The sequence below is a fragment of the Cupressus sempervirens genome, chromosome 9 (genome assembly GCF_028749045.1).
Source record: "Cupressus sempervirens isolate cs-2001-9-10 chromosome 9, ASM2874904v1, whole genome shotgun sequence".
NCBI classification, from domain to species: Eukaryota; Viridiplantae; Streptophyta; class Pinopsida; order Cupressales; family Cupressaceae; genus Cupressus; species Cupressus sempervirens.
The window spans coordinates 227,043,721-227,115,809 of NC_143126.1; positions in this window are offsets into that span (position 1 = coordinate 227,043,721).

Consider the following 72,089-nt stretch of genomic DNA (forward strand, 5'->3'; position numbering starts at 1 on the left):
ATGTATTAGCATTTTCTCATAGTTAATAAAATTTTCCCTTTCCTATTGTGTCCATTCTATGCTTGGGTTGTGTCCCCATCAAGTGGTATCAGAGCTGGTTTTCCTGAGTGTGTAGACAGAGCGCCGACTGTGAGGCAGTTTGCACCAGGGTGTTGTGGTTGTGGGTTTGAGTTAAGAAGATGCCTCCATGAAGAGAGCATGGTGGAAGGGCTGGAGCTATTAATCTCGAGGAGGTTAGAGCCCTCCAATGGCAGGTAAAAGCATTGCAAGAGGAGCTCCGTAGAGGAACAAATGTTGCTGCAGGGGATAGAAGTGAGGATGACAATGAAGAAGAATAAATTTGACCAGAAGGGGCATTTGATGGGGAAGTTCTAAATCAAGCAGAGGAAAGGCTTTTTAGAGCCATTACTAAGTTTGGGAAAGGACCTACAATTGATGTGGGTGTATTTTCAGGAAATCTAAAACTAGATGAGTTGATCAATTAGATCAATGAAATAGAAGAGTACTTTGAGTATGAGGATATCAAGGATCCAGATAGGGTTAAGTTTGCAAAGGCCAAACTGAAGGCCATGCAAAAATCTAGTGGCAAGATTTCAATTGGAAAGAAATAGAAGAGGAAAGGAGAAGATCCAAGGTGGGATCATATGGTGGACAAATTGAAGAAGCAATTCATTCCTGTTGATTATGAGCTTGATTTTTTTAAGAAGATGCAGGGGTTAAAGCAAGTAGGAAAATCAATCCAAAAATATATAGAGGAGTTTTACCAACTTTTGAGTAGAGCAAGGCATGTAGAAGCAAATAAGGAGAAGGTTTCTCATTATATTAGTGGGTTGTGACCTAGCATCCAGGAGGAATTAAGTCTGGTAAGAATGACCAGTGTTGAAGAGGCATATCAGTTTACCCTACGAGTTGAAGACAAGCTAACTAAGAGGTTTGAAGGGAGAAAAAGAGGGCATGGTCAAGGAGGAAGGGGTAGTGGTAGGTCATCTGGAGGCCGGAATGAAACCCAAAAGAAAAATGAAGTTGTGAGTACTAGCAAGAACCAGAGGAACGAGGGTTTCAACCACTCCCATGATCAAGACTTTGGAAATTAGAGAGGAAGAGGTAGAGGACGTGGAGAAGGAAGAGGATGCTTCTATGGTACCTATTTCCATTGCAATGAAGAAGGTCATCATGCCTTTGAATGCCCTCAACGACAAGGAAGGACAGATAGGAGAGCTGAGGGTCAAGCTAGGGTTGTTCATGTAGATGAGGATGCACAATCATCACATTCAAAAGATGCAGAAAGGGGAGAGACATTGGTAAATGAAAGGGTCCTACTAAGTGGTGAGATTGAACCAGGACAAAGGAGGAATTTATTCTATACCAAGTGCAGGTGTGAGGATAAATGTTGTGATGTGATCATTGATGGTGGTAGCACTGATAACTTGGTATCAGAGGAGATGGTCTCTAAACTAAATCTCAAGAGGGAGAAACACCCCCAGCCCTAGGATTGCTTGGGTGAAAGATGATCATAAGGTCCTGGTAAGTGAACAATGTTTAGTGAAATTAAAAATTGGGAGTTACCATGATGAAGTTTTCTGTGATGTTATTCCAATAGATGTTTGCCATCTATTATTGGGTAGACCATGGCAGTTTGATAGGCATACAGTACATGATGGTCATTCAAACACATACTCTCTAACAAAGGATGAAGTTCACCATAAACTAAAGCCCATGAAAAAGGAAGGTGAAAAGGTATGTAGTAGTTCTAGGATTTGTCTTGTTTATGGAAGGGATTTTTTAGATGGCATGAAACATCAGTGTATGTGCTATGCTTTGATCCCTAAGAAAGATAAAGAAGGTAGTAGTGAAATACCACTTGAAGTTTCAGATTTACTAGGTGAGTTTGGAGATATCATCTCTAATCATGTTCTAGAAGGATTCCCATCGGTAAGGCAAATCAGTCATCGGATAGATTTAATTCCAGGAGCTAGTTTTCCTAACAAGGCTGCTCACAGGATGACTCCTACTGAAATTGAGGAGCTAAATAGACAAGTTCAGGAGCTATTCAGGCAAGGCTTGATTTAGGAGAGCCTAAGTCCATGTGTAGTACCTGTAGTACTGGCACCAAAGAAGGATGGAGAGTGGAGGATGTGTACAGACTCTTGAGCTATAAATTGGATAACCACCAAGTATCAGTTTCCTTTGCCAAGAATGGATGATCTTATGGATTGCTTGAGTAGAGCTCAATACTTCACAAAAATAGATCTCAAGAGTGGCTATCATCAGATACAAATACAAGAAGGAGATGAGTGGAAAATAGTCTTCAAGACCAAGGAGGGTCTTTATGAGTGGTTAGTCATGCCCTTTGGATTGACAAACACCCCAAGCACCTTCATGTGGCTTATGAATGAGGTACTTAAGAAGTTTTTGGGAAAATTTGTTATTGTCTATTTGGATGATATTATGATATTCAGCAAGACTTTGGAAGAACATTTATTGCATATTCGTAGTGTCCTTGAAAGGTTAAGGGAAGAGAAACTGTTAAATAATCTGAAGAAGTGTATCTTTGCAAAAAGGGAGTTAGTCTACTTAGCGTTTGTTATATCACCTGAAGGTCTCAAAATGGATCTAGAGAAGGTAAAAGCCATGTTGGAATGGCCTACTCCAAGGTCTACTACTGAGGTAAGATCATTTCATGGTCTAGTTAGTTTTTACAAGAAGTTCATTAAGAATTTCAATGGCATATGTGCACCCCTAACTGACACAATAAGTGGGGATAGAAAAGAGTTCAAATGGACTGTGACAGCTACGAGAAGTTTTGAATTGCTGAAGAAGAAGGTGATAGAACAATCTGTGTTGGCACTTCCAAATTTTAGAAAGGTGTTCCGAGTGGATTGTGATGCAATTGGCAGCGCTATTGAGGCTCTATTAAGCCAAGAAGGTAAGCCTATTGCATATTTTAGTGAAAAATTGAATGATGCGAAAAAGAAGTATTCTGTTTTTGATCAAGAGTTCTATGCAATAGTTCAAGCCTTAAAGAAATGGAGGCATTATTTATTGCCAAAGGAATTTGTTTTATATATTGATCACCAAGCATTATAGTACCTGAATAGCCAAGGTAAATTGAATTAGAGGCATATGAAGTGGGTAGAGTTCTTGCAGAGCTATACATTTGTGTTGAAGCATAGAAGTGGAAAATCTAATAGGATTGTAGATGCACTAAGTAGGAGATAGTTGTTGCTTACAGTAATGTGGGTTGAAGTAGTTGGGTTTGATGAACTTAAGAATTTGTAGTTTGAGGATCTTGATTTTGCTAAAGTGTGGAAAGTTTGTAAGGAGCCTGTTGCTGTAGACAGAACTAAGTGGTTAGACTATCTGATTTAGGATGGTATGTTATTCAAGGACAATCAATTTGTGCATTCCAAGGAGTTCCATGAGGGAAAATTTGATTAAAGAGAAACATAGTGGAGGGATGGCAGGACATTTTTGGTCAAGGTAAGACCATTGCCATTCTTAGAGAACATTATTTTTGGCCTCATATTTCACAGTATATGAAGAAGTTTGTACAAAGTTGTCAGATTTGTCAAGTTGCCAAGGGATTTAGTCACAATATTGGACTATATCAGCCATTGCCTGTTCCATCAAAGCCATGGGAGGACATAAGTATGGATTTTGTTCTTGGATTGCTGAGGACACAAAGGGGTATTGACTCAGTATTTGTGGTGGGTGATAGGTTCTTCAAAATGGCACATTTCATTCCATGCCACAAAACTCATGATGTTGTCCATATTGCAGACTTGTTTTTCAGAGAGGTGGTAAGACTACATGGTCTCCCAAGGAGTATAGTTTCTGACAGAGATACTAAATTTTTGGGGTATTTCTAGAGAATATTGTGGAAGAAGTTGAGAATAGACTTAAAATTCAGTTCCACACATCACCCGTAGACTGACGGCCAAATAGAAGTGGTGAACAAAAGTCTGGGCAATTTGCTGAGATGTTTAGTTGGGGATATGCCCAAGGGGTGGGATTTGATTCTACCACAAGCAGAGTTTGCTTACAATAACTCTATAAATAGGAGTACTTGTAGATTACCATTCCAAATTGTATATGGAAGTAGCCCAAGGACTACACCAGAATTGAGGAAGATAGAGCAAGGGGAGAGGATAAGTGCTGAAGCTAAGGAATTTGATGAACATATCAAGCATCTACATGTGGAGGTCTAGGCACACATTACGAAGATAAATCAAGAGTATAAAGCTAGGGCTGATCAAAGGAGAAGACATAAGGAATTCCAAGTAGGGGATCTAGTCATCGTACATTTAAGAAAGGAGAGATTCCCAGCCAGTACTTACAACAAGCTAAAAATGAAGAAATTTGGCCCTTGCAAAATTTTGAAGAAACATGACTCGAGAAATGAATATGAGGTGGAGTTGCCAGATGGTATTCACATTTCTCCTATTTTCAACATTGTAGGCTTAATAGAGTATCATGATGATTGTGCAGATGAGGAGCTGATGTTAGAGCAATGTCCAGTTCTGGCTTCTAAGAAGGAGGAGATAGAAGACATTCTAGATCATCGTGTGGGCAAGAGTACTAGAAATAGGTAGTATGAAGAGTATTTGGTCAAGTGGAAAGGATGACGGATAGAGGACTCAACTTGGATTTCAGCAGTTGAGGTTTCCCATTTGGGATTTCCTCTACCATTCATAAAGTGACAGGGTCACTTTTCAATCTACCCTGGGTGTCTGATGTAGGAGCATCTGGAGGTATAAGGGCAATCCTGTGTCAACCAGAAAAATGTACTTAGACTTAGTTTCTATTTCATGTGTTTTCATTTTTGGATACCCATTTGGGTCAAATAAAGGTTCCAACTCTCACAATTCCACTATCAGTGTTCTAGGATAGAGTATTTGAATACCTTGGGATACGTGTAAATGCCAAAAAAATAAGAGCATGTAATTGAGACATGATTTTGGTGAACTAGAAGGTGTAAATTGGCCAGATGAATGTAATTGTAATTTAGAGCATTCCAGAAAAAGGAATCGGGTCAAAAGGCCCCACGGTTTGAAAGTTATTGTAGTTTTTTAGTTTTTGGAGACATCCTAAGAATGCTTCAAAGTTAGGTTAGGGGCATTAAATGACCTTGAAAAGGGTTGAAAAATGGGGGATGAGAAAAGCTATCCATAGGGCTATAGAGCGCTTCGAGAGCTTTTCAAAAATGTAAATGGTTCGTCAATCAGAGCTACGGTTCAAAAGTTATGTCTCCCAAAAGTTTGGTTACCGTTTCTGGATTCTTCTAATTTTGCGCTGACTTCTAATGCGACTTCTAGAGCCTTCTATTTCATCGGTGGATGCCTACTAGCACTTTCTAGATTGTATTCCTAATCCTTAACCCTCCAAGGTCTATTTAAGAACATTTCTGGCATTGTAAAAGGCAGTTTGAAGTGAAGTTTGAGAGGAGGTACTGAAAGGAGAAATTATCTCCAGATTTATACTATTCTGAGCCCTTAGGGCATGTTTTGAAGCCTATTTTCTCTGTGCTGAATGTATTAGCATTTTCTCACTGTTAATAAAATTTTCCCTTTCCTGTTGTGTCCATTCTATGCTTGGGTTGTGTCCCCATCATATTGTCTTATAGTTATTTCAAAACATAAATATAATAATAGTAAAAATTAGAGTGTGTTTGATTCAATTTAATCTTATCAATGCTAATATTAAGCTGAGAGGCTTTCTACAGTGGCAACAATCTTCAATGTAAACATTTTGAATTTTTTTTGAAAAAAATTGACATTCATTTACATGTCAGAAAAATAAAATAGAAATAGACTAAATATAATGATAATTAAAATCATGAAAAATACAGAGAGGAAATGGAAGTAAAAATGAGGCAGATCAAGAATCTCGAATCATTTCTTCATGCCTCTTAGACTCACATTAAATATGTGATGATGGCACCTCAAGAAGGATATCTCTCGGCTTATTTTATATATATTAAATATATATAAGCTAGTATATATAAATTTGTGTTGTTTAGTCTGATGTAGAATAAAAACTAGTTTTATGTTTTATATGGTTGACTATTATTTATAGAATTATGATGGCTTATAAGTAATAATATCAACAGATAAACATTGATTTTTTAAATACAAATAAGATATATAGAAAATAATCAATTTAATTTATCGCATATGAAATATGATGTAATTAAAATAAAAAATATGTATCTTGATATCATAGTTGTCCATATTGTATACTTCTTTTATTTAAAATATAAAATATATAATTGTCAATATTCATATTAAGTCTCTAAAACTATAAAATTTAATAAAAAAATATTAGTATACACTCAATCATCTTATAAAATATAATCAAATTTATTTTTAAAAATAATTTAGCATCTTTGACTTGTAATGGTCATAAATCACCATTTCTAATAAGTAATTTCTTATAGAGTCTAGACAAGTGGCAATTTTATCTCTTTGCTTTATATATTGTACCTTTATGTTTGTACAATAATTATGCTTTTATCTAATAACAAAAAACTAATTGCTTATATTTTAATTAGCATACAATAAATATATTGGTTTGACAACTCAATTATAAGTAATAGAAGTGGCTAATGATATAAATAAGTTGTTAGCCTTATTAATGGTGCATATTATTTTTATCTATATTTCAAATATAAAATATATGAATTAACACCTAAAATCCAAAATGGACTTTCATTAAGGGTCTATTTGTTTACTGGAATTGGGATGTGAAATGATGTTTGGATCAGTGTACAAAGTTGTGGTACCAAAAGGGGGGTATAAGATGTCATTTTTTTTTTTCTAAAATTAATGATTTCTGAACTTTGACAAGAGTTTGAAGATAGTTATACTAAAAATTTTCAAGATATGACTGAAACAATAGTAGTAGTCCTCTGAATCTAGTTTCTAAACTATTGATTTTTTTTAAATGGTGGAGTTTAAGGCCCTCAAACATGGGGGCCACAGAAAGTGGTATTGCTTTTTTATTAAAAACATAATATAGTGTGAAGTGTAGTCCCCCTAAAATCCTAATTTTTTTTTGGAATTCTTTAATCACTCTAGTTAGAAGTCTACTAACACCATTTAGTTATCTCATATTATTTGAGTAATTTTTTAATGTATATATTATTTTTTATGAATTTTTTTAATTGAACACATCGCAAAAACATGAAATATCTATGTGCTCCCCCTACAAATTATTGAGAACTAATCAAAAGTCAATATTTATTTTTTTCAAAGTGTGTAGAATGGTGTCTAGTTTCTAAAAAGCAAACTTGTTGCAAAATCTAATAAATGAGCCAAAATCTAGCCCCAAAATACTACATGTTGGTGTTTGAGAAAAAAATGGACATACTTTCAAAATAAATTATAGTTGAAAGACTTAAAATAGTCTAAATTCAAAATAAATTATATGGTTACATAGCTAACATTGAGATTTGCAATGTCATGTAACTTGATTTTATCAATATTCAACAACAAATAAACTTGATGGAGAGCACACAAGAAAAGTTATCCTTTTTTTTATATGCTTGTTGGAAAACATGTCTAAGACCTGTTTGACGGCCCCAAGCCTTTGGGTAGGATCTCCAAGGAAAATCCAAAACTTGGGCTTGGTGGATCATTAAAAAGGATGCTTTGCCAATAGCGCTAGCATGCTATGAAAAAATAGTGGTTTTTAAATAGCGCAAGTGCACTATTACATGAGCACACTTTCAAAATATAGTAGTTTAAATAACACACACATGCAATATTGGGCACTTCAAATAGGTCACACTCATGAAAATTTGAGCACTAGAATCATATACATAAAATATAATATTTGAATATACATAACATATAAAACATACACTAGAATATAAAATATACTCTAAAATTTAAATTTAGGGTACATTCATGCCAATTTGAGCTCTCTCTCTCTCTCTCTCTCTCTCTCCCCCCCCCATGTCCTTAGATATATTATATGATCAAATGGGTCACAAGGGATCATAATATATCTTGTGATCCCTTTTGACCCATTCAAAGCATTATATATGTGCTAAGGTGTCCTTGCACCCTTAAAACAAACATTATTCAATTGAATGGGTCAAAAGGGGTCATAAGGTAACCTTATGACCACTTTTGATCCTTTGTACACTTATTAATGGATCCCTTGGCCCCTCAAGATACAATTATGCAATTGAATGAATCAAAAGGGGTTATAGAGTACTCTATGACCATTTTTGACCTACTATATCATTAAGATGTGTGTTAAGGTGTCCTTAGACCCTTTTGAACACACTTTATGTGGTTAAATGGATCAAAAGGGGTCATCGGGTACCCTATGACACCTTTTGACATGTTTGAATAATTATATATGTATTAAGGGTTGCTTAGACCTCATAAGACAAATAATATATGATCAAATGGATCAAAGGGGTGATAGAGTGCCCTAAGATCCTTTTTGACCCATTCAAACAATTATATGTGTGCTAAGGGGTCCTTATACCCCCTTTTAATCCATTTGGTCATATTATATGTGCGAATGGTTCCTCAAACTCTTTTAAAAACACATTATGTGACCTTATGACCCCTTTTGACCAATTTGAAATACTAAATAACTATTAATGGCTTTGATGACCCCTTAAGACACACATTATGCAATCGAATGGGTCATACGGTACCTTATTACTCCTTTCGACCTATTCAAACCATTATATGTGTTATAAGGGGGTCCTATACACTATAAAATAAAATGGGTCAAAAGGGATCAGAAGGTGCCCTATAACTCCTTTTGACCCATATGAACCATTATATATTTATTTAGGAGTCCTTAGGCCCTTAAGACATGCATTATGTACATGATTGGGTCAAAAGGTATCATAGAGAACCCTATGACACCTTTTGATCCATTTGAACCATTGTATGTGTGCTAAGGGGTCCTTAAATCCCTTAAGACACACATTATGTGATCAAATAAGCGAAAAGGGGTCAGAGGGTATCCTATGAGACCTTTTGATTCATTTGAACCATTATATGTGTGCTAAGGGGTCCTCAAATGCCTTAAGATACATATTATATGATCAAATGGATCAAAAGGAGCAATATGGTACCTAGAGACACCATTTGACTTGTACAAACCATTATATGTGTCCTATGGGAACCTTAGACCCCTTTAGACACAAATCATGTGATCGAATGGATCATAGGGTGGTACTCTATGATCCTTTTAAATATTTTAATTGTGGTACACATGATAAGGGTCATTAAATTGCTTAGAACATGCATTACGTGATTGAATGGGTCAAAAGAGGCTATATAAAGCACTATGAACCCTTTGATCCATTCAATCATATTATATGTGCTAAGGGGTCCTCAAATAACTTAAAAGGTACATTTTATGATCTAATGGGTCAAAATGAGTCATAAGGTATCTTATGACCTCTTTTATGCTATTCAAACAATTATATATGTTTTAAGGGGTCTTCAGAGGCCTTAATACATACATTATTCTTTTTAATGGGTTAAAAGGGATCATAGGGTACCCTATGATTCCTTTTGACCCATTTGAACCATCAAATGTTTGCTACTATGTTCTTGGACACTTTAAGACACACATTATACTATCAAGTGGGTCAAAATAGATCATTGTGTACCCTATGATCTCTTTTAACCAATTAGATCCATTATATGTGCGTTAAGGGGTTCGAGAACCCCTTAAGACCAATATTATGTGGTAAAATGAGTCAAAAATTGTGATATGGTACCCTAAGACACCTTTTGACCCAGTCAATTACATTATGTGTGCTAAGGGATCCTTAAACCCCCTATGACACACATTATATGTTCCAATGGGTCAAAAGGTGTCCTAGGGTGCCCTATGTTGCCTTTTGACCAATTCAAACCATTTTGAGTATGCTAAAGGGTCCTCACACCACTTAAGACATATTTGGTGATTGAATGGGGCAAAAGGGGTTGTATGGTACCATATGATCCAATCAAACCATTACATGTGTGCTAAGGATCCGCAGACCCTTCAGAAAATATTTTGCAATAAAGTGGGTCAAAAGGGATCATGGGGTTTCCTATTACCTCTTTTGACCCATTGGGTCCATTATATGTGTGCAAAGAGGCTTGACCACCCATTAAGACATACATTGTGCAATCATGTGTGTAAAAAAGTGGTCACAGGGTACTCTATGGTCCCTTTTAACCAATTCAAACCATTATATGTGTGCTAGTGGGTTTGTAGACCTCTAAATGAATTTCAATTCCACTTAAATGTAAATTGAGGTAAACAAAATTTAATAATAATTTTAATTTCAAAGTGAAAACCTCCTCATCTCTATGTCTCTCTTGCTAGGGTTTGATCCAAAGGAAGTAAGTAAGTGTTTCAACAACTATTCAAGATGCCAAATTACTCTCATCTCATAAGAATCTCATACTTGAGTTGTTGTTCATTAACACCACTTTCACCTATATATTCAAGTGTCTAAGATTGCTCACTTTTTTCTTTCTCAATATCATTAATTTGTTAGGGTTCTCATAAGATTCTATGTCTAGGGTTCATAATTATTTTAGTTCCAATTTTATTATTGGGTGATTCATTTGATTAATTTTATAGATACATTTATAATTTGTTCATATAAAATATTAATATTATAATATTATGTATTAAGTTGGAGTAGATTCAAACTCAAGACCTCGCAGTCTAAATATCTAGGCTTCAACCCATTACCTATCAACAAAAAATGTATAGATAAATTCAATAATCTTAGATTTTTGACTTTCAAAAAAAATAGCTTACTTCAAAGTTTATGAAACTTATTTATTGTTTTTTATGGAGGAAAAAATAATTTATGTAATATGATGTTTAATATTAAAATTAGTTATCATAATTAGATTTTTTTTCACATAAAGACTAATCTTGGGTGTTAGTTTTAGTGTTGTCTAGATAAAAGAGGTTGTTAATGCATATATATTTTATGTTTAAAAATAATGACTTGTAACCATTATAGTAAGAACTAATGTATATTTGGTATTATAAGTAAATAATGGATGCATATATTTCTATTGGGTCAATGATGCCCCATCTACATCTAAAAGTGATGAAGGAAATGAGTGCATATTGTGTAAGGCTTTTACTCTCTAACACTATATAGTCCAAAAAAATATTTAAATCACATTAAAAGAATCACATATCGTTCTTGTTTAAAAAAAAAGATAAAAACAACAACCTTATTCAGGTGGTATTCCAATTCCATATTTATGAAACAAACACAAACAATGCATCTTCCCACTCATCTTCAAGGTAACCAAACAACTCCAACCATAGTCTTTAATATATTTTTCAACTTCAAAACTTCCTAAATTTGCTAATTCCAACATTTTACAATTCCACTAAACAAACAAGCCCTAACTAGCACCAACCACACTCAATTGACATAAATCATTTTCACATATGAAACAAGTTTAAGTTAGAAGGCAAAACTAATCTACAAGTGAAAAAAAGTATTCTATAAATTATCCTCATTGAATATGATATATATATATATATATATATATATATATATATATATATATATATATATATATATATATATATATATATATATATATATATATATATATATATATATATATATATATATATATATATATATATATATATATATATATATATATATATATATATATTCAGAAGATTATTAATTTAATCAGATTTCTTAAAGTTTATATTTTATTTAGATTTATTTCAAAATACATTATTTGCTAAATTATCCATTATTATTCTATAATTTACGTTTATTAGGATATGTCATCATTTTAAATATTAATTAAATAATAATTAAAATATATGGACCAAAATTTGTGTTTCTATTTGCATTCTTATACAATAATATTCAAAAATAATATTACAATTATATAATATTGAAACTACTTTTGTTGTAATCATTTGACAATGTAATGGTCCATGGTCCATGTGATAAAGCCACTATCTTTTTTATAACAATAATTTAAAAATAAATACAATTATTTATATCAAACACATTAACAAAGTTAACTATATACATTTTTAAACATTCAATAATTATTTCCTATATAATATTATATAATTTACTTAATTTTTTATCAGTCAGAAGTAATAGCCATTTTAATTATTTTATAATTTAGATAGTTACAATTATTCACCTCATTCAAACTGCAAGAACTAGAGGAAAAAGAAAGAGGAAGGAAAACCCTTATTGTCACCTAGGACCAGAGTCTAGTATATAAAGGGAGGCCTAAAGGAGATCCTCCAATACATAAAATTTCTAAGGGCATACCCTTAGAATACATTTGCCAATCATGTGGCGAGAGTGGCATACAATTTTTTAGATTTTCCTCAGAGGGAGGTCTTGGATGGGCATACCCACATTTACATCATAGATAAGCAAGAAGAGATTTGTTGTCAAATATGAATTGATCAAGAGATTCTTCCTATATAGATGGAGAGATGTTAGAAAGACTCATCCTAATTTGTCATGTCTTGCAAAAAAACAACTATAGAAGAAGCATACCAAAATGACTATGGGGGTTCAAAGGGACAAAGAGTAATAGGTTAGAAAAAATACTAAATAGGTATTGATCCACTTAATAGCCATCTAGAAACTAATTCATAAAACATTACAACCCATTTAAAACATAAATGAAACAAAATTTAGCTAAAATGTGCATAGGGCTTTTCTTGTGAAATTATAAAGAAAATACACCATAAGAAACATGGGACTCTATTCTAAAAGTGGCAGGGGTAGATTCTTTGGACCAATTCATACCTATCAACCTTTGCAACTCATTCTACAAGATTATTTCTAAAGTTCTGGCTTCAAGGATCATCAAGATTCCCCCTAACATTATAGCTCCTTAGCAACCTAGCTTTGTTCTAGGGAGACAAATCCTGGACTCTATCATGACTATCCACAGAGTTATCCACTCTTTGCAAAGAAGGTAAGAGAGAAGGTTTCCTCCTCAATCCTGACTTGTCCAAGGCTTATGATCAAGTGGACCGGTCCTTTCTTTTCAAGGTTCTTAGAGCCTTTGGTTTTAACTCAAGGGTCATCAAACCTATGAACTAGTTGGTTTCTACTACCTCTTTGGTTATTTTGGTCAATGGCTCCCACTCTACATTCTTCAAACTTTCTAGAGGGCTCAGGTAGAGAGATCCAATCTTGCCCATTCTTTTCATTATTTTGGTTGAATATCTAGGAAGTATGATTTTTGCCAACAAAATTGTTGGCACTCCATCTAGAAGCAAACCTTCTTTTGGTCCCCTAGTTCTCTCTCATCAACAATTTTTTGATGACACAATTATGGGGGGGTGGGAGCCTCAGTTGGAGAATCCAAGGTGGTGAAAATGATCTTGACCTCTTACTCTAGTTGCTCAAGGTAGCTTATCAACTAGAACAAGAGCTCTATTTTCTTCATTAACACTCCAATTGAGAGACAGAGGAAGATTGTTGTTATTCTAGGCTGTGACTTAGGAAACCTCTCTTCTATCTATCTAGGTCTCCCAATAGACCTTAAATCCCCTAATTCTTTTTGGAATAACCTGATTGATAGGTTTAATAAGAAACTGGTTGGTTGGAAAGGAATCGCCCTTAGCCAAGCTAGTAAGATTCAGTTGGTCAAATCCACTCTTTATAATCTCCCAACTTATGCGCCAAGTCTCTTTGGGATTCCCTGCAAGTATGTTGACCATTTGGAGAAGATCTAGATAAATTTTCTTTGGTCTCGATTAAAAGAGAACAAGAGATTTCCCCTCATGGCATGGGGCAATGTGTGCCTTCCCAAACATAATGGAGGGTTGGGTATAAGAAATCTAAGACCTTTCAAAAAAGCTCTCCAAGCTAACCATATTTGGAGAATCTTTTCTAGAAAGAGGGACTAGCATGACATCTTGGAAGACAAATACCTTTTAGACCTTCTATTAGACACTTGTTCTATGGAGAAACCATTCCCAATGGATCAAATATATGGAATAGCATAGTTAGGGCTAGAGAGACAACCAATAACAAGGTGAAATGGAGCATTGAAAATGGAAAGGACACCCTATTCTAGCAAGAGAACTAGCTAATCCTAGGGCCTCTTCTCAACATTCTTGAATATGAAAGATGGGCTTATATCTCTATTAAGAGGTATGGTAGATTTTTTAGTGACTATAGACAGGGCTAGGATTAGAGAGACCTTTCCTTAATATCTGGGAACCTCAAACCTCTGATGACTATTCTCCACTCTATGGTTTTGAATGATGATTAGGACCAACTTGTTTAGGAGAATGCTTCTAATGGCATTTACTTGGTGCCTTTTGGGTACCAAGCTCTTATGAGGTAGGATTCTAGACTAGACTAGGCTAAGGCCTGGTTTCCTAGCCTTCTCCCAAAAATCAACATTTTCTTTTGGCTTTTACTTTAGAATATGATTCTTACTATTGGAAATCTATGTAAAAGTGGTCTTCATATTCAAAATAGGTGTGCCTTGTGCAAAACTAGGCTTTTTCTATGGATCACCTATTTATCCATTGCTCCTTCATAAGAGAGGTGTGGTATATTTTCAATCAAGCTTTTGGGATGAGTTGGTTTACTCCTATCTCAACCATTGAATTCTTCAAGCAATGGGACGACTCTTGGAAGGCATCTGGGCTCCAAGCCATAAGAAAATGGGCTCCACCTCACTTTGGTTGGGGAATATGGAAGGAACATAATAATCATATCTTCAGGGATATCTACCTTCCTACCAAAATTGTGTCTGGTAAAATTCAAAATGCCCTTTCAGAAAATAATATGTTATGCAAAGTATCTAACCCATTTGTATGAGATACCAAAAGTAGCAATTGCACTCAAAAAAGAAGAAATGAATGTCACTGGTCTTTACCCCTAGAGGGATGGTACACAACTATTTTTGATGGTGTAGCTAAAGGTAACTCAAGAGGTTCAAAAAGTGGAGGGGCGATAAGGAATTGCCACGGGTATGGTATAACAGAGGATACTTTCCCTCTAGGACACCAAACAAATCACTTTTTTGAGGCTTGTGCTACTCTTGAAACAACTAAGTTGGCTAAAGTGATAGGGGTTAAAATTCTCTAGCTTGAGGGGGATTCAAAGAATATCATTAAATTCTTGAAGGGTGAACATCTGTCATCCTAGAGTAAAAATAATATGATGAAAGAAACCAAACAAATATTACTTACCTTTGAGAGAGTGTATGTGTCACATGTTTACCAAGAGGCTAACTCAGTTGTTGATTAGATGGCCAATGAGGTGATTAGAAAGGACATGTCACATAGGTGGTGAAGTGGTGAGGGGATTTTGGTGGCCGCTAAAAGTTTAATAGAGATCAAGAGAATCTAGGGGAGGACAGGAAACATAAAGTGTAATAATGAAAGTTAATGCTGTCAATCCTAGTTTTAAAGTTATGAAAGCTTGACACGAGTGAAAAAAGACTCATCATAATTGGGTGGCTTTGTGGTACATTTTGTGGGCTATTGGTAATGATTTTTACAATTTCTTTCTTGAGGAAAAAGGTAAGAATTGTTTTGGTGAGAAAAACTAGATTTTGGCTCTTCGCACTTGGAAAACATAGAGAAGTTGTTTTAAGCTCTATAACAACATGGTGGGCCAAAGTCATAGAAGAGAGCTAGAAGGGAAATCAAAGAAGTGGAAGAGGAGGTTGAAGGTCTGGGAGAAGCTGAGGGAAGGTGACATAATGAATTTTATAAAGAAATTTCATGGCTAGAATCTAAAGATCACTAATATTATGGTTAAGTCATGGAAAGATGGGAAGGTGAAGATTGATGAAATTGATTTCCATGTCAATGAAGGTTTTATAGTGGAGGTCATTGATTCTCCCAATCAGGGTATAAAATTCTTTAGGGATAATAAAGTTTTTCTCAATGCTATTAAAGACTTTGCTAAGGATGCCAATGAGTTGAAAGACTTAGTGAAGACTGATGCATACTATGAACCTACATTAATAAAGAAACTTTGGAGGTTTGTTCTAAGGGTGTTTATTTCTTACATAATGCTTGACATGAGGTACAAAAGAATCCATACCCACAATTTTTTTATTCTAAACCACTTTAGGTATTGAAAAAAATCTCCATCCCCTACTACCTTTTCTTCTCTACAAATAATAATATCACAAGTTTTAAGAAGAAAGCATACGATAACCTGACCTTCCATGGGAGTCTTTTGTTACTTATTTATGAGAAATTTAAGGCTCAAACCCATGGTAGAAATATAGCCCAAAATTTGAGTCCTTAGAGGAAATAAAAAGATCTTACCTTCCTTCTAACATTGAGGATACTATTGGGTTGCATTTGGATGACGAAGAGGAGGTGGCCAAGATTATGAAGGACTTGGGTAGGGGGGAAAAAAAGATTGGGAAAGTTCTAGAGGGTAAGAATATTAAGCTAGAGGTTAACTTTTTTGAGGATTACAATGAAGAGGAAGATGGGATGGGAATGGATGAGGAGGCTGATGTGAAAGAGGTGGGAACTAGTAAGGTACAGGTAATTAGGAAGGTTGACTACCTAGCCAAAAGGAGAAGGGGAAGAGATATGGGAGCTAAGAAGGTGCAAGGAAAGGAAAGGAGACCCATCTTGAAGCTTAGGAGGAGATTAAAGAGGATTATGGTTCAGAAAATCCCACTTGTGGTCTTGGTACAAAGGGTAGGAAAATAACTTGGAGGAACTTTGAAACTAGTACTACAAAAATTGGCCTAGTGAGAGAAGATATCTAGCTAGAGGTCTTCTGTCTAACCAATATAACACCCTTTTAGTTGTAGGATTGGACATCCCTTACCACCAAAGTACTATACTAATTTACATTAAATGTCAATTTGGGAGCGTGAACTTGAGATGATGTCTGCAAAGTATATGCTCTAGTTTTCACTAAAAGTCACTACTACTTTGAATGCAATAACCATTGAGGAAATCTATTTAATCCAAGGGAAAGAAAACTATCAAATACTTGGAAGGAAATCCTAAGTATTTAGCCATACATCTATGCACCTACTATTGTAGGAACAATGACTGGTTCTGTTTCCAGTGGCTGTAGGAACAACAGTTCTAACTCTAACTTAGAAAACTGAGTCTAACTTCTACTTACTAAAGAAAAATCCACCTTTCACGTGGGCCCCTATGGAAGAATGAAGGAAAGAAAAACTTAGATAAAAATGTAGAAACTCAGCAAAGGCATGTATTCATTCAATATGCAGTATTACAATAACTTGGAAAAATGATAAGATGTCGATCAACTTTGTCTGTCTATTCACTATCTATATCATAGATACATATGAGGTCTTATTTAGAGGGAAGAACAACAAACTCCTAAAACTATGACTTCCTCATGAAGGAAAGTTAGTTACAACTTAAGATTGCAAACATGCAATCTAAAAGACATTAATTATCCCTTAAATTCCCCACAAATATAGATCGTAGCAAATGCTAGATTTTCTCTTTTATCTGTCTTCAAATAGCTTTCCAGGAATCTAGGTAATGTGTGTTGCATGTTTAACTTATTGCCTTGATGCTTGCTTCCTTGCTCAACCATTTTATCAGATCCCACTTTGTTATTCATTAAAATAGGTCCCCTTTGACTTTGCTGCCAAGTCTTCTAGCTACAACGGTGTCATAACGCTTCTTCTTAATGTCATTAATGCCTTAGTGCTATTCCTTCATAGTTTTTTTAACTCCCACTCAGCTTGTATCCTGAGATCAACATTTAATACACACAAGAATTCTCACAAACATTTATTTTCATTTATTAGTTTATAAAGAAAGGGCATTAATTATTCAACTAACAATTTTTGCAATCTCTTCAGCTATAGGAAGATCTACCCATATCGAACATTCATGAAGAAATATTTTTACCACAAAATGAACCCCTTTTTAAGTATAATTCTGATTATCATTTTATGTCCTATGTCCATACTTTATACATCAAAAGTTCAAAACATTCACACTAAAGGATGATAAAGTTCAGTATGTTAAAGACAAATGTTCACAAAAAGGGCTAATAAAACTTCTATTTCTTCATATCATCATCTTGGAGGGAAGAGATGGTAGAATTTATTTGGAGGAACTCATAGACCCGAGCTTGGTGATTGTAAGTGATAATGCTAGGGAGGTGGGGTTGAACCTCCTAAACAATGCCTACAATAGTATAGTGGTTAATTTCCCATCCAAAAGGTGGATCTTCCATGAAATTGAAGAGATCAAGATAATGATTTAGGGGTAGGAAAGGAAGGAAGGGGAAGATAGGGATATGAGAATTAGCAAGTTGGATGTGAGGGTTACTGAGATGGAAAAAAGAGTGGAAAGGATGGAGAGCACTCTCCATATCTCTACTAGCTAGAGCCTCAATATAATCATAGGATTAAATGATAATATTAAACATATTTACTCAATTATTAAGGAAAGAACAAGAGGGAAAGAGGAAAAGGACAATGAGAAAATCAGGGTCTTTGAAGAAGATGACAACCTTTTGGCTGAGAGTCCAAGCAACAAAAGGAGATCAGACAAGAGGAAGAGAGAAAAGGTGGATTCTCTAGATGACATTCATTTGATGATTGTCATGACAGAGACCATGGGAGAGATGGAGCTTAAGGTTGTAGATTTGGTCAAAGAAATGGTGCCTTGATCAACATTCCTAGTTTTTCTATCTTGCCCCTTGGCTTTTGGTGGTTTATGCCTGCTTGTTTCTCTTTGTGGCTATTTTTCTTATGTTTGGTTTTGGAGGCTTGTTTTGGCTTGTTGTTTTTTATTTTATGTAGCTAGCTTTGAAATTTTAGTTATCTTTTGTTGTTAACTAGTGTGTTTCTAGAACCCCTAAAAAACTTATTTTACTTAATAAAAAACATGGAACTCTATTTTAAAAAATTGAGATTGTAAACTGCTAGCATTGATAATCTAGGTAGGGTAAATTATTTGTTTGGGAATGGGAGAAGGGGAAAATCCCAAAACCATAAGATAGCCATTAGATTAGCTTGTATATCAAGAAGCTAAGAAAAATGAATAAAGAAGAGTAGAGAATCCATAATTCTATCTACAAAAAGATGTCCCCACTTGCTCAACCAACAATCAAATGATTACAATATTGAAAGAAAATGAAAGTCATCTATAAGTTAAGGATTACTATCGATCTGATAACAAGGAACCAACCAAATTTTAGGATTAACAAGACATAAATAAAAATTACATGCAAATATATCCAATATCAGAAAAATAATAATGCAAAGAGAAGAGAACATAAGACACAAAGATTATAGTTTGTAATATTGTACAATTCAATACCAAGTTGCCCAAGTTGTGAGAAGCTATAATATCATCAATCACTAATGAAATCCCTAACCCTAAGTCACTTTATACAAGCTTTTTCTACTTGCAAAATAAGGGATGGATAATTTTGACATGTTAACCTAAAATACCCTTGGTGAGTCAACCTTGGGAAATGGTTTCTAAGTCAACTAAAAAATACTTGATGAGTCAACTGAAAAAAATTGGGCTGATGCCTCAAACCCCAAATAATTTATGAAAAGTGTATAATACTTTCTTAATTGGTCACCACATATCAAGAAACTCCCACTTGGGTACTAATTGGACTCCCCACTAAATAATAATCTACCACTAGGAGACTAGTCCTATAGAAATACCACTACCATTGGCTCAAAGCACCCTACACTTAGTTATTAATTTATTTCATAGTAGATCCCAAACAATGTAAACACTTACTAGATGTTCCTCTCAAATATCTGAGAATCCATTTGACTGCATTCCAATGCTCAATCTTAGGATGACTCATATACATGCTAACAACTCCCACTACATGTGAAATATCTAGCCTAGTACATACCATGACATAAAATAAGCTCCCTAAAATTGAAGCATATGGTACCTTGGACACCTTATGCTCCTCTTCTTGTGCCTTTGGATGCATCTCCTTAATCAAGTTTAAGTGAATAGGCAATGGTGTGCTAAAAGCTTTGGCACTCCCCATAGAGAAACTTTGCAACACCTTCTCAACATAAACAACATGAGATAGAGTCAATTTCCTATTTTTCCTATCTCTACAAATTTTCATACCAAGGATTTATTTTGCTAACACCAAATCCTTCATAGAAAATTAATGTGTTAACTATTATTTTAACCCCTTAATGTGATCTGTGTTAGACCTAGCTAAAAACATACCATCAACATATAAACATCAAATAATGTAGTTTTCATCATCCAATCTCATAAAATAAATAGAATGATCTAGATGACACCTAGCGTATCCATGATCATGCATAAAACTATCAAATTTAAGATAGCATTACTGAGGTGCTTAAACTTTTCTTCAATTGGCACACTAAATTCTCCTTACGTTTGACAACAAATCCCTATGGCTATTCCATATATATTTCTTAATCCAAATCACCATGAAGAAAAGTTGTTATAACATAAAGCTACTCCAAATGCAATTCTTCAATAGCCATAATACTTCAAACAATGTGAATAGAAGTCATTTTAACAACTAGAGAAAATATCTTATCAAGATCAATTCCCTTTTTATGTACAAATCCTTTTACAACTAACATGGCTTTAATTTTTTTTTAACCTCCATCTTCTTATTTTGACCTATAAACCCATTTATTCTGTAAAGTACTTTTACCTACAAGAAAATTACATAAATCCCAAGTCTCATATTTTAGCAAGGAGTCAATTTCATCCATCATTATAGACTCCCACTAAATATTTGTATCCACCCACATAGCTTTATCATAACATTAAGGTTCATATACATTTGTTAATAAAATAGAATAAAAAGAGGGAGAATTTTTTTTTGGAGGTCTACTTAAATATGTCGACCATCTAACATCCTCATTGGCTTTGTGGCATTTTTTATTTTGATTATTGTGGAGCATGAGGGACTTCTCTAACATGAGCCTTTTGAGATCATCCAACACTACATAATCATTTTTTTCTTCTTATGTTTCCACAATAAATCTTTGTACAACACTTTCTCATTGAATATGAAATCCCTACTTATTAAAAACTTATGGTTTTCAAAATTCAAAAGCATATAACCAAATTCATCGATGTCATATCCAAAAAGTATACATTTCTTAGATTTAGCTTCCAGCTTGGTTATATATTCAAAATCTATATGTGTAAATGCTTCACAACCGAAGGTTTTAAGAAAAGAATAACTCACTTTCTTACTAGTCCATGCTTCCTCTTTAATCCTATAACCCAAAGGTGTAGAGGGGCCTCTATTAATCAAATATAAAATAGTATTGACATCATCCACCCATATGTTTGAGGCTAACTAATTATGTAACCTCATACTCCTTGCATACTCCATTATTGTCCTATTCGTGCATTCAACCACTCTATTTTCTTGTGGAGTCCTTGGAATAATTTTTTGCCTACAAAAACAATCTTTGGAACAATAATCATCAAAGTCTTTGCTGCAATACTTACCACCATCATCAGATCTAAGATATTTTAGCCTTTTACCAACCCCATTTTCAACCAAGCATTTATATTTCTTAAAAGTTTGAAATACATCATATTTTTGTTTAAGAAAATAATCTTATACTCTTCTAGTTGCATTAGCAATGAATGTAACATAATAATGAGATCCACTAGGGGAAAGAACATGAACTAGTACCCATACATTTTTATGCACATGCTCTAATTTCTCATTTTTCTTTTCCTTCCCACTCTTCAAATAACTAACTCTCTTTTATTTTTCATACACACAACTTTCACATAAATATATATTGACACATTTTAGACAAGGTAAAAATTTCTTTGAATGAAGCAATTTCATATCTTTCTCACTCATGTGCCCAATTCTATTGTGTCGTAATAATGTATCAGAATCTACAACATCTATTTGGTCTCCTAGCTCAACTACAAGAACTATTCCTAAACATTCATTTTTATTTGAAATAATTAAAGTAGAAGGAACATTATGACCCATACAAAGATATAAGGAGCCTAATTTTACACCTTTTTCTACTAGAAGGGAACCTTTTGAAACCTTCCAATTTTTATTATTAAAAGTAACTATGCAATTCCCATCACCTAGTTTCCCTCCTGAAATTAAATTCCTACTTAGTCTTGGAACATGTCTTACCTCTTATAGTAGCCAATGATTCCTATTCTACAACTTAATCTTAATATTTCCTGTTCCAACAATCCAACAAGGTTCATTATCCCTAAAATAAAAAGGACCAAAATCTACTTGGATATAATCAAGAAAATAACCTCTATGGGAGTAGCATGAAATTAAGCCCCTAAATCTAAAACCCATGAATCATCTTATAAAGAAAGAGGCAAAGCATCCTCTTCATATTTATTACTTACCACATTTTCCTCCTTGTTCCCTTCTTGTTTGTCTACTTCATTGTTCTTTCAATTCCAACAATATTTCTACTTATACTCTATTTTCCCATAGTACTAACAATCTCTTGGTCCTCTTGATTGAGACCTCTTCCCCTTTAATTCTCTTCTTGATTTCCCATGTTTTTCATAATTATTTTCTCTCATTTTTTCTACCTCTTCTTCATGCATTCAAAACACTCCTTGATCTAGATCCACTTGAGATTTTCCTATGATTTTCCTCATTTAGAATAACACCAATCACGTCATCAAATTTTAGGGTGCTAGATCCAAAAAAATAATTACTCACAAACATTACCAAGCCATTTCAGTTTTTAGGCAAAGAACAAAAAATCAAGAGTCCTAATTTCTTCATCAAAATTGATATTTACAAAATATAGCTGGCTAGTAACTGTATTAAGCTCATTTAAATGATCAACAATTGATCTACCTTCTTACATAGTCATAGTATTAAAATGCTTCATGAGAAATACCTTGTTTGAAGTGAAGGGTGTTTCAAACAACTTTTCTAAGGTTTGTATCAACTCTTCAGTCATCTTTTCATTCATAACATTAAATGTCACCAATTGTACCAGGCATAAATGAGTACTTCCAAGTGCCTTTCTATCCAAAATATCGCAGCCCTCATTTATCATAGCTATTAATTTATTAGATTTTCCTTGCAATGGCTGCCATAGATCCTTTTGATAAAGATAGTCCTCCATTTTCATTTTCTATAGTTTAAAGTTCTTCCCATTAAACTTCTCAATCTTCATCTTACCCTCATCTATAATTGCTCCAATTCAGACATGAGACTCCCACTCAACCTTCAAACTTTCCTAGAGAGGATAATTGAAACTATTAGGTTCTAATACTACTTGTTAGGATTAAAAGGATATAAATAAAAATTACATGCAAAAATATCCAATATTAGAAAAATAATAATGCACACATAAGAGAACACAAGACACAAAAGATTTAACATGGTTCACCCAATCCCTAGGCTACATCCACCAAACAATGAGTCCAATATTTTTATCATCCAATGATTACACCCTAATTACAATCTATAATCCCTTATAGCTCAATCCCATGGCAAGAAGCTACAATCTCATCATCCACTGATGAAATCCCTAACCCTAAGTCATTTTGTACAAGCTTTTTTTGCTTATAAAATTAGGGCTAGATAATTTTGACAAGTTAACCTAAAAAACCCTTTACAACTCAACCTTTGGAAATGGTTGATGAGTCAACTCAAAAATTATTGACAAGCCAACCATTTTTTTATATGAAAAGTGTATAGTACTTCCTTGATCAATTACCGCATATCAACACCAAACTTGGCCCAAGCTATGAAGGTCCAAGTTATAAAGCACCCATATGAAGGGGGAGGAAAAGGGATAAAATGAAATAATAAAGGGGTACATGAGATGAGAAATAAATTGACACCCTAGGGCTTGGGGTGTCAAACTCTATAGGTATAGATGTTAGGGGAGGGGAGAAGCTAGGGGGAATAACTAATAAATGCCAAGTATCATCTCCAGCCCCACTCTAGACCTAGACTGATATCTAAATACGTTAAATAAAATTACCATGTATATTCTATCTCAATACATAAGACAAATTCATCAAGGAATTCAACTGGTTCCAATGTAGAAAAGGATGAAAGAGCCCCGTCTAGATGATTAGTTAAGGCTTTCCCTTTAATAGACTTTTGATAAATGAATTTTAAATGAATTATACTAGGAGAATGAACCATTTATCAAGATGTTTTGACAAATTAGTTTGTGGAAAGAGGTATTTCAAAGGATCAAGTTTTAGATAAACATTAACTTTTGCATTGATGAGATAAAATTTGTGCTTTAGAAAAGAAAAAAATAAAGAAAGACATTATTTATCAATCATGCTGAGTCAAGATATGAATTTACTTACCATATTTAGCATGCTAAGTCAAGACAAGACTCAGTGCTTTTGATGAAGTAGAGGTGTAGAAGAAGAATGACTTATTTAGTTTAAAGCTGATTGTAAAATAGGAGGATTAGAAAGATAAGTCTTGAATTGTTCTAATGAAAGATTATAATCATCATTTAACATGAAGTTAATATCCTTCTTAAGAAAGGAATTTTATGATCTTCTATATAAGAAATGAAGCTCTGAATATTTTATATCTTCCCTTGTAAGCTATTAATCTACAATATATTTCAAAGTAGAAGAATATTAACAATAGCATCAATCTTTTTAGTACCCACCTCGATGCCTCTACTAGAGATAATTAATACATGGGATTTTTCAACTATCAACCCCAAAGGAACACTTTTGTATGTTCAAGCACATATTTTATCTTAGTATCCTTTCAAATATTTTTTAAGCATGGGAAATTCTTTAATTGCTCTAGTTAGAAGCTAGATAATACCATGTAGTATATCCCATATTTTTTGGGTAAATTTTTAATGTATATTTTTTTTACAATTTTTTTAAGGGGACACATCACAAAAATGTGAAATATATATGTCCACCCCCTAAAAATTATTGAGAACTAATGAAAACCAAATCTTCTATTTTTTTAAAGTGTGGAGGATGAAGTCTAGTTTATAAAAAGCTAACTTGTTGGAAAATCAAATGAATGATGTAAAATCAAACCTCCAAATACTAACCTTGGTCTTTTAGATAAAATGGACATGAGCTCAAAATAAATTATAGTTGAAAGGCTCACAAGATTATAAATTCAAAATAAATCATATGGATATATAGATAACAAAGAGATCTACAATATAATGTAACCTAATTTTATCGATATTCAAACATGATGAAACTTGATGGAGAGAATATAAGAAAATTCAAGTATTTTTGGTATGATTTCTAGAAAGCATGTCTTAGACCTTCTTGAGATTAAAAAAACCTTTGGGTTGGATCACCAAGGAAAACATAAACCTTTCTCTTAGTGAATTTCAATGTGTTATGAAGTGTGAATGCACTATTGTGTGTGCACATTATGCAAAAATAGTATAAAGACCCTATAGTGAGAACACACTATAGAGTATATGGGCTAGTAAGGACATTTACATAGGAAAAAGAGAGGAAGGAGTGAGGGAGGTATAGGAGATGATAAGAAGAGAGAGGTAGAAAATGAATAGTATAAGGAGAGAGAGGGAGAGAGAGGGGGGGGCGGTAGGAAGATAGTAAGGGGGTGAGATGGAGAGAGAGAGAGAGAGAGAGAGAGAGAGAGGATGTAGAGAAAGGAGTAGCATGAAGAGAAAGAAAGTATGGAATATGAAGAGAGAGAGGGGATAAGGTGGAGAGAGAAAGAGAGAGGGGGATAGGATGAAGAGGGAAGAAGGTAGGAAGCTCTATAGGGATAAGATGGAGAGGAAGGGATAAAATTTTGTATTTACATAGTGTGATTGCACTATAGAGAGATCATGCTATCGTGCGATTGCATTATGTGAATACAAAAAAAATTCTTAAACAACAATATTACTATTGAGAAATTCCCATATTCTCCATTTTTAAGTTTTTTATATTCTACTTTTATAATGGAAATGCAGGTATCATCATGTTGGAAATCAAAAAGCACTTTTCTTGTTGTTGGAAGTACCAAATTCAACCATTTTGTACACTATTCCAAGTATTAATCAACATTGCAACATATTTGATGTTAGTGGAGTACTTTTTAAATATTTATTGACTATAGTGACAAAGTTTATTCTAAGTTGGAAAGTTGTAAAAAATTGTATTCATATATATCATTTTCATTCATATGTTTTCATGGTTTGATGTTTATAAATCATTGTAATTCTTATGTTTGAATGATTTGACATGTAGAAATCGTCATCATGCCAACAAAGAAAGAAAAAACCCCCAAAAAATGGAAGATAAGGAGATAGATTTAGCAATTCAAAGTGATAAAATGAGAGTATTACATAAATAAAGAAAACAACAATTAATCAATTAAAATATGGCTTTCAAAGAGGAAAAAGAACCACCAAGAGACATATAAAAAGATTTAGAATTAGAAAGACAAAGTGAATGAATGAGACTCTTATGCTCAACAAGACAATTGAATTGTGAAAGTATGTCATCTTTCCAATAGTGGAGTCACATCATCATCTCATGTTGTATGTCAGATAGTGTGCAAACTTTGTCATGTCATGTTGAAGTTGTTGGAAATATAAGAGAAGTAACTAAGAGGAGATGGGTGAATCAGTTACCACTAAAACAAATCCTAGATCCCTTATATGTTAGCTCAAAACATAGACACTATTGAAAGTATTGATACTCGGTAAACACATAGGCACTCAGTCTATACTATAACTTGATAAGAACTGAGATAACAACTATAACATGGAAAATGCTTAACATGCAAATCTTAAGATGTTTTCTGTGATTAACCTTAGTGAAATTAGTTGCATATACATAAAAGAAATAACATGAACACAAGTGACACCAAGATTTAACATGGAAACCCAATTTGGGAAAAACCACCAATTGCAACTAGTTACTAATTTTTAGTCTTTTGAAGTGAGCCCTATTAGGAGCCAAGCCTATTAAAGGTTATAAAACACACTATTAGGTGTGATCCTATCAGAGGATTTTATCACCCCGTTAGGAGTGGCCTTGTTAGAGGATTTTAGACACTTCAATCTAGAAATTCCACCTTGTTAGAAGATTTACAAATAATTATTAAGCCAACTCTATTAAGAGATTTAGATCACTACTAAAATGGTTAGAGAGTAACAATGAGATGACCTAATTTACAATGTAACTAAATTGCTAATTATAGATATCAGTTCTATCTTGTATACTTGATCCTTCCTCATCAAATGTATCTTTGCAACTCCATAAGGATATTCTTCTTATCTTTCTAATTTTCTTCCTCTAACCATCTTCTACTATTTCATTCACTTACACACATTCAATCTTTAACTTCACCTTATATTAATATCATATGCATTGTCAAGTTGGCTTGAATACAACTTAGAATAATTAATATTTATCTCCTCAGTTGGCTAGAACCAACAAACAAATCTATTAAACTTAATATGCCAAAACAAGAAAATCCTTTGTTAGCTGACCCTACTTGGTAGACACTAACATGTGTTAACAAAGTGAACTTAGTTAACACTACATCTTCACAAAGTTCCTTTGCTAACCAAGTGAGCTCGATTAACATTGGTTCCATCCAACTTTTCCTTCATTATCTGAGTGAGCTTGGTTAACACTCAACTTCTACAATCTTTGCTTCAATGCCTAAGTGAAGTCAGTAGAGACTATCTTCTAAACTTGGAAAACACTAGAATGCTCAGTAGACATAGGAAACTATCTTCATCAGCCAAGTGAGCTCAACATGCATTGCTTGGTAAGCATATGCCATTTTGTGTAACATCAAAGACAATACACAATTAACAAATTGTTTTCAACAATATCCCTCTTTGGAATTGATGGAAACACAACATGTCATAAAATAATGAATTTTTTTGAATTAAATAAAGTAAAGAATATATCCTTAGTTTTATTTTGATTCTCATCCTTGAGAACTCCCACCGTCAGTGTGAACTCCCTCTGCCTTTAGTTTCTCCCTTTGTCAGCAAACTTTGTCTTCAACGTCTTCTTCTAATAGAAAACTCCCTTTCTTTGATATTAGACTAAGTACCTCTTCTTTTAAATGTTTCAAAATTATCCCTCATCACAAAATTCTCCCTTTATAAATATTTTGTGAATATGACAACAAAATCTCCCTCTTTGACATTTCATGCCAAAGACAATATTCAATGAATATCAATGTACCACATAAACTGATTCATATGTAATTTGCCCTTTTCAATACTGCATCAACTTGACTAATCTTCAACATGCTCTAGTTGATCCATCACTAAACTTCATTTAGTGAGCTTCAAATAAAGGAATAACCCCTAACTTACCTTGTAGATATAAAAATGCATCCTTAGGTAATGGATTAGGTAATATGTCTACAATTTGTTCTCTAGTATTCACATATTCCAATCTTACCTCTTTATCCTACACCAATTCTCTTATAAAATGATATTTTATTGCAATGTTCTTGGTCTTGGTATGCATCAACTAATTCTTTGATATATTAATTGCATTGGTCTTATCACATAAGATAGCCATTGGATCCTTGATTTCTATCTTCATACCTGCCAATAGTTGCTTTAACCAAACAATAGTGGAATAATTAGCTGCTAGTGCAACATACTCCGCCTATGCTATAGACTAAGAAATACAATTCTACTTCTTTCTTGTCCACTACACTAGTCTTTTACCAAGAAAGAACTCTTCCCAACTAGTTCTCTTGTTGTCATAACCACTTCCTACCCAATCAAAATCTATGAAGGCTTTCAAATCTAGATTGCCTCCTTTCATGTAACATAATCCATAGTCCTAAGTACCCTTTAGATACCTCATTATTCTCTTGATTTCCATCATATGATTTTCTTTAGGATTTTTAGAGAATCTTGCCACCATACCAACTACTAATGCAATATCAGGCCTTGTATGCACTACATATTGCAATATTCTAATCATTGATCTATATGTGGTCTAATCTACTTCCTTGGAAATCATTTTTGGAAAGCTTATTTCTAGTAGACATATTTGTTCCAACTGGTCTTGAATCCTCCATTCCAAACTTCTTTAGTATCTCCATACTATATTTAGATTGAGCAATGTATATACCATATCTCTTTTGCTAGATCTGTAATCCAACAAATAATTTTATCTCTCCAAACATGAAATTCTTTACTCATCTCTTCTAAAAAATCTTTGCACAAGTTATCATTTCTAGTAAACAATGTTTCATCCACAAAGATTTCTTCCAATACAATTTTCTTGTTTGGTCCTTGTTTGATATACGGGCTGTTGTTATTACGTGTTCTTTGAAAACCAATCTTTATCAAGTAGCTATGAAGTCTTTCATACCAAGCTCTAGGAGCTTTGTTGAGTCTATACAATGCCTTGTGCAGTTTAAAAACCATATCCTTTTTCCTAGAATCTACAAAACCTTTTGGTTGTTCTATATAAACTTCCTCTTCAAGAATTCCATTCAAGAATGTAGATTTCACATCCATTTGATAGACTTTAAATCCTTTATGTGCATCATAAGCAAGTAAAGTTATAACACCTTCTAATCCTGCAACAAGAGAAAATGTTTCACTATAATCAATACCTTCTTCTTGAAAATAGCCTTTGCATACTAACCTTGCTTTGTTTCTGGAAACCTCTCCATCTTGATTCAACTTATTTATGAAAACCCACTTTGTCCCAATTACATTCTTATCCTTGGGTATAGGAACAAGATTCTAGGTCGTATTCCTTTCTACATATTCTATCTCTTCATTCATTACTTCATTCAAGCTTTCATTATCTTAAGCATCTTTAACTAATCTAGGCTCAAATTTAGTAAGAAAACATGTACCTTTCAATTTTTTTATTGTCATTGTTCCATCTAACTTGTCTCTAATGATCTAATAAGGTGCATGGTGCCCTTTGACATATATTTATAACATAGATATTTTGGATTTAGAATTTGTTCCACTAGCCTCACCACAATCTTCTATATCAAGCTTGGGTCCTAATGCCTATGACTCATGTCCTTCAGACTCAATTTGCTTTGGCAACAAATTAATAGCTTTTGTTTTTGACTCAAGTCCTTCAAATTATGACTTAGGTTGCACTAGTTGCAACTTAATAGCCTCTAGAGATTTTGGAGACCTAGGAGGTGAAGTTTGCTAACTTCCAATTGGATTTAGCAATGTATTAGGTTGATAATAGATAAACTTTCTATAATCCTTAGGTTCTTTGCTGCTCTCTTCTTTACTCTTTTATGCAAGCTCATCAATTCTCACATGTGCACTTTCTATGATATTATGAGTTGGCAAATTCAAATATTTATATGCTTTACTTCTACAAGAATATCCTTGGAATATTCCTTCATCACCCTTGAAATAAAATTTACCTTTCCTAGATTCCTTTAAGATATAATATTTTCTACAAAAAACTTTCAAGTAACTTTATTAGGTTTGTAACCATACCATACTTCATAAAGAGTTTGATTTGAGTCTTTCTTCAATCGTACTATGTTCAAGGTATGCACTACAGCACCAATTTCTTCCTTCAAGTATTTGATTGCAACATTTTTTTCTACCATTAAAGTTCTTGCACAATCCATGATGGATCTACTCCTTTCACATTACCATTTTCATGTGGTGTACCAAGGGCTAATTCTTGTTTTTTAATTCCTCTTTCAATGCAAAATTTATTGAATTTATCGGAAATGAATTCACCACCTTTGTCTAATCTTAAACACTTCAAATTCTTTCAATTTCCTTCTCCACTCTTGTGAGATACCATTTAAATTTTTTTTAAAAATTAGACTTATCTTTTAGATACATTATATTCATCATTCTAGAATAATCATCAACAAAAATAATAAAATACTTATCTCCATTGTAGCTCTCAATTTCAATAGGTCCACATAAGTTTGTATGAACTAGCTCCAATACTTCTTCAGAATGATAGTTCTTATGTTCAAAACTTGTCTTTCCCATCTTACCAATTTGACAGTTTTTGCATAGGTCCATATCAGGTTTCCTTAGACTAGGAATACCTCTCACTCTTTTTTTTTCTTCTTATCTTGATCAAATTATAAAAGTTCACATGACATAACCTTTTATACCATAACCAAATTTCTTCTAATTGAGCAATGAAACATGAACTTTCACTAAGATCTAGGTAGAATAAGTTACCTTTTGTTTGGTTACAAGACCTAACCAGATTTCCTTTTCCATCTAATAGCTTGGGCTTCCCATTCATGAATTCTACCTCAAATCTAATGTTGTCCAATTATACCACACTCAGTAGATTATGCTTTAGTCCTTCAACCCAATAAGCATTATCACATCTAATTTTATTGGTTACTGAGATACAACCTTTTTCCTTTATGCAACATGGTTCATTGTTTCCAAATCTCACACATCCACCATCATAATGTTCCATATGTTCAAACTTTGTTTTTTCACCAATCATATGATGTGAACAACCACTATCAACAATCCATGTGTAATTTTTGTTAACATGAGAGATAAGTGCCATTTTATCTCCTTTATCATTAGATTCATCTTCTACAGCAATATAGACCATTTCATCATCATCGCTACTATTTGAATCTTTAGCCATAAAAAAAGATTTCTTACCTTTGTCCTTGTAATCCTTGAAGTTCTTGAAATTCTTCTTGCATTTTCACTTGTTGTGCTTCTTTTCATCTTTGTCATATCAATTTTGACATCTTGCAGTAATGTGTCCAACTTCTTCACAAGAAAAATAGATCAAGGGAATTTTACTTTTATACTTTCCTTTACCTTTGGGATACCTTCTCACAAGTAATACTTCAATGGCTTCAAGATCATTTTCAGAACTATCTTCCTCTTCACTTTTATATTGTTTGGATTTTGACTTTTTATCTTTCTTCTTGATTGATAACTTGGCTTCAAATGCAGACTCAAGACTGCTAGAACTATGAACACAATTATGATAATTGTCTAGCTCAAGTGTTGTCAATCTTCAAACCACTGCATCCAATGCTATATCATTATTTTTATTGCATCTCATTTCTTGAATTGTAGATACTCTAATTGTAAATATAGGAAGAATTTTTCTAAGAAGATTACTTACCAATATCTCATCTTGAATCTTTCCTCATGAAGCTTTGATTTCACAAACACTAGCTTTGATTCTATCACTATACTTTGCAATGTTCTCATCTTCTCTCATCTTTATTTGATCAAATTGGCCTTTAAGACATTTAGCTTTAGCTCTTTTTACATTATCATCTCCTCCATAGATGGCCTTAAGCTTGATACACATCTCATAAGTAGTTCCACCATCTTCTACCTCATCAAATTTCACATATTTGAGAGATGAAGCAATATCAATCATCATAATGTTATGACTCTTCTTCTTTGCAATTTCTTCAACAATCATAGTTCCAATAGGTGTTGTATATTTGGTGTCTAGGTACTTTAGCCTTAAATCGCTAATGGTTGCTAAGTGTATCCTCATGAATTCCCACCATGCCTTGAAGTTATCTCTATTTAGCTTTGGGATCTCCATTTTGCAAGACATCCTGATCTTTAGCTTAGGTCCTTGAAACCTTCTTCGTAAGCACTAAGAAGTTTTGATACCAAATGTTGGTAATATAAGAGGACTAACTTAGAGGGTATGGGTGAATTAGTCACCACTAAAATATATCCCAGATTCCTTAGATGTCATCTCAAAATATAAACACTATTGAAAATATTGATACTCTATAAACACACAAGCACTCAGTTTATGTTGTAACTTAGTAAGAGCTGAAGTAACAATTGTAACTTTGAAAATGCTTAACATGTAAATCTTAAGATGTTTTCTATGATTAAAATTTTTAAAATTAATTGCATACACTTAAAAGAAATAACATGAACACAAGTGACACCAAGATTTAATGCAAAAACTCAATTTGAGAAAACCCACCAATTGCAACTAGTTACTGATTTTAACTCTTCTAAAGTGAACCCTATTTGGAGCCAACCTTTTTAAAGGTTAAAAAACACACTATTAAGTGTGACCTTGTTAGAGGATTTAATTACCCTATTAGGATTTCCTTGTTAGTGGTCTTTAGACACATCAATCTAGAAATTCCACCTTGTTAGAGGATTTACAAATAGTTTTTAACCCAACTTTGTTAAGATATTTAGATCACTGCTACAATAGTTAGAGAGTAAGATTGAGATGACTTGATTTTTGATGCAATTAAATTACTAATTACAGATCTTAATTTTGACTTGTATACTTGATCCTTCCTGATCAAATGTATCTTTACAGTGCCACAAGGATATTCTGCTTATCCTATTAATTCACTTCCTCTATGCATCTTCTATTCTTCCATTCACTAGCATACATTCAATCCTCAACATGACCTTATATTTATATAATACACAAAGTTTACTTGAATAAAACTTAGAATAATTAATATTCATCTCCACAGTCAACTAAAATGAACAAACAAATCCATTGAACTTAATATGTCAAAACAAGAAAATCCTTCATTAGCCAACCTTGCTCCGTAGACACTAACTTAGAAATAATTTTTGTGTGTTAACCAAGTGAACTTGATTAACACTACATCTTCACAAAATTCATTTGTTAATTGAGTGAGCTTGGTTAACATTGGTTCCATCTTAATTTTCAATTATTAACTGAGTGAGATTAGTTAACACTAGTTCCATCCAAATTTTCCTTCATTAACTAAGTGAGCTTGGATAACACTCAATTTTTGTGATCTTTTCTTCAAACCCCAAGTGAACTTGGTAGTCACTGCCTTCTGAACTTGGAAAACTCTAGAATACTTGATAGACATAGGAAACTATCTTCATCACCTAAGTGATATCGACATACACTAATTGGTAAAGATATGAAATTTTGTATAACATCAAAGACAATAGACAATTAACCAATTGTTTTCAATAGAAGTCACACCATTAACATACCAAATAGGGTATATTCCATCTTTTACATCTTATTCCCAAGGTATACATCATCTTTGATTAAAGGTACAAAATTCACCCACAATTATGTTGATGTTCAAAATGTTGAGACCAATATAAAGATCATAACACCTTCTACAACTTATTTTAGAAAGCTACGATTTTTTATTTATATTGATACTAATATTTTGCAATCAATGTTTGATAATATTTCAAAGCATACATATCAGAGAAAAGTTAACCATATATAGAGATTATTCTTTGAAAAATCAAATGTGACAAGAAGATGTCAATTATTTGTTGAAATGATGAGGGATTTTAAATTTATGCCCATCCTGAAGATTCTTGGGCAAAGATCAATGGATGAGTCGAATGAAAAAAAAAATTGTAATGAATCTAATGAGTACATATGAAAAAGTGGGTTGTAAGTCACACTCCAAAGATAGTAATATCACAAGATGTATACTTACATCAACAATAGTAAGGAACCAAATGAATAAAGATAAAATCATTAGAAACACAAGAAAAACATTGAAAATAGGTTGAGGTTCTCTAATGGGAGCTATCAAAAGGTAAGAAAGAGTGGAAGATCCAAGAAAAAAATGAGTTATAAATTTTTTTTGGTAGACTACCATAGAAGGATAGAAAAATTAGTGAAGGTTTGAAATCTTTGATTGAAGTTTATTGGAATAATTACACATGTATTTCTCCTGAGCAAAGAGATGTTGTAAGAAGAAGGCTTGGTAGTAAATGATGTGATCCACATGCGAAATATTTTTTGGGTTCAAATCAGAGATAGTTCTTTACAAAATTTATCAGTATGTATCCTCAAATTAATATTAGTCAAATATGTTCGTAAATAGGTAAAAAAGTTATGTGACGATAAATCACACACACAACTTATTTTTTTAGAGTTCATATTGAATTTTCTAACCATTTTTTATGTTTTTAGACATATATGTGTATTTTTGCATTCTAATTTTGTTATGTAAGAATGTAACATAAATGATCCACCTAGATATTAAAGAGAATTAATTTCTATCATTTTATGTGAAAGAGGGGATAGTCAACTATTTTACAAGTTGTCATGCATAAATGGTCCATGCCTAATTTGTGGTGGTTTGCAACTTTTATCAATTTGTCAACATATGGATAGTACACATGCAATTGGAAATGAAATAATAGATTTTGAAAAATATTTAACTATGACATACACTCTAAAATATGGGAAAGAGGGTAAAAGATATGATTTAGTGATTGAAAAGATTCTAGTGTATGAGCTCATGAAGATATTTTATAAAAGAATCATTTTATGAGCATGCAAGGCATACACATAGAGTTTGATGGTTGGATTTACAATTTAAGTTTTGCAAGGAATTATTTCAACTAGATACCTTTATTTTAGTTATGGAATTCATAGAGAAATATACACTAAAACTACAAAATGAGGTGCAAACAAAGTATTATACTTCTCAACATGTTTCCAACATTCATGCAATCACCTGCAAGTACATAGGAGGACAAGAAGATATTGAGGGGGTGTTATTTTTACATTGGTGATGATTGATCACATTATAAAGAGTTTTTAGATGGTTGATTTCAACTATTTTATGGTGATTTGTCTAATAATGACATATCATATTGTCAACAACATCATTTGGCCAAACAATTGTGCATCTCAATTCAAGAACGTGTTATTGATTCAGTAGGATGCATAAGTTGAATAGCATCCATTATATGTGAAATTTCTTAGAGGCTAGTCTTGGAAAGAGAGAGCACAATGGTATAGGTGCATGTATTAAAAGAGCCTTAGTTGATGAAGTTGACTTAAAGTACAAAGGTATAACAACATTGTCAAATACAAAAAGTATCATTGACTACTATAACACTAAATTGCATCTAGGTAAGGAAGGTAAATCTAAGGTTTGGATTTTTTTCATCAATACATAATACAAACATTGTACCCTTTGGATAGGTAACATGTCAGAAGAAAAGAAAATATCTCTCATCTCTCTACAAGACATGGCACATATTTCTACTATTGGGGGTTTGAGAGTTCATGTTTTATCAAAAAGAAATGTTGCATTTGGTGGTAAAGTAGTTTGGCAAATGTATACCAAGTCTAAAACTACCTGGTGTCAAATTATGTAGCAAAAGTACTTGGATAGTAATGATCCATCAAGAATATTCTCAATGCTTAATCCTCCAAAGGGGTTTGTGCCATGGGATTTTATGGTTTCATCAAAAGACATTGTTCTTAAATATGTTACATGGGAAGTGAAGTGGAGACAAAGTTAGCTTTTGGAGAGATTCCTGGAATGGTCAACCTCCTTTGATCACATTACCCAATACAAAAGATCTTATTTTAATCTTAGAATCTCTATAGGGAACTCAAATGCATCACTTCATTTCTACAATCTATCTCTTTTCAAGGAAAGTCTTTTGGAAGGATCCAGATCGAAATCTTTTTCCTCTTCCTAACCAAGACTGGGAGTATTTTCATACCATCTTAGAATAGAAACATACCTTCCTACCAAATTTTGAAGACAAGTTGTTGTGGGCCCTTGCCAAGGATGTAACTATTATATTAAACAGGGATATAAACTCATTCAAAGTATTACTTCAAAAAAGAGTCCCTCTAGAACATACTTGTTTTGTTGGAACAATTTAGTACTACAAAAAGCTAGTCGTTTTACATGACTTGCCATTAAGCATAGGATTCTTACAAGTGATAGACTAGTCAGATTAAATATTGCTATAGCTTTCAAATGTGTGTTATGCAATGATGAACTTGAAATAGGTTTACGGAAGTGTGCCCCAACATTAGTCATTTGGGCCATTTGGTCGGAAAGAAATAAGTGGATATATAGAAAAGTTTTTTCTTCTATTCATAAGGTGCTTGAATGTATGAAAAAGTCAATTGTAGAAGTAACTAATGCTAGTATAAGTAGATATAAGATTATTCCTATTATGACTTCTTGGGCAGTGATAACTTTAAGAAACCCTCCCCAAAAAAAATGCCTAAAATGGTTGGGAATCCAACATTTTGTGGGCAGGAAAATTTTAATGTTGAGAGAAATTTTTTTGTTCCATATAGGGAAATAAAATATTATAAGTTTGTGATTTTTTTTCTTGCCCTAACAAAAATCATTTCAAATGTGTTGATTAATGTTTTTTCGTGCTGACATATAAGTAAATGATGGCTATTTTTCCCCTTCCCAAAAATGAATTAATAATGTCAAAGGTAAATTACTTATTTTGTAAGAAAATGAATAATAATGGTCTTGGTTAATCTTTAGTGGTAAACTAAAAAAATTTTTAATCTGAAAGCAAATTAATAGTCACTTCAAATTTCAACTTGTGTACTATCTCAAGTCTATTATTAATAATGTCATAACGTCGTTTCGTTAGTGTCACTATTACCAAGTTGGCTACCATCACTTTCAAGTTTTGTATTGTTAATACAATAGTTTTATTGACCATTGATTAATTAGAGATCAACATTAGAAGATGCATTTTAGGGCCACTTGCTTGAGAAGATCTAGAGTTGGATGAAATTCTCTAGAATGAAGACACATGGGAAGTTTTGCATGGAAACCATTAATTGGAATATACTCAATGTTAGAAAATTTTGACTATCGGGTATGTGTAGGATCATGGTGTGCCAAAAAGTGGCGATGTGAAAAAAATAGAGTTTGAACATGTCTAAAAGCACTTCAAAATCTGCTCTAACTTTTTTCCACCTATCCAAGTACTAAGCCTCGAAGAAAAGGCCAAGCCTGATCAAATATCTGATCTAATATCAGATATTCGATAATCATATGACATTATTATTATAATATTATAATAATATAAAACCATTATATTATAATAGTATAATATATTATTTAATATTATATAATATAATATTATTACTATTATAATAATTATACTATAATATAATAATATTATTATTATTATATTATAATCATATAATATTATACTATAATAATAATATTATATTATAATAATATAATATAATATAATACATTATAATAATATAATATAATATAATATTTTATATTATAATATATATTAATGTAATATAATATATATAAAATATAATATAAAAATATATTATATAATATTTCAAAGCTATATGTTATATGTTGTATATGTTATATCTTATATATAAAATATAAGATATGTGGGTGATCAGATATCCAATTCAATATCAGATATCTGATATCTGTAACATTACATATTAAAAAAAGACTAAACCCGCGAGCCCTTATTTCTCACATTTTGGGGTCCAGTATTAGTGTGCGACCGAAAATCAGATATTAAGGCTTTTTTTTAAAAAAAAAACTAATTTTTAATCTAAATTCAATAGATTTTAGCATGATTTTGTTTGTTCTAGTTGAATCTAGGTTTTTTTTGAAAAAAAAAGGTTAAAATTAAGGTTTTTTTTTTAATATATATTAGGTTTTGCAATTCAATAGGAATGGATGATCAGAATGATGACACTGAGGCAAGGAATAATATTCCTCATAACCTCGCACCAAACGATCCAGTACCCCCACAAAACTGTCCACCAAAAGAACCTCTACCCCCTCAAAACCCTCCTCAAATCGAGGATTTGATAAATGAAAATCTCACCGAGTTGAGAGGTTTGTATAGAACATATACTAATGTACCCGCATTGGCTCCTATGTTATCCATGTTAAACACCATAGTGGATAACATTTATAAACCAGAAAAATGTCCCTCTTCATTGGCATGATCAAATGCACAAGATGTTTGATGATGGTTTGGATTATGATGAGGTTGCAGCCCTCAACATAAGTAAAGACAATTTGGCCAGCCTTTTTGCAAACTCGAAAACGGGTTTACCAGTTGACCCAAAAAAATCCAAACTATCGATTAAATGGTGCACAAATGATGCCATACATGCAAACTTTTGGGATCATTGGTGGATGGTCTTTGATATCCCTCCACATGGCAATTTAGGCATACCATTTTATTTCCTTAGAAAATTACATGTTGAATTTGTGTTGAAACTTAAAGTGAACTATTGGAGCACGAAGCCCAACATGGGCTTAGGACTAGGAGCTCCTTAGGATAGACCCTCTTTCTAGTAGAAGAAAGCTAACACTTTTGTCCCCCCAACTGATATCTCCCCTCCTCCTCAAGTGCAGCATCCAAATATTATGATAGAGGCTAGCTCTCAGACTATCAGAGCCATTCATAGGTTGAGTAGCCTAATGATATCTCAGGCTAGGTCAATCTTGCCTCCTTGTGTTGATGATGCTAGTGCTAGTTCATCATCGGCTAGCTCATCACATGTTTGTGTGCCTCACACTTGCATTACATCCAAGAATATTTTCCTGGGTCCCATAGGTGATCTTCTTGAGTATCATTTTGTATTAGACAAGGATACACTAGACACACACGCAGAGGCTATAGACCTTGATGCGAGAGAGGAGGGGAATGCAAAGGCATGGACTCCTTCAGTGTTGGTATGTGTATATATTTTTTTTTTATGACATGTGATTTAAAGTTAATTTTTATAATAGAGTAATTTTAATTTTTAAGCCATATTGACTTTTATATGTATGTGATCTTCATTCACATTTAGTTGATGACCGAGGAGGAGCTCAGATAGATTGATGATGTCATGCTCTCGGCCATTTCATTTGGCCTTGAGACATCTATGGTACATTATGTTGTGTTTGCATTTTTTTTTCTATTTGATAATCTAGCATATATGGTTGCTAATATTTCTTTTATCTTACAGGTAGCACCTGTCCCGGAGGGACAAAGTGCAGAGGGTGAGCCAACATGCATTGACAAAGGAAAGGTAATTAGGTGCTTTCTATTTGATTAAATATCAATGCATTCTTGTAAAATGTTTGTGGTAATCCCATTTAATTACATTTTTTTATTGTATATAGGGCATCGCTACTGGTGATGAGCCTGTATAGATTTCATGTCGTAGACCATCAAGGATTTCCATTCGCACTGAGAGCCCCATTGTATGTATAAGTATCATTTATTTTTTATTATCCTTATCTTCATAAATAAATTCAAAATTGATTTCCCTAATATTAACAACTACTATTTTGTATCTCATAGGAGACTCCTAGTGCACATGAGCTTCGATGGGAGAGTTATGTAGATTTGATGACGCGACCACTCACTCCTAAGGAGGAGCCTACAATAGTAAGTTGTAGTTTGAATTCATGATTAAATATGTTATAAATTTAGCATGCTATGAATTATAATGTTATAGTTTAAATTGTAGATTCATGTGACAAAGGTATTTGAACATATACAGCCCACAATCAGAGAGGTACCAGCATTGCTGAGGGCATACGAGAGGACTCCTGATTGGCATAGGAGGTCAATGAGAGAGGTATTTATTATGAAATTTTGATAGTATTAATCTTCATTACAAAAAGGATCATTATGCATTTGAGTAATTCAATGTTAGATACATAGAATCATATAAATTTAGTAGTCTAACTTTGGGTTTTTCTTTTTTGTTTATGTAGGAGGCAGCCGATCCACCTAGTGCAGTGAAGAGGCTGCATTTTGATCATCCACTAGCACCCTAGGATAGTATAGTTGTCGTAGGATGCATCGTGAGACATTTTGAGATGGCATATGCCACATTGTATATAGAAACATTGATATTATACACATTCTGATGGCATGATCAGCCACATTTTGTATATGGATCTATGTATTTTGATATATATTTGAGTACTTTGTCTATGGATACATGATCTTTGATATATATTTGTGTAAAATTTTGTCTATGGATACATGTCTTTTGATATATATTTTTGTCATTTATGTGCACAATGATATACATATTAATTTAGTATCTAGTATTGTTCAATTTATCGTGAATCATGTTTATTGTTCATGTTTATGGAATATCATTAATTTTGATTATGTTTGTTATATTCAATTCAAATGCAATAATTTTTTAATAAAATTTTAACAACCTTTATTATCAAATTTGGATGCAATGTATAAGTTGAAGTGCTATCATGACATAAACACACTTGCTAATCTCCTACACAAGGTTTAGATAACCCCAAATCTGATTTTAAACTCCACCTTCAACCTTGAAACTAACTCTTGGCTTCAAATCTAATCTCAACATAGTTAAGGACTCCACTCCTCAACCATGGATTCTATCCCCAACCACCAAGTCATTCATAGATTCATAATCTTTGATAACCAGCACTTCACTTTGTTACTATCCTCATACTACAACTTTTCAATTTCAACATAACTTCAAAATATCTCAACTTAAGAGACTTGATTGGATAGTTCATTGATAGCCCTCATGAAATCTAAGTTATTTTAGGCCTCAGCATCACCGTCCTATAGCATTCAACGGTTCATTGATAGCTCTCACGAGCTCTGAGTTATGACCCTCAAAATATCGACCTCAAAATGCACTTAGAGCACCTTGGAGACTCCTCGGTATGGGGTGGCCGTAGATGATGGATGGTCTCCATGCCCAGAAAAAGGTTGTCACTAAGGTTCTCCCACCCACCTAGAGCTAATGGCACTGACAATTCAATGCCAAGATTAGCGGTTTCAAAGTTATGTTGTGGTGCACCTATGAATTGAGGCACACTACGAGTTTTGGCATCAAGCAAGATCGTTGTGCCAAATCAAAATAGAATGTGATCTCTCAAAAATAAGATAGTTTAGGTCTCAGCATCATTTTCCTATAGCATTTGATGGTTCATCGATAGCCCTCACAAGGTCTGAGTTATGACCGTCAAAAGATCGACCTCGAAATGCACTTAGAGCACCTTGGAGACTCCTCGATACGGGGTGGCTACAAATGATGGATGGTCTCTATGGCTAGAACAAGGGTGTGACTAGGGTTCACCTGCCCATTTGGAGCTAATGGCACTGACAATTCAATGCCAAGATCAACGATTTCAAAGTTACACTGTGGTGCACCTATGAACTGAGGCACACTACAAGTTTTGGTATCGAGCGAGATTGCTGTGCCAAATCCAAATGGAATGTGATCTCTTGAAAATGAGATAGGCTATTTTAGGCCTCAGTATCACTATCTTGTAGCATTTGATAGTTCATCGATAGCCCTCACGAGCTTTGAGTTATGACCCTCGAAAGATTGACCTCGAAATGCACTTAGAGCACCTTGGAGACTCCTCAGTATAGGGTGGCCGCTAATGATGGATGGTCTCTATGGCTAGAACAAGGGTGTGACTAGAGCTCACTCTCCCATCCAAAGCTAATGGCACTGACAATTTGATGCCAAGATCAATGGTTTCAAAGTTACGTTGTGGTGCACCTATGAACTGAGGCACACTGCGAGTTTTGGCATCAAGCGAGATCATTGTGCCAAATCCAAACCAAATGTGATCTCTCATAAATGAGATAGGTTATTTTAGGCCTTAGTATCATCATCCTATAGCATTTGGCAGTTCATCAATAGCCCTCACGAGCTTCGAGTTATGACCCTCGAAAGATCGACCTCGAAAAGCACTTAGAGCACCTTGGAGACTCCTTAGTACGGGGTGGACACAAATGATGGATGGTCTCCATGACTGGAACAAGGGTGTGACTAGGGTTCACCTGCCCATCCAGAGCTAATGGAACTAATGATTCGATGCCAAGATCAATAATTTCAAAGTTATGCTATGGTGCACCCATGAACTGAGGCACACTGCGAGTTGTGGCATCGAGCGAGATTGCTGTGTCGAATCCAAATGGAATGTGATCTCTCAAAAATGAGATAGGTTATTTTAGGCCTCAGTATCACTGTCCTATAGCATTTGACAGTTCATCAATATCCCTCACGAGCTTCGAGTTATGACCCTCGAAATGTACTTAGGGCACCTTAGAGACTCCTCAGTATGGGGTGGCCGGAAATGATGGATGGTCTCCATGGGTGGAACAAGCATGTGACTAGGGTTCACCCACCCATCTGGAGCTAATGGCATTGACAATTCAATGCCAAGATCAGTAGTTTCAAAGTTACGTTGCGGTGCACCTATGAACTAAGGCACACTGTGAGTTTTTGCATCGAGTGAGATAGCTGTGCTGAAACCAAATGGAATGTGATCTCTCAAAAATGAGATAGGTTATTTTAGGTCTTAGTATCATTGTCCTGTAGTATTTGACAATTCATCAATAGCCCTCACGAGCTTTGAGTTATGACCCTCAAAAGATCGACCTCGAAATGCACTTAGAGCACCTTGGAGACTCCTCAATACGGGGTGGCCACAAATTATGGATGGTCTCTGTGGCCAGAACAAGGGTGTGACTAGGGTTCACCCACCCATCCGGCGCTAATGGCACTGACGATTCAATGCCACGATCAGTAGTTTCAATGTTACGTTGTGGTGCACCTATGAACTGAGGTACACTGCGAGTTTTGGCATCGAGCGAGATCACTGTGCCGAATCCAAATAGAATGTGATCTCTCAAAAATGAGATAGGTTATTTTAGGCCTCAACATCACCATCCTGTAGCATTTGATAGTTTATTGATAGCCCTCACGAGCTCCAAGTTATGACCCTCGGAAGATTGACCTCAAAATGCACTTAGAGAACTTTGGGGACTCCTCGATACAGGGTGGCCACATATGATAGAGGGTCTCTGTGGCTAGAACAAGGGTGTAACTAGGGTTTACGCACACACTTACAGCTAATGGCACTGACAATTCAAACAGTTCTAGCCATTAGGAGTTAGATTTTGAAAAGTTGTCAAGAAAATTGCAAAAGTTGCTAATCAACTTTTTGCAATTTTTGCGCTAAGACAAGTTTTATTGCAAATTTGATTGCAAATAGACTCTACAAACTCCTAGGGGCCCTAATAATGTTCTAAACATCTAGAATTACCTTAAAAATATGGAATTTACCAAAAATCCACTTTATTGGACCAATTGATGGCCAAGGCTTATAGTTGCACCATGGGGTCTTGTGTCCATTACAAATGTGGATGGTCATAGGGAGATCATTAGATCTATCCCTAGACCTTATTACATCAAGAAAAGAAAAATAATTAGGTGCTTTGCACAAGTGTTCCCTATATTTCATAAAATTTAAACTATGGAGTTTCCTTCAAAAATGCTCATGTAGCCGTTAGATTCAAGATTTGAATTTTCTAAAGCAATAAGCTAAATTTTAAGTGACTTATTGAATGTTTCAACTTATGAAATGAATTGAGATTATTATGAGACCTTATTAGGACCTATCTAATGATTCACTTACCCTATGAAAACCTAGACATTACTAAAGTTCAAATCTCATGGTCCTTTACAACTTTTCAATATGAAAGTCTTTCACAACATTATACAATATTATGACTTTTTATGCTTTCAAATGCCATGATTGGTTGCAAAAGGGAAGAAATCAAGTATTCTAATTATTCATCCGTACTTTCTAGATTTTTCTTATCTAATTAGTTTGATAAAAATATTTTTAATAATCATAATGTTAGCTTTATGTCAAATAAGGAAAAAACCAAATTTGTAATAAGATATCCGCAAGCAATTATGTTTCATATAGTTATAAATGCTCTTAAAATTGTCCTTATAGCCTTGTATCACATACAAATATGATTTGCAAGAACTTGTTCAATATCTTCCTCTTATAATTCCTTACAAAGAACCTACCAAAATAAAAATTAGAATGTGCAACTAATTTACCCTGTCTTTTTCATTATTACAAAAACCATATACAAAAAAAGTTCACATTTTACATCATAAATCTTAGGAATTCTCCCTAATACCACCCCCCCAACTCGTCATGATGTACCTACATTCCAATATCATAAAAAAATTAGTAACTTATTGTATTAAACAAGATAATACCCAGTTCATTAAATCATTATGAAGAAAATAACATAAGAAGTAAATATATCTAGTCGAGTGTTCCAATAGGGTCCTCTCTCTATTTTAGGGTCTCCAATAGGGCTTCATGATTAACATTAGCAATAGTAAAAAGTTCTTTTACTTTTGGTCTTCCTTGAAGCTTCAACAACTTTACATTTTTTGCTATAATAAGATGGGAATATATGAGAATTATTTTGTGCTTATAATAGTCTTCGAATGCAGGAATTTCGTTCCTTCTAAGCATGTATGTTTGCAGCCATATTCCAGCGAAAACCACTGAACCAATAGGATATGTGAATCCATCATCATCTATGATTGGTTGTGCAAGTTTTTTTTTACCCCTTACACAATGTGCTAACCAATAATCAGATTTCTTATCATTCCCTTGTGGTGCAACCAATGCAAAGACATGTCCTAGCTGAAGTAGATCTGATAGATGGTTATGCTCAAGTGAACTTTCCATGTCATCATTTCTGATAGAGGGTATGATAGACAATGGGGTAAGATAATGTGAAGCCCATGTGTCCACCCACTCACTTGACTCATAGTGATCCCAATCACACTAAAAACAACTACGACAAAAGCAAGCCAGCTGTCGTGTCCAAATGGTCCATGTACTAGAATCAGAGCTCCAGAATTAATGCATTTTTCATGAGTCTCTCACTGTAGCACAATCTAATCTATCAGCTACAAACCCTTCCTCAACCAACCAAAACAACCTGCATACCACTAAATCAAGAGTCCCCCCTAGGATAATGCTAAACTACACAGATCAACAATGCTACAAGCATCAAGAAGCTCTGCTGCTGAAATATTCAGTTGCTCCTTGACTAGAGCTCTCTTCACACATACCCCCACTCAATCATGTTCCCCTTTTCCAAGGACGGACTCAAAAAAACTCAAAATACGAGGCACCCCTCTCTCTATGTGCATCCTAAACAACAAATAAAACATGCGAGCATTCTTGAATTAACCTGTATAGTTATCTAACCAAATGATATGTCTATCCATAGCAATTGCATACTCATGATAGGACCCTACGAACATATGTCATCATTTAGTGGGTAAAAAGGGGTCATAGGGTGAACCTATGACCCCCTTTGACAAATATGAACAATTCTAATATGTCGCTAGGAGTCTTAGGACCCCTAGGGACATATGTCGTTCTTTAATAGGTCAAAGAGGGTCATAGGTCATCCTATGACACCCTTTGACCCATATAAACAATTCTAATATGTCCCTAGGGGACCTAGGACCCCTAGGGACATATGTCATCATTTAATGAGTCAAAGGGGGTCATAGGTCACACTATGACCCCCTTTGACCCATATTAACAATTCTAATACGTCCCTAGGGGTCCTAGAAACCTTAGGGACATATGTCATCATTTAATGAGTCAAAGGGGGTCATAGGTCACCCTATGCCGCCCTTTCACACATATTAACAATTCTAATATGTCCCTAGGGGTCCTAGAACCCCTAGGGACATATGTAATCATTTAATAGGTCAAAGGGGGTCATAGGTCACCCTATGGCCCCCATTGACACATATGAACAAATGTTATCGTTTAATGGGTCAAAGGGGATTATAAGGTGAACCTATGACCCCCTTTGACCAATATCAACATTTCTAATATGTCCATAGGGATCCTAGGACCCTTAGAGACATATGTCATCATTTAATGGGTCAAAGGGGGTCATAGGTCACCCTATAATATCCTTTAACCCATATGAACATTTCTACTATATCCCTAGGGTGCCAAAGACCCTTAGAAAAATATGTCGTCATTTAATGAGTTAAAGAGGGTCATAAGTCACCCTATGACCCCCTTTGACCCATATGAATAAATCTAATATGTCTTTAAGGGTCCTAGGATCTTTAGGAACATATGTCATCATTTAATGGGTCAACGAAGGCCATAGGGTGAACCTATGACCCCCTTTGACCATATGAACAATTCTAATATATCCCTAGGGGTCCTAGGACCCCTAGGGACATATGTCATCATTTAATGGATCAAAAGGGGTCATAGGTCACCCTATAACCCCTTTTGACCCATATGAACAATTCTAATATGTTCCTAGGGCTCCTTAGATCCCTAGGGACATATGTTATCATTTAATGGGTCAAACAGAGTCATAGGTCACCCTATGACCCCTTTTGAACCATATAAACAACTCTAATATGTCCAAAGGGGTCCTTGGACCCCCAGGGAAATATTTCATCATTTAAAGGGTCAAAGAGGGTCATAGGTCACCCTCTGAGCCTCTTTAACCCATATGAATAATTCTAATACATCCTTAGGGGTCCTAGGACCCCTAGGGACATATGTCATCATTTAATGGGTCAAAAGATGTCATAGGTCACCCTATAACCCCCTTTGACCCATATGAACAATTCTAATACGTTGTTAGGGGTCTTAGGACCCTTAGGGACATATGTCGTTATTTAATGGGTCAAAGGGGGTCATAGGTTAACCCATATTAATAATTATAATACGTCCCTAGGGGTCTTTGCACCCCTAGGGACATATGTCTTCATTTAATGGGTCAAAAGGGGTCATAGTTTACCCTATGACACCCTTTGAGCCATATGAACAATTTTAATGCGTCCCTAAGGGTCTTTGGACCCCTAGGGACATATGTCATCATTTAATGAGTCAAAGTGGGTCATAGATCACCCTATGACCCCCTTTGACCCATATGAACCACATATGTTGTCATTTAATGGGTCACCCTATGACCCCCTTTGACCCATAACAACAATTATAATTTGTCCCTAGAGGTCCTAAGACACCTAAGGACATATGTCATCATTTAATGGGTCAAAGGGACCTATGACTCCCTTTGACCCATATAAACAATTCTAATATGTCCTTAGGGGTCCTAGGACCCCTAGAAATATATGTCATAATTTAATAGGTCAAAGGGGGTCATAGGTCACCCTATAAACACCTTTGACCCATATGAAAAATTCTAATACATCGTTAGGGGTCATAGAACCCCTAGGGACATATGTCGTCATTTAATGGGTCAAAGGTCCTTTATTCAATATGAACAATTCTAAAATGTCTGTAAGGGTCGTAGGACCCCTACAGACATGTGTCATCATTTAATGGGTCAAAGGGAGTCATAGGTCACCCTGTGACCCCCTTGGAGCCATATTAACATTTCTAATATGTCCCTAGGGGTCCTTGGACTGCTAAGGACATATGTCATCATTTAATGAGTCAAAAAGGGTCATAAGTCTTCCTATGACCCCCTTTGACCCATATGAACAACATATGTCGTCATTTAATGTGTCAAAAGGGGTCATAGGTCAACATTTGACTCTCTTTAACCTATGACCCCCTTTAACCAATATGAACAATTCTAATATGTCTCAAGGGGTCCTAAAACCCCTAGGGACATATGTTGTCATTTAATCGGTCAAAGGGGGTCATAGACAACCCTATGACCCCCTTTCACTCATGAACAATTCTAATATGTCCCTATGGGTCGTAGGACCCCTAGGGACATATGTCATCATTTAAAGAGTCAAAGGGGGTCATAGGTCACCCTATGACTCACTTTGACCCATATGAACAATTCTAAGATGTCTCTAATGGTCTTATAACCGCTAGGGACATATGTCATCATTTAATGGGTCAAAGGGGGTCATAGGTCACCCTATAACCCCATTTGACTCATATGAATGATTCTAATACATCCCTCAAGGTCCTAGGACCCCTAGGGACATATGTTATCATTTAATGGGTCAAAGCAGGTCATAGCTCACCCATTGACCCCTTTTGACCCATATGAACAATTCTAATAGGTCACTAGGGGTCTTACGACCCCTAGGTACATATGTCATCATTTAATTGGTCAAAGGGGTTTATAGGTCACCCTATGACTCCCTTTAACCCATATGAACAATTCTAATACATCTCTAAGGTTCCTAGGATGCCTAAGGACATATGTCGTCATTTAATGGGTCAAAGGGGGTCATAGGTTCAACCTATGACCCCCTTTCACCAATATGAACAATTCTAATATGTCACTAGGGTTCTTAAGACCCCTAGGGACAGATGCCATCATTTAATGGGTCAAAGGGGGTCATATGAATAATTTTAAAATGTCCATAGACCCTTAGGGACATATGTCATCATTTAATAGTTCAAAGGGGTTATAGGTCACCCTATGACCCCCTTTAACCCATATGAACAATCCTAATATGTCCCTACATGTCCTATGATGCTTAGGGACATATGTCATCATTTAGTGGGTCAAAGGGGGTCATAGGGTGAACCTATGATGCTCTTTGACCAATATGAACAATTCTAATATGTTGCTAGGGGTCCTAGGACCCCTAGGGACATATGTCATCATTTAATGGGTCAAAGGGTGTCATAGGTCACACTATGACCAACTTTTTTAGAATTTTTAGAGACATATGTCATCATTTAATGGGTCAAAGGGGGTCAAAAGTCACCCTATGACCCACTTTGACCCATATGAACAATTCTAAAATGTCCCTTCGGATCCTAGGACCCCTAGGGACATATGCCATCATTTAATGGGTCAAAGGGGGTCATAGGTCACCCTATAACCTCCTTTGACCCATATGAACAATTCTAATATGTCCCTAGGGGTCTGTAGACCCCTAAGGACATATGTCATCATTTACTAGGTCAAAGGAGGTCATAGGTCACCCTATTACCCCCTGTGACCCATATGAACAATTCTAATATGTTGCTAAGACCCTTAGGAACATATGTCATCATTTAATTAGTCGAAGGGGGTCAAATAGTGAACCTATGACCCCCTTTGACAAATATGAACAATTCAAATATGTCGCTAGGGGTCCTAAGACCCCTAGGGACATATATCATCATTTAGTGGATCCAAGGGGTTCATAGATCACCTTGTGATCCCCTTCGACCCATATGAACAATTCTAAAATGTCCGAATATATGTCATCATTTAATGGGTGAAAGGGTGTCATAGGTCACCCTATGACCCTCTTTGACCCATAAGAACAATTCTAATATGTCCCCTAGGGACATATGTCATTATTTAATGAGTAAACGGGGCTCATAGGTCACCCTATGACCCCCTTTGATCCATATTAACAATTCGAATATGTCCCTAGGGGTCTTAGAACCCCTAGGGACGTATGTCATCATTTAGTGTGTTAAAGGGGGTAATAGGTCACCCTATGACCCCCTTTGACCCATATTAACAATTCTAATATGTCCCTAGGGGTCCTAGGACCCCTAAGAATATATGTCGACATTTAATAGGTCAAATGAAGTCATAGGTCACCTTATGGCCCCCTTTGACCCATTTGAACAATTCTAATATGTGCCTAGGGCTCCTAGGACCCCTAGGGACATATATTTTTATTTAATTGGTCAAAGGGGTCATAAGGTTAACTTATGACCCCCTTTGACTAATATGAACATATAATTGCTCAAAAGGGGTCATAGGTCACCCTCTGACCCCCTTTTACCCATATGAATAATTCTAATATGTCCCTAGGGGTCCTTAGACCCCTAAGGACATATATCATCATTTAATGGGTCAAAGGGGATCATAGGTCACCCTATGACCCTCTTTGACCCAAATGAATAACATATGTCATGATTTAATGGGTCAAAAGTGTTAATAGGTCAAGCTATGATCCGCTTTCACCCGTATTAACCATTCTAATGTCCCTAGGGGTCCCCTAGGGACATAGTTTGTCATTTAAGTGGTCAACGGGGGTCGTTGGTCACCCTATAACCCCTTTTGATCCATATGAACAATTTTAATGTCCCTAGTGATCCAAGGACCCCTATGGACATATTTCATCATTTAATGGGTGCAAAGGGGTCACAGCGTGACCTATAACCCCCTTTGACCAATATCAACAATTCTAATATGTCCCTAGGATTCTTTGAATTCATAGGGACATATGTCATCATTTAATGGGTCAAACGAGATCATAGGGTGACCTATGACCCCCTTTGACCTATATGAAAAATTTTATATGTCTTTAGGAATCTTAGGACCCTTAGGAACATATGTCGTCATTTAATGGGTCAAAGGGGGTCATAGGTCACCCTATGACCTCCTTTGACCCATGTGAACAATTCTGATACATCCCTACGGGTCCTAGGACCCCAAGGGACATATGTCATCATTTAATTGGTCAAAGGGGGTCATAGGTCACTCTATGACCCCATTTGACCTAAATGAACAATTTTAATATGTGGCTAGGGGTCCTATGACCCCTAGGGACATATATCATCATTTAATCGGTCAAAGGCCTGTTGACCCATATGCACAATTTTAATACATCCCTAGGGGCCCTACGACCCCTAGGAAGATATGTCGTCATTTAATAGGTCAAAGGGGGTCATAGGTCACCCTCTAACCCTTTTTGATCCATATGGACAATTCTAATATGTCCCTAGGGGTCCTAGTACCCTACGGACATATGTAATCATTTAATGGGTCAAAGGGGGTCATAGGTTGAACCTATGACCCTCTTTAACCAATATGAACAATTCCAATATGTCACTAGGGGCCCTAGGACCCCTAGGGACATATGTTGTCATTTAATTGGTCAAAGGTGATCATAAGTCACCCTATGACCCCCTTTGACTCATATGAATAATTCTAATATGTCCCTAGGGGTCTTAGGACCCTTAGGAACATATGTCATCATTGAATGGGTCAAAGGGGGTCACAGGTCACACTATGACTCTCTTTGACCCATATTAACCATTATAATATATCTATAGGACCCCTAGGGACATATGTCATCATTTAATGGCTCAGAGAGGGTCATATGTCACCCTATGACCTCCTTTGATCCATATGAATGATTCTAATACGTCCCTAAGGGTCCTAGGACCCTTAGAGATATATGTCATCATTTAATGGGTCAAAAGGGGTAACAGGGTGACCTATAACCCCCTTTGATCAATATGAACAATTCTAATATGTCCTCATGATTCTTTGGACTCATAAGGACATATGTCGTCATTTAATGGGTAAATAGGGGTCATAGGGCACCAATTGACCCCCTTTGATCCATATGAAGAATTTTTATATGTCTCTAGGGGTCTTAGGGCCCCTAGGAACATATGTCATCATTTAATGGGTTAAAGGCGGTCATAGGTTATCTTATGACCCGCTTTGACTCAGATGAACAATTCTAATATGTTGTTAGGGGTCCTACGACCCCTAAGACATATGTCATCATTTAATCGGTCAAAGGCCCTTTGACCCATATGCACAATTCTAATATGTCCCTAGGGGCCCTAGGACCCCTAGGGACATATTTCATCATTTAATGGGTCAAAGGGGGTCATAAGTCACCCTATGACCCCCTTTGACCCATATGAACAATTCTAATATGTCTTTACGGGTCCTAGTACCCTACGGATATATGTCATCATTTAATTGGTCAAATGAGGTCGTAAGTCACCCTATGACCCTTTCTGACCCATATGAACAATTCTAATATCTTTATGTGTCATAAGGACCCCTAGGGACATATGTCATCATTTAATTGGTGACCTATGACCCTCTTTGACACATATTAACCATTATAATATTTTCCTAGGACCCCTAACGACATATGTTATCATTTAATTGGTCAAAGAGGGTCATAAGTCACCCTATGAACCCCTTTGACCCATATGAACGATTCTAATAAGTCCCTAGGGGTCCTAGGGACATATGTCGTCATTTAATGTGTCAAAGGGGATTATAGGTCACCCTATGACCCCATTTGACCCATATGAACAATTCTAATATGTCTCTAGGGGTCCTAGGACACCAAGGCACATATGTCGTCATCTAATGGGTTAAAGGGGCTCATAGGGTGAACCTATGACCCCTTTTGACCAATATGAACAATTCTAATATGTTGTTAGGGGTCATAGGACCCCTAGCGACATATGTCATCTTTAATGGGTCAAAAAGAGTCATAGGTCAACCTGTAACCACCTTTGACCCATATGAACAATTCTAATATGTCCCTAGGTGTCTTAGGACCCTTAAGGTTATATGTCATTATTTAATAGGTCAAAGGGGGTCATAGGGTGAACCTATGACCCCTTGCAACCATATCAACAATTCTAATATGTCCTTAGGGGTCCTATGACGCCTAAAGACATATGTCATCATTTAATGGGTCGAAGGTGGTCATAGGTCACCCTATGACCCACTTTTACCCATAGGAACAATTTTAATATGTTTGTATGGGTCCTTGGACCCCTAGAGACATACATTATCATTTAATGAATGCAAAGGGGTCATAGGTGACCCATATGAACAATTCTAATGTGTCGCTAGGGGCCCTAGGACCCCTAGAGACATATGTCATCATTTAATGGGTCAAAGGGGGTCATAGGTCACCCTATGACACCCTTTCACCCATATGAACAATTCTAATACGTCCCTAATTTTCGTAGAACCTCTAGGGACATATGTCATCATTTAATGGGTCAAAACGGGTCACAGGTGACCCTATGACCCACTTTGATCTATATGAACAATTCTAACACATCTCTATGAGTCCTAGGACCCCTAGGAGCATATGTCATCATTTAATTTGTCAAAGTGACCTATGAGCTCCTTTGACCTATATAAATTATTCTAATACGTCCTTAGGGGTCCTAGGACCCTTAAGGACTTATGTTAACATTTAATGTGTTAAAAGAGTTCATAGATAACTCTATGACCCCCTTTGACCCATATTAACAATTTTAATGTCCCTAGGGGTCCTATAACCCTTAAGGACAAATATCGTCATTTAATAGGTCAAATGGTGTCATAGGTCACCCTATGACACCCTTTGACCCATATTAACAATTTTACTATGTTCGTAGGGGTCCCCTAGAGACATATTAGAATTGTTAATATGGGTCAAAGGGTGTCATAGGTAATATGTCCCTAGGGGTCGTAGGACCTATAAGAAAATATATTTTCATTTAATGGGTCAAAGAGGATCATAGGTCACCCTATGACCCCCTTTGACCTATATGAACAATTCTAATATGTCTCTAGGGGTATTAGGACACTTAGAAATATATGTCATCATTTAATGGGTCAAAAGGGCTCATAGGGTGAACCTATGACCCTCTTTGACCAACATGAACAATTCTAATATGTTGCTAAGGGTCCTAAGACCCCTAGGGATATATATCATCATTTATTGGGTCAAAGAGGGTCATAGGCCACGTTGTGACCCCCATTGACACATATGAACAATTCTAATATGTCCCTAGTGGTCCTAGGACCTCTAAGAACAAATGTCATCATTTAATGGGTCAAAGGGGTTCATAGGTCACTCTATGACCTCCTTTGACCCATATGAACAATTCTAATATGTCCATAGGCGTTTTAGGACCCTTAGAGACAGATGTCATTATTTAATGGGTCAAAAGAGGTCATAGGATGAACCTATGACTCCTGTTGACAATATGAATAATTCTAATATGTCCCTAAGGGTCTTAGGATGCCTAAGGACACATGTCATCATTTAACGTGTCAAATGTGGTCATAGGTCATACTATGACCCCCTTTGACCTATATGAACAATTCTAATATGTCTCTATGAGTCCTTGGATGCTTAGGGACATATGTCGTCATTTAATGGGTGACCTATGACCCCCTTTGACCCATATGAACAATTCTAATATGTCCCTAGGGGACCTAGTACCTATAGGGACATATCTCATCATTTAATGAGTCAAAAGGGGTCATAGGTCACCTTGTGACCCCCTTTGACCTATATAAACAATTCTAATATGTCTCTAGGCATCCTAGGACCCTTAGGGACATATGTTGTCATTTAATGGATCATAGGAGGTCATATGGTGAACCTATGACCCCATTTGAGCATATGAAAAATTCTAATATGTCCCTAGGGGTTCTAGGACTCTTAGGGATATATGTCGTCATTTAATGTGTCAAAGATGGTCATAGTTCACCCTATGACCCCCTTTGACCAATATGAAGAATTATAATATGTCCCTAGAGGCCTTAAGACCCTTAGAGACATATATCATCATTTAATGGGTCAAAAGAGGTCATAGGTCACCTTATGACCCACTTTGACCCATATGAACAATTCTAAGACGTCCCTAGGGGTCCTAGGACCCCTAGCGACATATGTTTTTATTTAATGGGTTAAAGGGACATATGAACCTTTTTGACCCATATGAATTATTCTAATGCGTACCTAAGGGTTCTAAGACCCCTAAGGACCTATGTCATCATTTAATGGGTCAAAGGAGGTAATTGGTAACCCTATGACCCCCTTTGACCTATATTAGCAATTCTAATACATTCTTAAAGATCCTAGGACCCCTGAGGACATATGTCATCATTTAATAGGTCAAAGAGGGTCATAGGTCACCCTATGACCCTCTTTGACCAATATAAATAATTTTAATATGTCCCTAAGGGTCCTAAGACCTATAGGGAAATATGTTGTCATTTAATGGGTCAAAGTGGGTCATAGGGTTAACATATGACCCTCTTTGACCAATATGAACAATTATAATATGTTCCTAAAGGCTTTAAGACCCCTAGGGACATATTTCATCATTTAATGGGTCAAAGGGAGTCATAGGTCACCCTCTAACACCCTTTGACTCATATGAACAATTTTAATATGCCCTTAGGGGTCTTTAGACCCCTAAGGACATATGTCTTATGACCCTCTTTGACCCATATGAACAATTCTAATACGTAGCTAGGTGTCCTGTGAACCCTAGGGACATACATCGTTATTTAATGGGACAAAGGGGGTTATAGGTCACCCTTGACCCCCTTTAACCCATGTGAACAATTCTAATATGTCTCTAAGGGTTCTAGGACCTCGAGGGGCATATGTCATTATTTAATGGGTCAAAGGGTGTCATAGGGTGAATCTATGAACCCCTTTGACCAATATGAACAATTCTAATATGTCGTTAAGGGTCCTAGGACTCTTAAGGACATATGTCATCATTTAATGGTTCAAAGGGGGTCATAGATCACCCTATGACCCCCTTCGACCGATATGAACAATTTTAAAATGTCCCTAGGGGTCCTAGGACCCTTATGGAAATATGTCATCATTTAATGGGTTAAAATGTGTCATTGGTCAGCCTATGACTCTATTTGACCCATATGAATAATTCTAATATGTCTCTAGAGGTCCTAAGACCCCTAAGGACGTATGTCATCATTTAATGAGTCAAACGGGGTAATAGGTCACCCTATGATCTCCTTTGACCCAGATTAACAATTCTAATACATCCCTATGGGTCCTAGAACCCTTAGGGACATATTTCATTGTTTAATGGGTCAAACGAGGTAATAGGTGACCTTGTGACCCCCTATGACATATATTAACAATTTTAATAAGTCCTTAAGGGTCCTAGGACACTTAAGAACATATGTCGACATTTAATAAGTTAAAGGGGGTCATAGGTCACCAGATGGCCCCTTTTGACCCATATGAACAATTGTAATATGTCCTTAGGGCTCTTAGGACCCATAGGGACATATCTTGTCATTTAATGGGTCAAAGTTGTCATTGGGTGAACTTATGACCCCCTTTGACCAATATGAACAATTAATAGATAAAAGGGGGTTATAGATCACCCTATGATCTCCTTTGACTCATATGAACAATTCTAATATTTTCCTATGGGTCCTTGGACCATTAGAGACATATGTTGTCATTTAATCGGTCAAAGGGAGTCATAAGTTTTGATCCATATGACAAAATTTAATATGTCCCTAGTGGTCCTTGGACCCCTAGGGATATATGTCATTATTCAATATGTCAAATGACCTATGACCCCCTTTGACCCATATGAACAACATATGTCATTATTTAATTAGTTAAAGAAGGTCATAGATCACCTTATGACCCCCTTTGACCCATATGAACAATTCTGAAATTTTATTTAATAGGTCAAAGGGGATCATAGGTTACCCTATGACCCTCTTTGACCTATATGAACAATTCTAATACATCCCTAGTGGTCTTAGGACCCCTAGGGACATATGTCATCATTTAATGGATCAAAGGGGGTCATAGGTCACCCTATAACCTTCTTTGACCCATATTAACAATTTTAATATGTCACTAGGGGTTCTAGAATCATTAAAGATGTATGTCATCATTTAGTGGGTGAAAGGTGGTAATAAGTCATCCTATGGCCCCCTTTGACTTATATTAACAATTCTAATATATCCTTAAAACTCTTTAGTGGTTCTATGTCATCATTTAGTGGGTGAAAGTGGCTAATAAGTCACCCTATGACCTTTTTTGACCCATATTAACAATTCTAATATGTCCCTAAGGCTCTTAGGACCCCTAGGGGTATATGTTGTTATTTAATTGGTCAAAGGGGGTCGTAGGGTGAACTTATGATGCTCTTTGATCAATATAAATAATTAATGGGTCAAAAGGGGTAATAAGTCACCCTATGATCCCCTTTGACCCATATGAACAATTCTAATATGTCCCTAGGGGTCCTATGACCCCTAGGGACATATGTCGTCATTTAATGTGTCAAAGGTGGTCATAGGTCACTCTATCACCCCCTTTGATCCATATTAACCATTCTAATATGTCCCTAAGGGTCTTATGACCCCTAAGGACATATATCATCATTTAATGGATCAAAAGGGGTCATAGGGTGAACCTATGACCCCCTTTTACTACATAAAAAATTCTAATATCTCTCTAGGGGTCCTAATACCCGTAGAGATATATGTCATCAATTAATAGGTGAAAGAGGGTCATAGGTCACCTAATGACCCCCTTTGACACATATGAACAATTCTAATATGTCCTTAGGAGTCTTAGGACCCTAAGGACATATGTCATCATTTAATGGGTCAAAAGAGATCATAGGGTGAACCTATTACCCCCTTTAACCAATATGAATAATTCTAATATGTTGTTAAGGGTCCTAGGACCCCTAGAGACATATGTCATTATTTAATGTGTCAAAGGGGGTCATGGGTCACTCTATGACCCCATTTGACTCATATGAACAATTCTAATATGTTCCTAGAGGTCTTTGGACCTTTAGGGACATATGTCATCATTTAATAGGTTAAAAAGGGTCATAGGTCACCCTATGACCCCCTATGATCCTTATGAATAATTCATATACGTCGCTAGGGGTCATAGGACCCCTAGGGACATATGTCATCATTTAATGGGTCAAAAAGAGCTATAGGTCACCCTATGACTTCATTTAACCCATATGAATAATACTACTATGTCCTTAGGGGTCCTAGGACCCCTAGGGACATATGTCATCATTTAATTGGTGAAAAAGGGTCATTGGGTGAACCTATGACCCCCTTTGACCAATATGAACAATTCTAATATGCCACAAGATGTCCTAGGACCTCTAGGAACATATGTCATCATTTAATGGGTCAAAAGGGTTCATAGGTCACCCTATGACTCCCTTTGACCCATATGAACGATTTTAATGTCTTTAAGAGTCATAGGATGCCTAGGGACATACGTCGTTATTTAATGGATGAAAAGGGTCATAAGTCACCCTATGACACCTTTTGACCTATATGAACAATTCTAATACGTCTCTAGGGGTCCTAGGATAGCTAGGGACATATGTCGTTATTGAATGGGTCAAAGAAGGTCATAGTGTGAACCTATGACCCCCTTTGATCAAAATGAACAAATCTAATATGTCGTTAAGGGTCCTAAGACCTCTAGGAACATATGTTGTCATTTAATGGGTCAAAGGGGATCATAGGTCACCTTAAGACCTTTTTTGACCCATATGAATAATTCTAATATGTCCCTAGGGGTTTTAGGACCTTTAGGGACACATGTCATAATTTAATGGGTCAAAAGGGGTCATAGGTCACCCAATGACCCACTTTGACCCATATGAACAATTTTAAGACGTTCCTAGGGGTCCTAGAACCGCTACAGATATGTCATTATTTAATGGATTAAAGGGGGTCATAGGTCACCCTATGACCCCCTTTGACCCATATGAAAATTTTTAATATGTTCATAGAGGTCTTTGGACCCTTAGAGATAGATGCCATCATTTAATGGGTCAAAGGGTGTCATAGGTCACCCTATGACCCCTTTTGACCCATATAAACAATTATAATACATTGCTAACGGTCCTAAAATTCCTAAGGACAATTCTAATATGTCCTTAGTGGTCCTTGGATGCATAAGGATATATGTCATTATTTAATTAGTCAAAGGGGGTCATAGGGTGAACCTACGACCCACTTTAACCAATATGAACAATTCTAATATGTTGCCTAGGGATATATGTCATCATTTAATGGGTCAAAGGGGGTCATAAGTCACCCTATAAGCCTTTTTGACCCACATAAACAATTCTAATATGTCCTAAGGGTCCTAGGACTCCTAATGACATATTTCGTCATTTAATGGGTCACCTATGACCTTTTTTGATCCATATAAAAATTTCTAATATGTCCGCAGGGGTCTTAGGACACCTAAGGACATATGTGATTATTTAATTAGTCCAAGGGGGTCATAGGGTGAACCTATGACCCCCTTTGACCAATATGAACAATTCTAATATGTCACTAGGGGTCTTAGGACTTCTAGGGACATATGTAATCATTTAATTGGTCAAAGGTGGTCATAGGTCACCCTATGACCCCCTTTGACTCATATGAACAATTTTAATATGCCCCTAGCTATCTTAGGAACCCTAGGGACATATTTCGTTATTTAATGGGTCAAAGGGCGACATTGGTCACCTTGTGACCCACTTTGACCCATATGAACAATTCTAATATGTTCATCATTTTATGGGTCAAAAGGAGTTATAGGTCACCCTATGACCCCTTTTGACCCATATGAACAATTCTAATACGTCTCAAGGGGTCTTAGGACCCCCAGGGACATATGTCATCATTTAATGGGTTAAAAGGAGTCATAAGTCACCCTATGACCCCTTTTGACCCATATTAACAATTCTAATATGTCCCTAGGGGTCTTAGAGCTTCTAGGGACATATGTCATCATTTAATGTGTCAAAGGGGGTTATAGGTCACTGTATGACACCCTTTGACTCATATTAACAATTTGAATATGTCCCTAGGGTTCGTATGACCCCTAAGGACATATGTCATCATTTTATAGGATAGAGGGGGTCATAGGTCACTCCATGACCCCCTTTTACCCATATTAACTATTCTTATATGTCCTGAGAGGTCTTAGGACCCCTAATGACATATGTCGTCATTTAATGTGTCAAATGGGGTCATAGGGTGAATCTATGACCCCCTTTGACCATATGAAAAATTCTAATATGTCCCTAGGCATCCTAGGACCCTAAGGGACATGTCATTTAATGGATCAAAGGGGGTCATAGGTCACCCTATGACCCCCGTTGACCCATATTAATCATTCTAATATGCCCCTAGGGGTCCTAGGACCCCCAATGACACATGTCATCATTTAGTGGGTTAAAAAGGGGTCATAGGTCACCTTATGATCCCCTTTGACCCATATGAACAATTCTAATATGTCCCTAGGGGTCCTAGGGCCCTTAGAGACATATGTCATCATTTAATGGGTCAAAGGGGTTCATAAGGTGAACCTTTGACCCCTTTTGACCATATGAAAAAATCTAATGTCCATAGGAGTCATAGGACTCTTAGGGACATATGTTGTCATTTAATGAGTCAAAAGTTGTCATAGGTCACCCTATGACCCTCTTTGACCCACATGAACAATTCTAATAAGTCCCTATGGGTCCTTGGACCCTTAGGGACATATGTCGTAATTTAATGTGTCAAAAGAGATCATAAGTACTCCTATGACTCCTTTTAATCCATATGAACGATTCTAATATGTCCCTAAGGGTCTTAGGACCCCTAGGGACATATGTTGTCATTTAATGAGTCAAAGTGGGTCATAGGTAACCCTATGACCCCCTTTGATCCATACGAACAATTCTAATGTCCCTAGGAGTATTTGGACCCCTAGAGACATATATCATCATTTAATGTGTCAAAAAGGGTCATAGGTCACCCTATGACCCCCTTTGACCTATATGAACAACATATGTCATCATTTAATTGCTCAAAGAGGTTAATAGGTGAACCTATGACCCATTTTGCCTCATATTAACCATTCTAATATGTCCCTAAGGGTCCTAAGACCCCTAGGGACATATGTCGTCATTTAATGGATCAACGGGAGTTGTAGGTCACCCTGTGACCCCCTTTGAACAATATGAACAATTCTAATATGTCCCTAAGGGTGCGAAGACCTCTATGAACATATGTCATCATTTAATTGGTCAAAGGGGCCTATGACCCCCTTTGACCGAAATGAACAATTGACATATGTCCCTAAAGTTCCTTCGACCCCTAAGGACATATGTCATCATTTAATGGGTCAAAAGGGGTCATAGGTCACCCTATGACCCCATTTGACCCATATAAACAATTCTAATATGTCCCTAGGGGTCTTAGGACCCGTAGGGACATATGTCATTATTTAATGGGTAAAATGGGGTCACAGGTCACCCTATGACCCACTTTGACCCATATGAACAATTCTAATACGTCCCTAGGGGTCCTATGACCCCTAATGACATATGTCATCATTTAATGGGTCAAGGAGGGTCATAGGTCATGCTATGACCCCCTTTGACCCATATGAACGATTCTAATACGTCGTTAGGGGTCCTTAGACCCCTAGGGACGTATGTCATCATTTAATGGGTTAAAAGCCCTTTGACCCATATGAACAATTCTAATACGTCTTTAGGAGTCCTAGGACCCCTACGAACATATGTCATCATTTCATGAGTAAAAGGAGGTCATAGGTCACCCTCTGACCCTTTTTGACCCATATGAACAATTCTAATACATCGCTTGGGGCCCTAGGACCCTACGGACATATGTCATCATTTAGTGAGTTAAAAGAGGTCATAGGGTGAACCTATGACCCCTTTTAACTAATATGAACAATTCTAATATGTCTCTAGGGCTCCTAAGACCCTTAGGGACATATGTCATCATTTAATGAGTCAAAGGGGATCATAGGTCACCCTATGACCCCTTTTGACCCATATGAACAATTCTAATATGTCCCTAGAGGTCCTAAGACCCCTAAAGAAATATGTCATCATTTAATTGGTCAAAGGGGGTCATAGGTCACCCTATGACCCTCTTTGACCCATATTAACCTTTATAATATGTCCTTAGGATTCTTAGGGACATATGTCATCATATAATGGGTCAAAGCGGGTCATAGGTCACCTTATGACCCCCTTTGACTCATATGAATGATTCTAATATGTCCTTAGGGGTCCCAAGAGCCTTATGAACATATGCCATCATTTAATGGGTCAAAGGGGGTCATATGTCACCCTATGAGCCCCTTTGACCCATATGAACAATTCAAATATGTCCCCAGGGAATATATGTCATCATTTAATGGGTCAAAAGGGCTAATAAGGTGAACCTATGACTTCCTTTGACCAATATGAACAATTATAATATGCTGCTAGGGGTCGTAGGACCCTTAGGGACATATGTGGTCATTTAATGGGCCAAAGTGGGTCATAGGTCACCCTATGACTCCCTTTGACCCATATGAACAATTTTAATATGTCTTTAGCGGTCCTAGGACCCCTAGGGACATATGTCATTATTTAATGGGTCAAAGGAAGTCATAGGGCCCTTTGACCCATACGAACAATTCTAATACATCATCATTTAATGGGTGAAAGGACCTATGATATCTTTTGACCCATATGAACAATTCTAATATGTTCCTAGGGGTCCTAGGACCCCTAGGAACATATGTCATCATTTAATGGGTTAAAAGGGGTCATTGGTCACCTTATGGCCCCCTTTGACCCATATGAACAATTTTAATACATCCTTAGGACCCCTAGGGACATATGTCATCATTTAATGGGTCAAAGGGGGTCATAGGTCACCCTATGGCCCCCTTTGACCCATATGAACAATTCTAATATGTTTTTAGGTGTACTAGGACTCCTAGCACATCATGTCATTTAATTGGTCAAGGGGGGTCATAGGGTGAAGTTATGATTCTTTTTGACCAATATGAACAGTTCTAATATGGGACATATATCATCATTTAATGGGTGAAAGGGGGTCATAGGTCACCCTATGACCCCCTTTGACACATATTAACCATTCTAATATGTCTCGAGGGGTCTTGGGACACCTAGAGACATATGTCATCATTTAATGGTTTAAAGGAGGTTATAGGTAACCCTATGACACCCTTTGACTCATATGAACTATTCTAAAATGTCTCTAGGTGTCCTATGACCCTCAAGGACATATGTCGTCATTTAATGGGTCAAAGGGGGTCAGAGGGTGAACCTATGACCCTTTTTGACCCATATGAACAATTCTAATATGTCCTTAGGGGTTTTAGGACCCCAAAGGACATATGTCATCATTTAAAGAATCAAAGGGGGTCATAGGGTGACCTGTGACCCCCTTTGATTCATTAAATGAGGACATATGTCCCTTGGGGTACTAAATGAATCAAATTCTCCTTTGATCCATTAAATGATGACATATGTCCCTAGGGGTTCTAGAACCTTTAGGGATATATTAAAATTCTTCATATGGGTCAAAGGGTGTCATAGGTTGACTTATGAGCCCCTTGGACCCATTAAATGATGACATATGTCCCTAGGGGACCTAGGACCCATAGGGACATATTAGAATTGTTCATATGGGTCAAAGGGGGTCATAGGTTGACCTATCACCCCCTTTGACCCATTACATGATGACATATGTCCTTAGGATCTTTAGGGACATATGAGAATCGCGCTTATGGGTCATAGGGGGTCATAAGTTGACCTATGACCCCCTTTGACACATTACATTATGACATATGTCCCTAGGGGTCCTAGGACTCCTATGGACTTTTTTCGTTCTTATGGGTCAAAGGGCTTCGACCTATTAAATGATGACATATGTCCTTAGGGATCTTAAGACCCCTAGGGACATATTAGAACTGTTAATATGGGTACAGGGGGTCATAGGGTGACCTATGACCCCCCACGACCCATTAAATGATGACATATGTCCCTAGGGGTCTTAGGACCCCTAAGGAGATATTAGAATTGTTCATGTGGATCAAAGGGAGTCATAGGTTGACCTATCACCCCCTTTGACCCATTACATGACAACATATGTCCTTAGGACCCCTACGGACATATGAGAATCTCTCTTATTATACATGCTAATATGCATGTTATTAATATATATAATAATGTATTATTTTTATTAAATATAATATGTATTATGTATTATTATATTAATATGTATAATAATATAATATATGTATAATAACGTAACATATTATTTATATAATATGTATTATATACTATTATATTATATATTATTATATTAATATGTATGTTATTAATATATATAATAACGTAATATTTTTATTAAATATAATAACGTAATATATATATGTATGTATGTTATTAATATATATTATTATATTAATATGTATGTTATTAAGATATATGTATATTATTAATATATATAAGTCAAAGGGGGTCATAGGTTGACCTATGACCCCCTAAAGACATATGTCATCATTTAATGGGTCAAAGGGGGTCATAGGTCAACCTATGACCCCCTTTGACTTATATATATTAATAATAAACATATATCTTAATAACATACATATTAATATAATAATATATATTAATAACATATATATATATATTACATTATTATATTTAATAAAAATATTACGTTTTTATATAGATTAATAACATACATATTAATATAATAATATATAATACATATTATATATATATATATATACACATATAATATGTTACGTTATTATATATATATTAATAACGTACATATTAATATAATAATATATAATACATATTATATCTATATACATATATAATATGTTACGTTATTATACATATATTATATTTAATGAAAATATTACGTTATTATATATATATTAATAACATACATATTAATATAATAATATATAATACATATTATATATATATATATATATATATAATGTTATTATATTTACTAAAAATAATAATAATATAAATTATATTTATAGATTACAATAAGAATAACACAATATATTATTATATATTAATAGATTATATCTTATATCTTTACATTATGTTAGTATATATATATAATATATTAAAATACATTTTTACATAGTAATATAATTGGAATAATTTATAAATCATAAGCTATAACTCTTAAACCCAGTTTTCCCTCCAAAATGGGTGGGAATTTCAAAATTTTCAGCAAAATTCACCAAGCCATATCGGATATCCGATTTGAAATTGGATATTCAATTAGGCTTAGTATTTACCAACCCTTCCCGGTCAACCCAAAAGATGTGTTTGAAGATGGTTTTAGTGATACTCAGACTTTGGGTAGCTATCTCACAATGTTATTTTGATCGAAATTGAATGAAATGAAAAAGGTTCTTTAATATGGCTCTCGAGATTCGATCAATATAATTTCTATCAAATTATGAGTTCGATAAGTATTTATTAGTTAATCATCAATGAAAATTATTGTAAAGTGTTGATTAATATACTGATTGAAAAATACCTATAACATTTATAAAATATAAAATTTGCGTCACATTCTATGCTTTGCCTAGTATAAGAAAAATAAAATAAAATAAAATATAGTAAAATTTTCTATTAGTTAAGGTGGTTAGACATGGGACTTTTTTTTAAAAAGTTTTGGTAGAAAATTCATATTTAATTATTTATTTGGAATAAAAATACTAAAAAATATGTGTCACATCCGAGCATGAGTCTACTTTTCATATTTATAATTATATTAAAAAAATATTATCATTTGATTTTGATTAAGGTGGTCAGATATACACCTACTTTTTATTTTTGCCCTTAAATTTTTGTAGTACTGCATTAAAATTCAAACTTTTGACCAATAAATTTTTTTTTCTCTTGATAAGGCCTAGTAGTTTAGAAACTACATTCAATTTCTTACAGATTATTTTCTTACAACTTTTTGATATAAAGTCCATAACCACTTTAAAATTATGTGTCAAGTTGACATAATACTGATTTGTTGGTTTTTCACTGCCACTTAAGGCCATAGTTTGGTTGACCATGATCCTACACATACCCTATCCAATGTTAATGTGAGTACATTTTCCACACTTGAAAATTAATAGGAATACAAAAAAATATATATGAAAGATCGCGAACACCAAACAATTTAATGCAATTGTCATTGAATAGCCTCTTCAATTCCTCTTTCATTATCATTTCTCAATTTCTTCAATCTAAATTCAGTCTATAGAGTTTCTCGAATCTTAGTCATGGATAAGCCAATTTACCAAATGCACTACAATAACTCTACAAAAGCCCTTTTTGGGCAAGATTCTTGACGATGTTCTTAACATGGTTTGTAAACCAGATGCCCAAAGTCTTTTTATCTACCATGCTAGATTCATGGTCCTCGACCATGAATTCTTAAAAAATAATAAGAGGTACCATGTGTCCATAGATATTACCTTCCTCATCCTTGTGTCTCTTCTCAACTTTGGAGGCAGTCAAATAGAAATTTTGATGCTTTTGTGTAATATTTTTAAGGAAACATTTTTAGAAGATGATGTCAAAATTCTTGCATTGGTCAAGCAAGTACCAAGGCTGGGTATTGGCATCTCTTTTGCAAACGTAGCAGACAATTGCTAGGAGCAAGGCATAGGAGGCATTATATAGAAGCATCCCTTCTCACTTGACATGAATGAATGACAATTGAATCAACATCAGTAGTGGATGTGGCTCAAAAAGGATTTTCTATAGAAGTGGTTGTTGTTGGATGATCTCAGTGAGACTGACTTTACATGGCTAGATGAGTTCAGCAACATCATCTTCTCCAATAGATTCCTTGTGGAGGGACTTGAAGACCTTTCTGATTGAAGGTTTTAAGCACTTAGTTGCTCAATCCACCAATGCTTCTAGCCTCCCTATTCCCTAGTTCCCTATTTCGTGTTTCTTGAATGCTATTTCCTTAACCCTTGCCCTTTGGGAAAAAAAACTAGTTTTAAGATATCTGTTTTTGCTTTGGATTGGACCTTGCCCTTTAATGTAAATTACAAAATAGTAAAACTAGGTTGATTTAATCAGCTATTTTGAATATCTATGCTATGAATCAATATTATGTATATTGTACACTCTAAAGTATTATCAATGAAAACAATAATTTTCAGCTTTTCAAATCATTGTTTCCATTAGTCTACGAGTTTATTTTTAGCATCTCAATACACTGTTGAAATGTTAGTCTACAACTTTTTTATAAAAAATTAATTATTAATAGTTATAAGTTTAGAACTTAGAAACAAAAAAAAGGGTTTCAATAATCCATTTATGGTTTGATATTTGATTAACGATTTATAGTTAAAAATTATTCAATTAAAAATCATTGAATTAAAAGTTTTGTAATTTCTAAAACTATTTTTCTTTAATCTACTTGATTAAAACAAATGGAGTGATAAGAGGAGATATCAAGGAAAAACTAAAGATTATAACCTTAACAAAGTTAAATAAAATTTTGATAATTTATGTATCAATTTTTTATTTCATAACTATTTTGTCACTTAACTTTTTTTTATTATGAAATATTTTAAATGATGAAGAATAGTTTATAAACAATTATCACAATTTTCAATATATGTTAATAATTTATAGATAATTAAACTATATTAATTATATTTAAATTTTAATTATTTTATTTAAATTAAACTATTGTCATTATTATTTCATATCTTGCACCAATTTTAGTTTTTAAAATTTAATATATCCTCATTGAATTTTTTATATCATCTTTACAATAAAAAGTTTATGATACAAAAGAAAATCATTTATTTATATTATATTATAACTATTATAATACTAATATAATTATTATAAATTTATATTATACATATAATATTTTATATAAATAATTAAATTAACATCATGATTTTGACATGCTCAAACTTAAAAATAAAATAATAATAATAATTAATAACAATTTCTTTAACAATATATATTTTTTCTATATTAAGTAATATGCTATTTATGTTAGTGTAGTTTTTTATTTTTCCTATTTTGCTAAGTTTTTCCTACACTTTTAGTAATCCCGCTTAGGTTAATAAAGCATGTCTTATTAGGTGAATGGTTGTGAGGTGTCACCTTCCTACATGCGAGCATCCATTAGCTATCTTGGGAAGATACTTTTCTATATTTAATCTGATAGATAGTTGCTCTTCATTGGTTAGTGTTGCCACCTCTTCCCTCTTTCTAACCTATATAAGCATGCTACCTGACTTGTATTTGCATCTCTTATTTTTGCATCCTTTTAATGCTATTTTGCTTCTAGCATTTGCATTACTCTCTTGGAGATTAACTCTATGATGCCATTTTAATTTTGTATCATTTGCATTCATAGTTTAGATATTTACTTTTTGCACTAGTTTTTTGGGTTATTAATCTTATCAGATTCTAACATGGTATTAGAGCTTTTCTATGTGCAAGAGTAGATTTTAGTTTCCCTATTTGAGTGATTCAGGGGGGGGGGAATAAAATTTATTGTAGTTTTTTAAAAAATAAGGAATGCTCTTCTCTTGCATCTTTGGATGATCTTGAGAATCAAAAAAGTTTTGACAAAAATGATTTTTCTCTGGGGTTTCAATCTCAAATCTGACAACCAACTTGCATATTTGAAGTTTTCAATCAGTTTTGCAGGTTCCAGCATGCCATTGATGGACATAGGAAGCTAATCCAACATTTGCATGTCATATTCTAGTTACTGGGGTCATTTTTTGATTTTTGGAGCCATTTTTTACTGTTCAAGGTGTCTAATTTACACTGCAACAACATCTTCTGTATATCAGAAAGAAAAACACTTTCTGGGTTTTGTTCACAGCCCCGAAACACGATCTGGGTATCTTTTAGACTTTGCATGCAAGCTGCATATTTTGTAGAATCGAGCATGCAAAGCTACAGCCATACCCCTCTCCGTTGGCAGTCGTAGATTTGAATGTAGTTTTCAAATGTCTCATTCTTGCTGATACGAACTCCGATTTTGATGATTCTTGTTATGAACTTGGCTATTTTTTTGTGCTCTATCCACTAGTGGAGTTGTTTTTTGATTTTCATGTATGAATTCTTCAAAAATTGCAGATTCTCAGCCATGACTGTGCACAGTTCTTGCTTTGGAAACTTCGGAGGATCATAACTTTCTCATATGACCTCGTATCGAGGCAATTCTTTTTTTGAAAGTGCATAATTTTTTGAGTAGATCCAGTGGTGCTATTTGTTTCTTTGATTATTGTGCCCAAGTTTTACTTTTAGCATATGCTCTTCATGAGGGTTTGTAATGCATTGAAATCAAGACCATTAAGTATCTCTTTCTAGTGGTAGTTGTAAATGCACTAAAATAAAGTGTCAAATCATATTTCTTTGGGGGGGGGGTTCTTTGATTGAGTAAAGAGGGGGAGCATTGTCGTGGCTGGGTTCTCTTCTTTCTAGCATTTCTTCTTTGCATTTCTTCATCATGGATCAAACAAATATGCCCATCCTAACTCCATACAATTACTCTGAGTGGAAATCACGCATGAAAATTCATTTAAGGAAAGCTAGATTAAATAGGATAACTATGAGACTCTAAACTGAACCTGCTAAAGATGAAGATAAGCCTAAGTGGTTTAACAAATGTGATGAGGCATTTGGAAGATTGTGTTTGTCTGTTTCTCCTGACTTGCTATTTCACATTGAGTCTTTGGATACACCAAATGAAGTATGGACAAAGCTAGAAACACTATTTGGCACACAAGATTTAATGAGGGGACATGTGTTGAAAAATGAATTAATTAGTTTGAGTCTAGGCAATTTCAACACAATCCAAGATTTGTTCACCAAATTGAAATCACTAAGGCTGCAGTTAAAACAATGTGGAATTGAAAAGAAAGATGAACAACTGATTCTTAGTATTCTCTCTAAGCTAAGTTTAGAATATTCTATGTTTGTCTCTACCTTCTATGCTACTAAGGGTGCACTTGGTACTCAATTCACCATGCCATCTTTAGATGATTTTGCTATCAATCTCACTCGAGAACAGGACAAGCTAATCCAGATGGGCATTCTTAAGTCCTCTAAGTCACATGCCTTAGCTGCCAACCAAGGCACAAAAGAACAACAAGGACAAAGTAGTAACAACAATAGTAAGGATAAGAAACAAAAGAATAGCGAGGAGAAGAAGGATCAGATATCGAATTTTTCAAAAACAACTATTGATACACCATCTTCCAAGGGCGATAAGCCTAAGAAAGAAAAGGTCAAATGTGCCTATTGTAAAAGACCTGGTCATGATGAACATAAATGTTTGCAGAAACAACTTGATCACTTGACATACATTTTTGAGAAGAACAATATCAGTGTTCCTGAGTCTATTAAACAAACTTCTAATGAAGGGTCTAACAAAGAAAAAGAAAACAACAAGGGAAAGGAAAGGGCAAGGCCCTTTTTGCAGTTGCTTCCTCTCCATCCACTTGGGTTCTTGATTCGGGTGCTTCACACCACATGGCTTCATCTAAGGAAGAACTTGCATCCTTGGAGCCATGTACTATGCCTTCTATTTTGATAGGTGATAACACTCCTATTGAGGTGTGTGGGAGAGGGTCTGTTGATGTGGGGGTTGACACATTCCATGATGTTCCTTGTGTACCCTCATTGTCAACTAATCTCCTATCGGTATACTAGATCACTCACATAGGTTTAGGCAAGCGGGTTTAGTTCACTCCTAATTCAGTGGAGATATGTGAGTTGCACAATGATTCTACAGTTGCAATTGGGAGAGCAGATCATCAGTCACGACTCTATATGTTTTCTCACTTTGTTCTTGATCCTCCTTTGACTATTCATTCATTCACTCTAATGATGTGAGCAGATTATGGCATGAGCGGTTTGGCCATCTTAACTTCCACTACTTGCATCAGCTTAACCAGTAGAGCATGGTCATAGGGTTGCCTTCTACTTTGACATTGGAGTCACTTGGAATACATGATAGATCTTCTAATGGGTCAGATTCACTTTAGCAGTCTTCTACCTCCACTTTTGGTGTAGAGAGTCATTCAGAGGACTCACCTCCTTCCTCTCCTAGTCATCATTTACAGGTTGATGATTCTCCTCTAGATTCTCCATCTTCTAGTCCACTTTGGGCTAGACAGACCTTGCAGTTTGCAGGTGATTGAGTTGGGGATCCATCAGACACCAAGCAGACTTGTTCATAATTCCAGGATGCTCTACATATCTTCATTGCTACTGCCTCCAATCCACAATCCTTTCATGAGGCTTCTAGTATTTCTGAGTGCGATATAGCTATACAGGAAGAGTATAGTTCCTTGATGAGGAACCACACTTGGGATCTTGTCCCTTTTCCTAAGGGAAAAAAAACTTGTTCGATGTAAGTGGATCTACCAGACAAAATTTGCAAGCTTTGCTAGAGGTGCAGGATGCTACATCTTTTGGGGGGGCCTCTTCCTCTCACTTGGAGTCCTAATTTTTTTTGGGGAGTCTCTTTTCTCTCTCTTTTGGGGGAATTTTATGTACATGGGTACCTCATCAGGCTTGATTTGTCGGGACCCATTTCTACATCCACCTAAGCTTCGCTTAGGGCGGTGTTAGTGTAGTTTTTTATTTTTTCTATTTTGCTCAATTTTTCCTACACTTTTAGTAATCTCGCTTAGGTTAATAAAGCATGTCTTATTAGGTGAATGGTTGTGTGGTGTCACCTTCCTACATGTGAGCATCCATTAGCTATCTTGGGAAGATACTTTTCTATCTTTAGTCTGATAGATAGTTGCTCCTCATTGGTTAGTGTTGCCACCTCCTCCCTCTTTCTAACCTATATAAGCATGCTACCTGGCTTGTATTTGCATCTCTTGTTTTTGCATCCTCTTAATGCTATTTTTCTTCTAGCATTTGCATTACTCTCTTGGAGACTAACTCTATGATGCTATTTTGATTTTGTATCATTTGCATTCATAGTTTAGATATTTACTCTGTGCACTAGTTTTCTGGGTTATTAATCTTATCAGATTCTAAAAATTTAAACTATTTTCATGCTAATATTTTGTTTTTAAATCAAATTTTTACTAATTCTATCAATTTTTTTTCCACGAACTTAGTTGCTATGAAACCTTGTTTAAATAATTAATATTAGTTT